Source organism: Taudactylus pleione, unplaced genomic scaffold, assembly GCF_031769625.1.
Source record: "Taudactylus pleione unplaced genomic scaffold, aTauple2 ptg000244l, whole genome shotgun sequence".
In the NCBI taxonomy this organism is placed as follows: domain Eukaryota; kingdom Metazoa; phylum Chordata; class Amphibia; order Anura; family Myobatrachidae; genus Taudactylus; species Taudactylus pleione.
In genome coordinates, this window is record NW_028284646.1 from 13927214 (window position 1) to 13999302 (window position 72089).

Genomic DNA, 72089 nt, shown 5'->3' on the forward strand with positions numbered 1-72089 from the left:
CCACTTTATACCTAAGGAGGCATTCTCGCAGGTGAGGGTTCTTCTGATCCCTCTCACACTGCCTCCATCCAGCTCCAAAAACGGACACTCTTTGATCCTGCGTATGCGCATTCTCAGGAAGAGCCTTTCAAGAATGAGAGACTCCTCCAAAGTGGTCACAATACTGACTTTGCCGCAGTTATTAATACATATACCCCTTAAGGGCTTACCAATTTTCACAGCCATTCAAAGTGGGAAAACTGTAACTTCATGGACTGTTAGGGGGCAATTCCAAATTATGTACGGCTATACATATCACTAAGAATTACAATGGGGCAATAATGCTAATTTTCCTGCACACCCCTATGTGGGGGGTAAAATGAGCAATATTGTGGTCGCAACGAACGTCCTCGCAAGTATTCCCACGCTGTTCTGATGACACCAGCATCACTCAGAATTGAATTGTCCCCCAAAATAGGTTTTAGGTATTTGTTTCTATTATATGACCCTCTCTTTGCTTCTTAAAAACTGTCCAGCTCTTAAATTAATAATTTTAACTGACTTTGATTTTTGTTTTCTATGCTGTCTTTTTGGTGAGAGGGCCACTAATACGGTACACAGTTCTCAAGGTGAGGTCTTTCCAGTGACCTACAAAGTTGTAATACAACCCCCTTTTCTTAGTACTAAATACTGTACTGGCTTTCCCTACTGCCTTCATATCATTTGAAACTATGACAATCATATTCCTATCTAAATTGTGGTGTGAAAATAAAGCTGTCCAGTATATGTGGGCTACATACAATAGCAGCCAGTATTTACCCTGTATGCAAAATAATAAATGTATTTGCAACCCTTGCATTGCAACATAGGGCCGAATTCAATTAGGTGTGAAAAGTCACGATCGGCGAGAAGCCTTAGTCGATGCTAAGCTTTCGCCTCTTTCACCAGTTTGATGCAATCTTTTCGCATACTTTCTCAGTGCGCGCTTCTGCTTTTTGCCCTATTCAATTGCATAACACGCAAACATACATTAGTGCGTAAACCACGATTGGCGAAACTAGCGAAAAGTACAGCATATTTTGGGGAAATCAGTCTGTACCTCATAAAAAGCCTAACACTGGAAATCAATATAGAAGTGTATTAATAGCCCTAATAAAAGTATTTTGGGTTCTTAAATTTAGTCAAATGGCTGTTATATGTAAATATGCATATACGTGTTGAAAAATGATATAAAGCAATTTATTTTGGAAAAAATAAAAGTTGTAGTTAAATTGGGGGTACATTAAAATGGGTGTTCGTATATTGTTGTGGCTATAAAGTACAGTTTTAAAAAATATTAAAAATACACCTGCTGCAGGCACCTGCAATCCTAAAAACACCTGTCCCATCCATACAGCCCCCAATATACCTGTCCCAATACTTTTAACCCATTTTCCTACATTTTTTTTTGCCTAATTAGTTATGAAGGGGGTGTCCAGAGTGTTCTGAACCAAGTCCCCATATAAAGGCAAAAATAAGGATTTTGCTAATTTTTTCACCTGCCTCTGAGATGGTGAAAACTTTTCTCCGGTTTCTGCATACGGAGTTTTCGCACATGCGAAAACGCCGGGAATTGAATAGCGCAATACACTGGTATGCACGAATAGATCGCATCGGCAAACGCTTTTTTGCAAAACGTGACTTTTCACACCTAATTGAATTCGGCCCATAGTTTGTTCCAGATACAGTTAATTGCACTTTTTAATTTTGAACTGGGAATCAGCTGCTCTGTCCTTTAAGCTAGGCTAAAGCCATGCATACACTATGCAATTACCATCCCGATCCGCAGCTTATCGGCAGATCAGGCTGATATGTATGACCGTGATCAGCAATGATTGGACAGTCAGGCATGAAAAAATCTTCCTACATGTCCGACTGATCCGATCATTGGTCGGCTGCATCTGGCAGTGTGTACACAGCCACGGCCGACCACCACATATTTACCCTGTTCTTCCATGGGGAAGGAATGGGGAAATGTCTCCTGCCCTCGGGAGGATCGCAGATATTGTGGCCATGATAAAAAATAAAAACGAACAACACACCTGAGACATAGCCACATCCCTTGGCATACCTCTCACCCCTGATGGTGGGAGGTATGCAAAAACTCTGCATGTCTCCTACACATGCATAGTGGCTGAAAAGCGGACGTTGGTGGAGGGCAAGGCCAGGGTCCTGGGGCCCACATGAAAGATATACAGTGGATACTAAGCTCCTTGTAAGACATGCAACATGTTGCCATTGCTGCATGCAATGGTAGGTTTAGCCAGTCCTAATCTGAACCAACAATATTATTAAAAGTGTGTGCATTTTATTCTCTAACACTCAGCGAATTGTAGTGTCTGCAGTTTGAAAATGTAATTTGTTTTTCTTTTCAGTTTCTACTACATTAAAAAGTTAAAACATGGGACTGCCAGAAACCACTGGAAAGGTTACCCCTGCAATACACAGCCAATCTACCAATCAGACCACTGGTAGGAGACCCTATCAACACAAAGCATTGGAGAATTCCGCTCAATCAAGGAAATGTAAAGAGCCACCAAGTGCCAGTGAACCGTTGAAATTACAGGAAAAACAAGACATCCATCCAATGACACGAAGCACAGAAATCTCAGAGGTCTCCTCAAGTAGTGCCAGAAGAGCAGCCAGTGGTAAGCAAAGCATGACAGCCTCAAAGGCAGCTGGAGATTCCCAGCAAATCCACACAGCTCCTACCCAAGGGAAAAAACTGTCTGCACCTGACACTCAAAGGGAGTTGTCTCAAAGAGATATAGAGAAAATTGAAAGACAGACCCGTGGTCAGAGAGAGAATCAAGACTGGCACCACTGGCGCCAGAATCGCATAACAGCTTCTTTGGCACATCAAATTTCTCACAGTAGATTTGCAAATCAAAAAACGAAAGATATTCCTCAATCCTATCTGAAGGCTGTTCTGGGTACAGGATCTAGAGTTCAAACAGCTGCTATGAGTTGGGGCATCCGAAATGAGAAAAAAGCTGTGCATTCTTATGAAAGAATGGCTACAAAGAATAAAGGGAGAGAGGTGCAAGTAGAAGAGTGTGGCTTATTCATACATCCAACGAAGACCTGGCTGGCAGCAAGCCCTGATGGAATAGTGAAAGATAAACACACAGGAGAGAAGCTTTGCCTATTAGAGGTGAAGTGTCCATATAAACACAAAGAGCACACAATTCAGGAGGCCTGTGCTGACCGTCATTTTTGCTTGGCACTGAATGGAGATTCCTATATCCTGAAGCCAAATCATGCTTATTATACCCAAGTACAATGTCAGCTGGCAGCCACAGGGATGAGCAGCGCAGACTTTGTTGTGTACACAAACAAAGAGACTGCAATCATCCCTGTGAAATTAGACCCAGAATTTTGGAAAATGACAGAACCAAAGCTGGAAAAATTCTATGTAGAAGCTGTCCTGCCTAATGTAAAGAAGATGGACGCACATAGAAAAGACCCACAAAATAAAGAAGTGTATGTACCAGAGGAGTGATGAGGGAAATGGAGAAGTAATGAAGTACAATTACTGTCTGAGAGCCAGAGGACTGTAATATAAACCTGGGTACAGGATTCATAAACTGCCTATTATTTAGTCATGTGTTGGAAATAATGTAACAGCCACCAGAAGAAGCCATGCTTCTCTCCTCAATCTTATGGTTCTAAATGTGTAAATATACAAATTGGGCCAAGCAATGGGTTGAATGGAGTGATAGATTATAGCTGCATATACAGTAAGCTGTATAAAAATAATGTGGCATTGACATATATAGGCTTCTATAGATTTTACATAGAACAATCAATAAATAATTTTTTGCTTGGTAATAGACCGCATGTTCATCATTGTTTTCTCTTAAATGTACTCTCAATTTAGGATGTGACTCAAAGTTGTACATTGTAGTCAAAAGGAGCATTTATGCTGCACTGAGTATCTGGAAAATGATTCCGCAGGAATGACACTTATGGAGAGGAATGGGGCCTGATCCGGCATTAGGAGCGAATAAACAAAACCATGTTGCACTACAGGTGGGACAGAAATACAATGTGCAGAGATTTATTTAGAGGTGGAAAAAGGTATACCTTAGCTTAATTCTAAATTACAGAGTAAAACACAAAGCTGACCAGTATTTATTCAATACATGGAAAAGTAGGCAGTATTTTCCCTGCATGCAAAAACAGTTTGGAGAGTGTACCCTCATGGCGCAAAACTGGGAATAAAAACAATGTATGTGTATATTGATAATGAATAGAGTGAAGTATACAGGTATTCTTAAATTTACTTTATCATTTCCAAAACAATGTTTTCACAGGTCAATGAGATTTACAAGAATTGAATAACAATTTAAAAAAAAAAAAAAAAAAACAATTGATAAAAATTAGAAAAAGGGGTAAGTGCTGGAATAAAAGATACACAAAACAATATAATTGTACATGGTCTATAAATGGACAATGAATAGATGAATTACAGTACAGCGACCTCAGCCTGTTTCAGTCCTTAACGTCTTTAGGCTGTAGCAGGTGCTGCTGTAAGGTAATTCCTATAGTAAAAGGCTGCTTCCCCGATGTACTGAGGGATGCCTTGATGTGGTAAATATTTGTTAGATACCTCCTATGTATCCGGAGCCGCCGGCGGCAGTGCCACTACACAGCCCTGACAAAGCCCAATGTGATTTCACAGGCGAAACGCATTGGCCACGCCCCCTCGATCCGGAGCAAGCAGACACGCTGACGGCGAGAGGGCACTCTCTCGGACAGCACTCCCTGCTAACCATCTATCCCCGCTGACAACCAGGAGTAGGGATGGGACATCGAAAGAAAACATTGGAAGTACCAATATTTTTAACATTGAATACAAAACATTATTTAGATATAAACATTGGTTCTCTCGAACCGATTTTTTTTTTTTTTTTTTTTTTTAAACAAACTGTATTTAAACATTTAAGAGACTAAACTTTTAAAATAAGGTTATACTATGGCTATCTTCATGGAGGCAAGCAGTATATATATATATATATATATATATATATATATATACACACACACACATATACACGTACGTACGTACGTATGTATGTACATACATAGCAGCACAAGAGGGCATTTGTTTTCAAGGTGGCATTTTAAATTAGATGCGTTTCCACATGTTTTTATTTTCTTGCTGCACTATCTGCAAATAGCTGTTTTGGGCTCATTATCTTTCCTATCAAAGTGTTTCCACAAATGACTTTTGGGTGGTGCCATGTTATTGTCAGTACTCACTACTAGTGACAGACAGCATTGCAGAAGTGCTGTGTGTTACCGCTGGCAGAGCACTACTAGTGACAGACAGCATTGCAGAAGTGTTGTGTGTTACCGCTGGCAGAGCACTACTAGTGACAGACAGTATAGCAGAAGTGTTGTGTGTTACCGCTGGCAGAGCACTACTAGTGACAGACAGTATAGCAGAAGTGTTGTGTGTTACCGCTGGCAGAGCACTACTAGTGACAGACAGTATAGCAGAAGTGTTGTGTGTTACCGCTGGCAGAGCACTACTAGTGACAGACAGCATTGCAGAAGTGTTGTGTGTTACCGCTGGCAGAGCACTACTAGTGACAGACAGTATAGCAGAAGTGCTGTGTGTTACCGCTGGCAGAGCACTACTAGTGACAGACAGTATAGCAGAAGTGCTGTGTGTTACCGCTGGCAGAGCACTACTAGTGACAGACAGTATAGCAGAAGTGCTGTGTGTTACTGCTGGCTGAGCACTACTAGTGACAGACAGTATAGCAGAAGTGCTGTGTGTTACTGCTGGCAGAGCAGTCCAGGAGTAGACGGACGGACGATCGCAGTGTGTGGACAGCACACAGAAGACCACACAGTTACGGATGCCGCCGACTGCTCCGGATACATAGGAGGTACTTTTATCTAACAAATATTTACCACATCAAGGCATCCCCCTCAGTACATCGAGGAAGCAGCCTTTTACTATAGGAACTACCTTACAGCAGCACCTGCTACAGCTTAAAGACATCACTATAGGAATTATCATACAGCAGCACCTGCTACAGTATAAAAACGTTAACAACTGAAACAGGCTGAGGTCGCTGTACTGTAATTCATCTATTCATTGTTCATTTATAGACCATGTACAATTATATTGTGTTTTGTGTATTTTTTTTATTCCAGCACTTACCCCTATTTCTAATTTTTACCAGTTGTTTAAAAAAATTTCTTTATGTTATTCAATTCTTGCAAACCTCATTGACTTGTGAAAACATTGTTTTGGAAATTAGGGCCTAATAGAGAAATCCACACCAATCCACTCAGTGTTATCTTATGTTTAGGAGTGCACTTGACTAATTTTTTTTTACTTGCATACAAAAACAGTTATTGCAACATGGTTTGTCCCAGGAGAAAACAGCTTTTTTTTTTTTTTTTTTTTTTTTTAAGTTAACTCTGGATTTTGGTACTTAACGTTAAATCCATTCCTCTGATTCCACAGGGGACACTGGAGCTTCATGACAGTGGGGTATAGACGGTGAGTTGAGTTGAGCCTGGCACTTCAAGAATCTAAAAGTGTGACTGGCTCCTCCCCCTCTGTTCCCCATCAGCCCCAGTTTTAAGAACTGAGCCCGAGGGGTGACTGAGAACAGACAAGGAGAACAGGAAAAAGAACCTCAGTCCAACATACTGACGCACTGCAAGAACACAACAGGCTCACAACTAGAACAGACCAGCAGAACAAGGAACCGTAGGCAGGCAGGCAGCAGTGGTAGGGCGTCCAGTGTCCCCTGTGGAATCAGAGAAATGGATTTAACGGTAAGTACCAAAATCCTGTTTTCTCCTTCACCCACTAGGGGACACTGGAGCTTCATAACAGTGGGAACGTCCCAAAGCCACCCTTCTGGGGGGGGGGGGGCTGACGGGAATCGGCCATGCGGTTCGATTGCCGTCAGCGGCAGCCCAACAGGAGCAGAGTGCGACGCAGCGGAAGCCCGACAGCGCTGGAAATCCCGATCGTGGATAGGTAAGTATCCACTAACCTAACTCCCCCTAACCCTCCTTAGGGGTGCCTAACCCTAACTTCCCCTCCAAGTGCCTAACCCTAACCACCCCCTTCCCCGGTGCCTAACCCTAAGTCCCCCCGGGGGGTGCCTAACCCTAACCCTCCCAGGGGGATGCCTAACCCTAAGTCCCCCCCGGGAGCCCTAAACCTAACCCACCCCCCTGCGGCTGTCCGCTCGCGGCGCCCGGCTTCACTACGATCGTGATGCCGGTCTCCCGGCGTCGGGGAAATACATCTAGATGCCCGGCATTTCACCCTTGCCGGGGATAAGACAGTCGGGAAGCCGGCTGCCGGTATTTAGGCAGTCGGCTTCCCGATTGTCTCCCGGGGGGAGAGTGCTGAATGACCTGAAAGACACTGCGACCAAAACTTGAAGCAGAAGCCGCAAAAAGTGTAAAATCTGTTGAACCGTACGAAAGTATGTACCGAAGACCATGTAGCTGCTCCACAAAGCTGCGAAGCCGAGGCACCTCTACATGCCGCCCAAGAAGTACCCACGGAGCACGTAGAATGCGCAAAGATGGATACAGGCGGAGGTCTAGCAGAAGCAACATATGCCTGACGAATAGTCAGACAAATCCACCTGGCCAAAGTCCGCTTAGAAGCAGGCCAGCCCAGCCGATTGGCATCATAAAGGACGAACAGAGCACATAAAGGACGAACAGAGCACATAAATTCGAAGTGCCCAAACATCATCCAAGTAGTGAGAATCCCCGAAAGAGTTCGACAAGGCTGGCACTACAATCAGCTGATTCAGGTGAAAAGCTGAGATTACCTTGGGCAAAAAAGAAGGGCGAGTACATAATTTTTCACGATCATCGGGCGGAACTAAGTAAGGGGAACGGCAGGACCAAGTTCCGACACTCGCCTAGCCAAAGCCAGGGCCAATAAAAAAAAGAATCTTCCAAGTTAAATACTTCAACTCTACGTCGGATTGTTGGATTGTATCCGAACCAGAAGTTCTCGTAGCAGAGGAGCAGCCTGTATCAAGGCTCGGTAGAATGCCCGCAGTTAGAGGGATTCCTGCCGCGACCAATGCCCCAGGAAGATTCAAAGCAGAACTGTGTCTAGAATAATACCCAAGAACTGAAGTCTCTGCGACGGCATCAACTGAGACTTCTGGAAGTTTACAATCCAACCATGTTGTATGAGAATCTGATGTGTAAGGGACACTTGGCGTAGAAGGCCTTCTGCCGTCGGAGCCTTGATGAGCAAGTCGTCCAGGTACGGGACAATAGTCACCGAGAGCGCAGATGAAACACCATGACGGCCATCACCTTGGTGAATACTCTGGGAGCTGACAAGAGACCGAACGGCAGGGCCTGGAATTGGTAATGAGTTTCCTTGATGGCAAATCTGAGGAAAGCCTGGTGAAGCACTGAAATCGATTCATGCAGATAGACATCTTTGATGCCAAACGACACCAAAAACTCCTGCTTCTAGTCTCGCACTCAAAGAATGAAGGGACTCCATCTTGAACCTGTGAGAGATACTGGTTCAAGGATTTCAGATTTAGAATGGGTCTGACTGACCCATCCGGCTTCGGAACCACAAAGAGGTTCGAGTAAAACCCTTGCTTTCTTTGTGCAGTGGGAACCGCAACCAGAACATCGGCCAGCAGAAGTTTGTTGATCGTCTGACACAAAACTAGTTGTTTCAAAGGATCGACAGGAAAACCTCTTGTAAGAAAAAAAAAAAAAATCGCACTGGAAGAGTGAAGGCGAACACGATCTTGTATCCCTGAGATACAAGATTCTGAACCCAAGTGTCGGGACAAGTCTGCCTCCGAGAAGCGCTGGAGACTAGCACCCACCTTCGGATTCCGAGGTAAGATGGGAGCCAGTCATACCACAGGCTTGTCTGCTGGCTTAGGATCCGGACAGCGGGCATTAATCGCTTGACGTCCTCTAGCGCGACCTCCTCGCCCTGCAGAAGTCGAACCTCGTGGTTGACCCTGAAATGTCACTGGAACTCGAAAGGAGCAGAAGGTCCTTTAAACAATCGACGTGGAGGAGCTGCTGACGAAGGTAGAAAGGTACTCTTATCCCCAGTGGCCTGCGAGATCCACTTGTCCAACTCCGGACCAAATAAAATATCACCTGTGAAAGGAAGAGCTTCAACCACTCTTTTAGACTCAGCATCCGCTTGCCAAGCACAAAGCCAAAATGGGCGGTGAGCAGCGACCGCCAAGCAGAGATCCTAGCGGCTACCTGGCCAATATCTCTGGGGGCATCTCCCAAGTATACTGCAGATCCTGAATATGCTCTGCCAAGGTAATCAGATCTACCAGTGGAGTGTTTGACTTTAGACCCTCAGTCAGTTGTTCTGCCAACTTCTCCACTGCCTTGTCGACCCAAGCCGGTCGGAGAAGTGCACCTGCAGCTGTATAAATGGATTTCAGTGTACTTTCTAATTTTCGCTCAGCTTTCCTTCAACGTAGTAGCTCCTGGGATGGGTAACGTGGCTTTCTTTGACAAACAAGAGACCGAAGAATCCCCAGGTGGCGGAGTCTCCCATCATTTTCTATTATCTGCTGGAAACAGATAAAGGGAAATAAAACGCCTAGGAATCTGGAATTTACAGTCTGGACTCTGCCAGGCTGCCGTCATGTTCGTCTAGTTTGAGAGAAACAGGGAAGGAGTCTTCTAACGATTCTGGAGCTTCAGGGCCAGAAATATTAAGTACTTCCCTCACCGCCAGGATGAGTGCATCAATACCCTGCATTGCTTCAGGTTCCTGTGAGGAAGCCTCTACATCAGATTTGTCCAGCATCTCCCCTTCCTCCTCCCGAGACGAGTGATCTGATGCACAGTCCTCATCTGATTGGAGAACCGCCGGAAGTGCCCTCTTCTTAGATAGCAGACTTATCGCGGCCTCAGGAACTTTCGACGCAGAACCCATAACCTGGGCAAGGCTATTTACAGAGCGGGCTAGATCTTGAGCCCACGCTGGTTCTGTCACTAGAAAAAAAGGGTGAGATGTGCTAGGTTGATCTCTGGCAGCCTCCCGTTCCCTAGGGGAAGTGGCTAATTCAGAAGAAAGATCCACCATGACTCCTGCCAAACTATTTATTAAGGAGGGTGTGACAGACTGCGCTTTGTTAACACACTCTGCTTAACATGCATCACACAGGGAAAACCCTTCAGAGAGAGAATGGGTCAATTTCTTTTTGCACATAGTGCAGTTTTTGTGAAGCAGTTTTGTCTGTTCTAGAAGTTATCATTCACTCACAGGCAAACACCCACACACAATTGCAGATAATCTGCTCTGTCTGCCTTAGTTTACTGTTTCAAAGACAGGGAGGAGCAGAATTTCAATAATAATGCTACCCAATTTAGAATATATAGTGTAGTAATAAAAGCTACACCACTGTATGACTCACAGACAGGAGCTGTCGGTCACTCTTCCCCAAGGACACTGCTTCTTGGAAAACGCTGTCTGGACTGCACTTTGGCACCACTCCTTGTGAGCAGAGCGCGCCAAAGTAGTGAAGGAGGAGGGCCATAACTCAAATAGTTATGGCCACCGCTAGGAAGCTCCGCCCCCTTAGCAGTACAGCTCTTCTAGAGAGCGTTGTTGTTTATATGCGGGAAGCAGATTTCCAGCCCCCCGAGGAAGCCAGCGCTGATGCTTCTTTGATATAAACAGCAGCACGGCAGAGACAGCCGCCCCGCGGCTGCAAACCAGGTGCGCTACGACACCCCTATGGCATACAGGGCCAGTATCCTTTCGCAGCGGCGCGGCAGTAGAGTCCAGGAGGCCGGCACCTCTCCTCGGCACGCAGAGAGACAGCAGCGCTGCGGCTGCAACATGCCCCTAGAAGTCAGCGCCGATGCTTCTCATCAAGCACCGGCGTGGCACACTAACAGCCGCGTGTCAAGTGGCTGTACTGTTATGAGTGACATCGCAAGACAAGTCACTGGCCCAGCTATAAAAATACACCTCTCCTGCTAGTCAGGAGAGGTGTGTATACTCACATGCTGTTGCGGTCAGAGTGCTGGGCAGGGGGGGTGGGGAGAAATCGGGGAGCCCTGACAAGCCGGTTTCAACTGTGACGGGCCCCGCTGAGTCTGTGGACTCTTTGTAGGGACCCCCTCCATAGGGTGACCGGACACAGGCTGCAGTAGCCATGGCAGTACCCTCCCTAGCGGCTCCCACGATGCTGGCAGACTCTCAGTCAACAGTCTGCCTGTCCTCAATCTTCTATATTTATTTTAATTACTATTATTAGGGCTGGAGACAGCCCCATGTGCACCTGCTCTTCTCGGGCACATTCCAAAAACTGGGGCTGATGGGGCATAGAGGGGGAGGAGCCAGTCACACTTTTAGATTCTTAAAGTGCCAGGCTCAACTCAACCCACCGTCTATACCCCACTGTCATGAAGCTCCAGTGTCCCCTAGTGGGTGAAGGAAAAATACACTTTAAGGACCTGACCGCTGTTTAGACAGGGTACTGCAAATCAATGCTCATTAAGAATGGATTTTTAAATTTGCATACACACTGGCAATATAATTCAGCATTTCATAAAGTATGGGATTTTTGGTCTCAATTCATCAATGTCCCCACCCTTCCCTTCTGAAAGATTGACTTTTAGGACTATTTTTACTCAGTAATGCCTGAGAGGTTACCCGCTCTTCGGGCCCTTACCACCACCCCTTTCCTTTCTCTATCACCTCCCCCCTAATTAAGATCTGGCATCTGAGATTCGCTTAGTACATTAATTTTTGGCTGCTCTTCTAGAAGGACTGTAAAATCATGTAAGTAGTGTAGTAAAAAGATAGAGTGTGTGTGTATGTGTGTATATATATATATATATATATATATATATATATATACCGCTTAGTGCCGCCATTGGAGGTGTAGGTAGAGAGATATATCTCTACCTACACCTCCAATGGCGGCACTAAGCGGTCTGTTAATAAAGCAGTAAAGAACAAGCACACCAGTTGGCAACGTTTCGGGCTTTAATCGCCCGTCGTCAGGCGCCATTAGAGGTGTATGTTTTGAAAGCTGGCACCGCTGCCTTTATGATCCTTGGGAAGGAGTGTGCTGGGTCACTGGCTGGACAGACATCTCGATAGAGAGAGAGATATATATATATATATATACATATATACACATATATATATGTATATATATATATATATATATATATATATACACATATATATATATATATATATATATATATATACACACACATATATATATATATATATATATATATACATATATATATATATACATATACACACACACACACATACATACATACACACAAAAAGGTTTGTTGCCTTTAACTTGCGCTTCAAAACAAGCCAAATTTCAACAAAGAACCTGTTAGAAGGATTACCTTAGAACACACCAACAAATTTGAGAGAGGGCGCTAACAATAGCTATGACCCCTTGATTCAATCTTATGTATCTTAATTTATTCAATATAATAATATTCAGTCCTTTTTGAAAACAGAACAAAAAAGTTCTTAGATGCAGTGGTATCCCACAGGCCTTGATTTCTTCTTTTCAGTCTTGAAACGTTGACTGCAACCGATTTTAATTGTGCTGCTGATAATAAATGAAAAAAAAAAAAAGCGTACTGCTGTTGGTGAGTGCCCTGTTGCTTTTCATATACACGGAAGCTACTTTGGACATATACTGTATATAAAAAAAAAATTCTCACCGTAAAGTTTTTATTGTAAACGTATAGAACTGTTCCAAAAATGTTCTCAAAATTTATGTTTTTTTGTTTTTTTAAATGATCAAATTATGTAAATAGCTATTTAACCCTTATTCAGTATAATTTTACTAACAATTCTGCGTATATGTCTTATTATTTACAGTATCTGAAAATAAATAAAAAAAATCAATTTGGGGACATTTTTGGAAAAAATATTAACCAGTTAAGTTGTTAATGCCTTCAACTCTTCTAAATAAAACAAAAATCAGCAAGTTAACACCATGAATATAATGTGGAAAAAAAAAAGTCAACCACATGCGATTGTTTTACACACTTAGTGTTGCATCGCTGGGTACAGACATCAGTAAGTGCCGGGTCAACGTATCAGACGGCCGGTACACAATAGACAATCTGGTGCCCGACCACCCGATATATCGGCCTCTGACGCAGCACGCTGCATGGGGTTGCCAGTCGCATCAAAAGGTTGACGGCCCCACAGGAGTGCGCACCGGACGATATAGAGAACACAATAGATTATTCTGAACGACACCCCAGGCAGGAGAGAGTAACTGCACGGTTTGTTTAATGTGCAAAGTGTTAGAATGTAGAGTATAATGTCTATACAAATCATTAGCAAAAGACTAAAAAGTTGTTAAATAAGCACAAAAGTATGGTCATTTTGCTCTTTATTTACACCTTGTTAGTTTCACATCTCCTGGCACCTCTAATAACTTAACAGGAAGCGAGAGATAGTTGTTTACATTGATGTTGACTGCACACTACTATGAGAACTGGCATAATTTCATCAGGCTTTCCCTAGCTAAAAAGCTACAACTGTGGCAATGAAGTAAATAAAGAACATAAAAATATTCTCTGTATAGTACATAGTAAGCGATTGCACACCTACTAAATGTAGGGGCTGGAGGACACAAATATGTTAATACCCTTGGCTGCTGGTTTAAGACCAACATAATCTATGAACAACTGGGATGTTCTGCACAGTGTAACAAACAATGCCACTTCTTATATTACACAAATTGTCAAGAAGCACATGGCACGGTAGGATGATAGAAAGCAGAAACATCATTAAGTTAAAATACTCATTAATCAATAGATCTGCAGTATAAAATGAACAATATGTCTGTAGCATTAGTTAATGAACAGCATCAACTTTGATTTACATATAAAATAAATAGCAAAGTATGTAATTTAGGATTGGAATTGTAGTAAGACTCAGGTAGGTATAAAATAAATGAAATAAATGAACTTGCTAAATATGGTAATGTGCATCATAACATAATTTCACATAAACAAAGGCTATCACTGCTCAGTCTTTACTGTTTGGATAATAAATACCGTCCCTCAGTTATCAAACCTGTCAGTCTCAATAGCTGCAGGCTCTCGGATCTTTGCAGAACACCTGATTATTTAGATGTCAGGATTCTTGCGCCCCAATTTGTGACAGTCAGTATGCACAGGACACCCACGAAGCTGGGGAAAATCACGAGCATTGCCAAACTGTTGTAGAGTTCATTTATAGGTAGCCCTCTTTGCGGAACTGTTCCTGCAGGATGTCTCGGTATTCATCAAAACCTCCCTCCATTCGAGTCACTCCTCCATTTTCACAGACCCATAGCTCCCGACAAACAAGTCGGATAAACCGCTCATCGTGAGATACTAGGATCACTCCACCCTAAAGAGAAGACCATGAATGACATAAGATAAAAGAGCAACATTACAGGATTGAAAAATTAAAGAAAAATTACTAAAGACCACAGAAATATATTGGGCCTAGGGCATAAGTGGAAAGTATTCATCAAGTAGAGAGGGACAAAAGAAAAGAAAAAAAAGAAGAAAGTATACCCGGAATTTATTCAGTGCTTGGCCCAAAGCTTCTATGGTCTCCATATCAAGGTGATTTGTCGGTTCATCCAGAATGTAGAAGTTGGGACTAAAACAACAATGACAATAAATAAGACACATGAAAAGAACAAAACAAAAACATACTTATCTAATAAATATTTAACATAGCCATAAGAGAGACATCATACAAAGCCATTCCTGTGAAATTTAAATCTTTTAAACATAAGATCATATGTATGGCAGGGACTAAGTAATGCAATTAACATTATCTTACCAGGGCATGGTCATCTGGGCAAAGGCAACACGACTTTTTTGGCCTCCGGAAAGGCTGACTACAGGTCGCACTGCAAGTTCACCAGAAATCCCATAGCTGCCGAGCTGGTGGCGGTATTCTTCTTCCGTCTTACCTAGAAGGAATGGGAAATTGGGTGAGGCAATACCCAACAAAATAAAATGCTCAATGAGAACTTGCATAGTGAAATTTATGCAGATTAAGGTCAACAGACTGCGTTGGACAGAATGACATCCTGGTTTGTCAGCAGACACAAGGGGGAGTAGGCCTTAAGGTGGGTACACACTATAGCGATATATCTGCAGATCGAATGATCTGCAGATGATGGTCGTTCATACACACTGAATGACCATCATCTGCATGCTGCAGCGGGTCGGCCTGGCCTAATCGTGGAGGGCGTGGCGACGCCCCCTTCGAGGAAAAAAATAATTTGCGCGCCGGGGAGGGGGGCGCTGTGCGCCCCTCAGCCCGGCGTACAGCCAATGGGGAGCACGATCAGCGTATTTGCTCCCCCCCTTTGGCACAGGAGACTACTCCGGCTGCACTGTACCCGTTCTCCCCCCCCTCTCTGCGCCCCTGTGTACGGGCGATCGGCCGATCGCCCGCACACACTTGCCGATGGACAGATATATCTGCAGACATATCTGTTCATCGGCTGTGCAGCACAGCCAATGTAATATGTCTGAACGACGTCGTTCACAGACATATCGTCTGTACACACTGGCCGACGGGGGCACAATATATTGATCGGCCAATATATCGGCCAGTGTGTACCCAGCATTACAGTTGGATGGCCTATGCATGAATGGGGACATCCTGTGATTAAGCAATTGCATATCAGTAGGGATTCAGTCCATTCTGGTTCAGATCAGAGAATGTAATTACATATTTGTTACATTTTATGAAGATCTTTAGTCCTGGGCAGGTATATAGTTAAGTGCACAATCTAGTGAATGTTGTTTCTTCTCCTTTTCAGTCCCAAAATTATGGCAATATGAATCCATTTACAGCAAATGTTTATACAGCCTTAGGCAAGAATTCGGATAAGCGTTAAAATCCTACTTTGTTTTCAAAAATATTTTAAAAATGATTCTTTGCACCATAGTGCCTGTAATGCTCCTACTCCAGCAGAGAGAATAGAAAACTACCCAAGAGTCATCTGTCTTAAGCTGGGTACACACTGAGAAGATGTCGGCACGACATGTTGTTTCTGGCCAAATCGGAACAAAATATCGGCCACATCGCTCTGTGGGAGCGCGCTTATTGGCCGTACACACTATCGCATACGGTATCGTCCGGTCAGCCGTGGTGCACGTCCAACCAGATGATATTGCATGCAGCCCCGTTGCAAATAATGCAGGACAGAACAAGGGATTGTTCCATCGTTCATTACTTAGTTCTGATGTGTAACCAGGATCAGATGTGTCGCTCATGCGATGCATCCCTCAGTGTGTACCCAGCTTAAGAGTGACTGCAGGAATAGGCTACCCTCTAATGCTTTAAATATGACACTGAAGTTCCACAGAGCCACAAAAGATCTTATATTCTTTTAAGACTTTGGAGAATCCAAATGATCAATTCTTCTGATACCAACTTTGTCCCCTAAAACACATTTAGCGCTGATACTAGTACCTGTGATGATAGGACAAGACACATTAGCTATAGCTGCAACCACTTAAGAAACCATAGTCCAACTCTGTATATGTCTTCACAATGAAAAGGATTCTTAATGTACAGTCTTTTAGTATTAGACTGACATTTCTGGAACTGTGGGCCCGATTCAGACCCGGTCGCAAGCGCTGAACGCTCGCAACCGGGTCGATGTTTGCCCACTGGGTATGCGCACGACGGAGCTGGCTCCGTCGTACGCATGCGCGAGACCCGGCTAGCGACGGGTGCTCCGTCGCTCCGGGTCTCGTACCAAAGGGGGCGAGCTGTCGATGGTGATTGACAGCTCGCCCTGTTTGGTAGGCATGGCCGGGGGGGGTGGCTTCACAAACGGAAGCGTTCCCAAGCGAACGCCAGCAGTTTGTGGACGGCCCCACTGACATCACTATTAGAGCCAGAAGCTCTCTGGGGCTTGCGGCCACGAGACCCTACCACAAGGGTCTCGTCGCAAGCCCGAGAAGCTGGTACGTCAATTTCTTCATTTACATGAAAACGGGACACTACCTTAGGAAGGTAACTCTCCCTTGTACCAAGAACAGCTCTATCCTGGTGAAAAATCAAAAATGGGGAGCGACAAGAGAGCGCTACCAAATCAGAGACTATGTGCAGAAGAGCTAGCGAGGAGAAAAAGTGTCAACCATTTCATGTCTACAGAATACAGAGGTTCAAATGGGGGAGCTTGTAGCCCCTTAATAACCAAAAGACAGATCCCACGGGGATATCGGTCAGACAAAAGGAGGCTGAACTCGCAGAAAAATTCTAACATCTGATAATAAACAATCTTTTTCTGGAACCAGACTGACAATGCAGAAACCTGCACTCTCAAAGTGGCCAGGCGAAGACAAAGGTCCAAACCAGTTTGGAGAAAAGCCAGTACCCTGGAAATTCTAAACGCCTTAGGATCATACTTTCTGTGGGAACACCAATTGACCAAAAGAATGCCAAACCCTGTAATAGATGTGGGCAGTTGCAGGCTTTTGTGACCTAAGCATCGTTTGAATTACAGAACTGGAAAAACCTTTTGCTCTTAAGATGGAAGATTCAAAAGCCATGCTGTCAAACCCAGGCGAGGTAAGTACGGATGCCGGCAGGGACCCTGCGTTAGCAGATCCTACCATAGAGAAAGAGGATACGGACTGTCTATGGACAGATTCTGTATGTCGGTGAACCAAGGACGTCTGGGCCAAGCCAGAGCCACCAGTATTACTGTTCCGCCTTCCTGTTTGAATTTCCTGAGCACTCTTGGGAGAAGGGAAAATCAGAGGAAAGAGACGCCAGCTTGAAGTCCCATCTTACTGCCAGTGAGTACACAAAGGCTGCTGATGGGTCTCTGGACCTGGACCCATACCTGGGTACCTTGTGGTTGTGACATGATGCCATGAGATCTATTTCTGGTAGACCCCATTTGTTTAACAGGAGCTGAAACACTCCCGGATGGAGAGACCACTCTCCGGCGTGTATGTCCTGGTGACTTAGGAAGTCTGCTTTCCAACTGAGTACTCCCGGTATGAATATTGCAGAGATGGCCGGAAGAGGACGTTCTGCCCAAATCAGAACCTGTGTCACTTCTTTCATGGCTGCATAATTTATTGTGCCTCCTTGATAATTGAGATAGGCCACTGTAGTCACGTTGTCGGACTGGATCTGTACCGGCCTGCCCTGGAGCAGGTCCTGTGCCATGATAAGTGCTTTATATACTGCTCGCAGATCAGGAATGTTTATTGGCAGATGACTTTCCTGATTTGTCCATCTTCCCTGAAAGGCCCCCCATCCGCAAAGACTGGCGTCCGTGGTGAGAAGCACCCAATTTGGAATCCTGAATGGGCGCCCTTTGTTCAGATGGTTCTTTTTCAGCCACCACAAGAGGGAGTGACTAATCTCTGGAGCGAGAAGTATCCTCTGGGACCTTATTAGATGATACTGTCCGTTCCCACCTGGAGACAATACATTTTTGCAGAGGCCTGGGATGGAACTGAGCATACCTGACCATGTCGAAGGTGGATACCATTGATCCCAGGACATGCACCGCTAATACAATGGATACCCTTCGCTTGCATAGCTGCTTGCGTATCCACAATGATAGAGCCGCAATCTTGTCCTCTGGCAGAAACACCCTTTGTGCCGGAGAATCCAGAAGAGCTCCCAGATGTACCCATCTGCTGTGGTGGAGCAAGAGAGGATTTCTTCCAATTGATGATCCAGCCATGCTTTGCAGGCAGGCTATGGTCAGATGAAGATGGTTTTGTAAAACCACCGGAGTCTGCGCCAATATCAGAAGGTTGTCCAGATATGGCAGTACTCTGACTCCCTGATACCTGAGATAGGCCGTCATGACTGCCATTATTTTGGTAAATACCCGGGGAGCCGTAGATAGGCCAAAGGGTAGTGCCTGAAATTGGTAATGTTGCTGAAGGACAGCAAACCGTAGAAATTGTTGGTGGGATGGCATAATAGGAACATGCAGATACGCATCCTGAATGTCCAGGGAAACCATGAAATTCCCAGGCTCCATTGGCAAAATAATTGACCGGTGAGTTTTCATACAAAACTTGGGTACATGGATAAACCTGTTGAGGGTTTTTAGATTTAGAATAGGGCGATGAGCCCTATTCGGTTTCTGAACCAAGAATAGATTGGAATAATAACCCCTTCCTTGTTGCGACACAGGAACCGGGATTATTACCCCCCGCCTTCAGCAGGGAGTAAATAGCCTCCTGAAGGGCCAAGGCCTTCACCGCATCTGATGAAGGATCTGTGCAAAAAAAACTTCTGGGGAGGATGCCTCCTGAGAAGCCACTTCTCAGACCCAGGCATCTGTTTGATGCCAGTAATCCACAAACAAGAAGTCTGCTTCCCACCCTGGGATCCTCAAGGAGGAGGCCCACCCCATCAGGCCGAGGGTTTGTCGTCCGGTTTAGAAGCTGGACGTCTTGCCGACTCAGACCTCTTAGTTTGTCACCTTGTTGCCCTGCAAAAACTAGACTGCTTAGAGGAAGACTGTTCTCTTGCTCGTCCCTGAGGACGGAAGTCCCGAAAAGAAACCTGCCTAGATTTTTAAGTAGCCGTAGATGGCAGACCTGCTGACTCTGAAGCTGCCAGAGTAGCTACTATCTTACCTAACTCTGCTCCAAACAGTACTTTTCCATAGAAAGACAAGACTTCCAGAGCCTTCTTTGATCCTGTATCAGCTTTCCAGGATCTTAACCAAATGGCCCTGCGTGCCACTATTGAAGCTGCTGATGCCTTAGAAGCTAAAATTCCAACATCTACTGCAGCTACTCCCAAATCGGAAGCCTGCTTCTCATATGCGAGAGATATTAATCATCTGTTCTCTGGTAGCATCTGGTAGAGAGTCTTCCAATGCCCCCATCCATTCTTCAACAGCTTTGGCTACCCAGGCTCCAGCCATAGCTCCAGACAATGACAATATTGCCTTAAGACATGCTTCAATTGTTCCATCTGTGGAATCCTTCAGAGAAGATGCTGACGGAATAGGCAATGTAGCATTTCTGACTAAGTGTGTCACATGAGCATCCACAGTAGGAGGTACCTCCCATTTAGTACATACAGAAGCTGGGAAAGGATACAACAATGTTATTCTTTTATTCACAGAGAACAGTTTGTCCGAGTTACCCCATGCCTCTTCAATAAGCTCAGTGAGCTGTTCAGATATAGGAAACTCCGTTTTGGCCACCTTTCCGGTGGTGTTTAAACACTGGAGCCTTCTTACTATGAGCTGGTTCATCATCCTGAATATCTAGGACCAATTTAACCTCCCTCACCAAAGGAGGAACATCCACTGTGGATGAATGATCCTCCTCCCCTGAGCTAGACCCTGGAGAGGAACCCTGCGCATCATCTGATTCCTCTGATGTGTCTGAAACCATATGTTGAGCAGACTGATAAAAGATAACTTGCGCTTAGGCGCCTTAATAACTACCGGTCTACTTTAAACATTAGATGGTGTCATACTCTGACTAGAATGGTCAAACATCCTTCCAGGAAGGATGCATAGGAGGTGCAAACATTGCATGCTGTGGATACTCCATCCAAGGAGGCAGTGTATGAGTAGCCATACGATCCACAAACTGCTTCATTACCTGAGACAAAGAGGACACCCAAGATTTCTCTTGTACAGGGACAGGTAAACTGGACTGGTGAGGTGGCTCTTTGTAACAGACAACACACAAACCACCCTTTGCTTCCTGAGGGAACAAACTGGCCATACAGGATTTACATGAAACCAGCACAGGGGCCTCTCCCCTCCTGTTTCCAAGTTAAAAGGCAATACATACAACGCTATGTGACAGCCTTCACAAATATTTAGTCAACGTGAAGTACCCAGAAAGCACCCCCAGCCCAGAGGCAGTAAAAGACAGTATCAATACAGCAGCTAGCAAACAGTCACATACAATGCATATATAATATAGTTGCAAAAGACTCTGAATCAACTACCCAAACACGAGGAATGGTAGGATATAGAGCACTATATACCTGATCCAAGGGAGAGGTATACAGGGAGACTGACCCAAACCCACCTGAGACCAACAGCTACAGCAGCGCACCGATAGTGGACTGTAAGCGTCTCATATACATAAGGAGGGTAGGCGGAGCGAACCCAGACGTGCGAAAACCTTTGATGGATCTGTGCATGGGTCTGGGGAGCCGCCTACCTCCCCTAAGCTGCATCAACCAGCCGGGTACGCTGGACTCGTGGCAGCAGAAGTGTTTGCTGCCGATCCCCGGCGTCAGACGATAAGGCCCCGGCGGTCTAGTGAAGACGCGGACGCCCCAGGCCCTCATTGCAGCAGCTGTTACTTGTGTTGCAGCCCGGCGGAGGTAGACTGAGTCGCAGAATATGAGTCTTAATTCAGACTCTCAGTACTGCCAAACCAAAAACATAGAAAATAAAACAAGATAAAAGTTTAGGACTGCCTGAGCAGCCCCGTTACAAAAGGTCCGTCTGAATCCTACATCACCAAACGAACAACTGAAGGCCTGTGGATGGGGGCGGGGTATATATGGAGGAGGACCCGAGGCATCCTGGGAGCTGAAAGCTTTAACTGTTTGGTGCCTGGATCTCTCCAACCACATTACCTATCCCTCCCACCCCCCCTTCCCCATAGTATCCCTGTGGATCCCCTATGGACCCTGAAGAAGAAATTACAGCTTTCACTAGTGACTGGGTAGATTCTTCAAAGAGGGATCATTGTTCAGCAACAGTTATACCTAATAATTTATATAAATATTTCAATAAAGTGTTCACATGATCCAAAACAAATTATTCAAATGTCTGAATAATCCTTTTCTGACTATGAATTCCTATCTTCCACTTCAGACTGAACCCAAGACCTACATCTTTTCACCACTTGTTTGGGTCTTTTTTCTTTTTGAAACAAAAGCTAATTCTATCCAAACAAATTTTTTAAACGGTTGTGCAGTCTGAATAGTTTGTTTTGGCTGAGGGGTACATTTGGTGCACACATCTTCATCCTTCTGCACCAGAAAACCGTGGTCAATGAAAAAACACAAACACAGAACCAGCATCTGAGCACAACAGTCCATTCCTCCTACTTACAACACACGCTGTATAGTGGACATAAAATGTTTGAGAAGAAGGTGGCATCAGAAGTGCATAGGACAGTAAAATCTATTATAGTTTATGGTGCCTACACACTAGGCGAGTTTTTACACGATCTCCCCGATTCCGACGCATCAGAACGACAGATCGTGTAAACTCACGATCACGATGCCGATGCGCGTACCCGCTGGTCGTACATGGCATCTTCAGATCTTGCCTGTTACAGGCAAGATCTGAAAATCTCAGTCACTATGCACTGGAATAGTTAGGATGCACGATAGATCGTAGGTCAATTTGGATAGTTTTTACACCAAATCGTGCCCACGACTGCCGGGGGATAAATCGGACATGATATCGCATTGTCACCAGATCGCCTAGTGTGTAGGCACGTTTAGTCAGGGTAAGGAGATCCCAGAGGGACACTGAAAACTCACACTGCTTTGACTTTTTAAACTTGCTTGATAAATGTCTCTTCAGACCAGTAGGAGTCTTTTAAAAATATGTTCATGTACTTATGTTTTACATGAAAATGAATACATAAATAGTTATACCCCTTTCACACCAGGTTATTGCCGGGGCAAACCGGGTCCAGGTTTGGTGTGAAAAGATTAATCCGGGTTATGATACCCGTGAATCCGACCCTTGTAGCTACCAGGGTCGAACACGGTAACGACCCGGGTAACGGTGTGAACAGTGCAACTCAAGTTATCAGAGACCAGGTGACAGTAAAAACATCTGTTTGGAGTTTCAAGTGTATTCAGAGATGATGTCCTCTTCCAGCACCCCAGGTTAAAAGTTTGGTGTGAAAGGGGTATCAGTCTGACCAAGAACACTTGTAATAACTTTGGCCAAATTATTTTAATATTTTTATGTATACAAAAAAGGAAACCAATATTAACATATATTCTTCTTTTCATGAGTAGATTTATAATATAAAAAACAGGATTTTGGTACTTACCGATAATCCCTTTCTCCGATTCCACAGGGGACACTGGAGTTCAAGACAGTGGGGTATAGACGGTGGTAGAGTAGAGCCTGGCACTTTAAATAATCTAGAAGTGTGACTGGCTCCTCCCCCTCTATGCCCCATCAGCCCCAGTTTAAGAACTGAGCCCGAGAGGAGACTGAGTACAATAGGAAACGAGGAGAAGGAGAGGACCACAGAACGGAACAATACTGACTGAAGGAGAACAGAGGAACCCACTGCAGGGAACACATGCAGTCACACAACCTTATGAAGGAGCCGAATAAAACGGCAGCTACACAGTTCTGGGCGGGCGTTCAGTGGTCCCCTGTGGAATCGGAGAAAGGGATTTATCGGTAAGTACCAAAATCCTGTTTTCTCCTTCATCCACTAGGGGACACTGGAGTTCAAGACAGTGGGGACGTCCCAAAGCGCGGAGAACTTGCCGACCCTTTTGCAAAACCGAAAACCGGGATCGCCAAGAACCGTAGGCCTAATGGAAAGGCAAGAGCTGAGGATCAAGTGTCGCAGAGCAGAGGAGATAATCAGAACTCCTTGCTAAACAGCCACAAAAATTCCACAACTTACAGGGTAATTCGAATGGAATAACGGCTAGCGAGAGAACACCCGCAGATGAGATAATCAAAAACAGTGTAAGCTCAGCTGAAAACAGACCAAGCCCAAACCAGAGTCGAACATAGGAAGCTGTATAAGTCGCAGACAGCAGCATCCCAGCACTGCTAGACATAACTCGTATAGATATATGTATGAAAATACCAATCTATAGATACAGAGCTGATCCTGTCCACAGACTCCTAACAAGAGTATACAGGGAGGCAAAAGTCAAGACTAAACAGTCGCCCTGGACCATTCTTGTGGTCCAACTACTACAAGGTTGTCAACCAGCAGAAGGGTTAGACCATAGAAGTCTCCAACAAGCATAGAGATCCCACTGGGCATGAGGCAGAGGAGGCTTTGAAAGAATTGAGACCACAATTCCTTTCATAGGGTTAGACAGCAGTACAACCAACTCTGAAACAGAGGGATAAAAGCCACTGAAACCCTGCAGCTGTAAATCCCCACACCAGACCACTGGCTGAGCGTCTGGCAGCCCATCAGTTGCCTGCCTATTGAGTGGTCACTACCGCTTGGGGCAGGTCTCGAACTCGTGTATGGGGCACCCCAGGCGGGGACTTTACCCTGAAAAGAAACCACAGCAACAAACCTAAAACAGCAGACAACTACCAACCTGATAGAAGTGCGTAGTCAGTACCAACTGCTGGCCCGAACATAGTATATAAACAACCCGGATACCCTGGCAGTTGAAGAGTACGGATGCAACAACCACCCAGTGAGAGGTACCAATATAGGGGAAACATCCCATTCAGCAGGACTAGGGCACTAGGACACCATAAGGAAACTATCAGGTACCTGTCAGTGTGATGAAAATATCCACAGATACTGAACAGGAAAACCAACCAGGCCCCCTGCGTGAACAGAATGACTTTCACACCTTAATGTAAAGATGTGCATTAGCCCATAGATGCGCTACAGTCCTGTATAACTCCAACAGATTCTAGTAGAATATGCACCCACATAACAGGAAAACTCAGTGTAGAGCAAACTAATAAAAAGAGCGGATGGCTGCTAATACTGCAGCTAGGGTGCGGAAGGGAGACTATGTAATGTCAGGGTGCATGAAATAGTAGCATCTTCCGAGGCATTAAAGAGGTACCGCTTACCTGTGAGCAACCAGAAGCCCTCTAGACGCTATGTAGAATGTCACTGACCTTCTCCATATCACAGCAACCCGTCACGTCAGATATAGAGAGTAGCTTCAGTGGGCTAAGAACCAATGCTTTACAGCACGGACTTCAGTCTGGCGATCTTGCCAAAAGAGATACTGTAGAAAACTAGCAAAAAGTTAGTGGAGACAATGAGGTCGTACAACAGGACTCTATACCTGAGCTTGTTACATTAGGGATGTGTATCCATATAGATTATACATATACCCCAAACACGGTCTGCTAGTGTAAGTATCAGTACATTAACACTAAGTGCGTAATAGTCAAGAGGCGGGAAAGTGAAAGAAATTAAATAAGACCCTGTACTGGTCAAGATACACATAGAAATGTTACATATTTGATGATGGATCCCCACCAGTGACCCTTGACAATCATAGTGATCACAATGAGGGATTAAAATTGAACCGCAGGGCTAATGATTTACTTGATACCCACCAATCAAATCAAGCCAGGCTTGACCATGCCTATTCAGCGGGTGGCCGTAGGCCTTCAGGCACAGGAGCAGTAACTGCAGTCTGTTGCCCTGAGGATGGAATAGAACCTGGATTCTCTATGTACTGCTAGGAAATGTACCTAGGGGTCACTTTATAGCCTCATTTTATTGAGATATGCAACAAGACAATAATATGGAGTACGGGAACCTATACGGAGAAAGGTACCTGTACGTAGACAGAGTGCATTAATTATCCCAAGTAAAGAAGGAATAAATCTGTAGTGATAACCCCAGTTAGGGCTAAAAAAAAAACAGCTTTTTTTTTTTTAATTCTTAGGAAATATTCATACAAATGAGAATATATCAGTATACATACACACGTACATACAGACAAACATAGTTGCATGAGAAGGCAACCTCTTTGAAAGAAAGAATTAGTACCAACATAGTAAGTATACTTGTCAGACTCCTGCACCAGGAGATCATCATGCTATATCCACACACACATTATATATATATATATATATATATATATATATATATATATATACATATACATACACACACATATACATACATACACACACGTCCTGCATTCTTAGAGTCTTATAAGTTTACTACCAAGTGCGCCACTGGAGTGTAGTTGTAATACTAATAAGTTCCCCGAAAAGGGGCTCTGTAGATATAGACTGACTGGAATAGAACTGTAACCCCAGGAGGGTGTAAGTATCTATCTTATATACATGTGTGGACTACCAGAAGGCTCCCGGACAAGTATAGGGTCCATACTAGGCGCAATGCCACAGGGAATTGTGACCATCACAATGTAAACTGCAGAACATGACTCTACAGTATTAAGCCAAAAAAAATATATATCTATATATCTATATATATATATATCTATATATATCTATATATATATATATATATATATATATATATTATATTTTTTTTTTGTAATCCCATCATCTGTGGAATTAGAGGTAAACCTAATGCTTTTGGAAACAGACATACCTACATTATTTATATATATTTATTTATATATATGTATATATGTAAAGTGGAGTTATTGTACCAACTTACTGCATCAGGGGAGTCCAGCTTCCAATCGTAGCATGTTTCTTTTTAAAGTATGCTAGGTATCAGACATAAAACTGATAACAGATCCTACCACTGCCTTTATGGTAAGGATAAGAAGCGATACATATATATCCATAATGTATACGCGTACCTACATACAAGCTCAATAGGTGACGATAATATTTTAAAATTAGAACATGAGCAATAGTTAGAGCCCTGAAAAGAACGGTGTTCGAAAGCAGGGCTTAGTATAAAATGCCATATATACATACATGTGGCTTACCTCCACACAGGGAGACTGCTCATGTGCCGCGTGTGGCAGTCCTCTGCTACGGCGTAGGCCGGATATTTTAGCAGCGTGCTGTCCCAGACTGGTTTAGATCCTGGGACCCTTCTGTCACTGTTGTACTCGCCTTATCAGGTGAGCCATTTGAGCTCCAGTTGAACCCACTTTTTCAAAGTGGGAGTCAAAAGGACGACCTCTGTGCAATGAAGTATACTGCAGTATATTGAACTTATACAGGCATATTTGACACAGACATAGATCAATCGGCAGATCACGTGGAGGGTAAAGTGACATGGACACAGCCTCTATATATTAGGCTGCGGCCTGTTCCTCCTTTAGCTAGTGTCAAGGGCCCGGACACTCACTCTAGAATAGAGGCGGTGGATCCCATGATATGTAAAGGTGCTGCTCTGCACTGAAATTTGATTTTAGTGAGTACTGATTAATTACTTAATCAGACAGACTCCTGCAGCCATCTTGATAGACAATTGTAAAAATAGTCATAACCATCCACTACACAGTGACATCACAATGATGTAAGGCAGCGGTTGTGGGGCCAACTGTTTTGCAGTGCTCTCCCCTACAGAATATAAGTACTGTACATTACTGCTACCTAAAGTTCTAACGAGTTCATTGTGGAATCTGGCCACCATATAGGAATTACCGAGATGAGTCAAGTTCTATATGGATCTTGCCGTTGCGTAATGAGTAAGCAGGACAACTGCTACACTGCGTGCATAATTTATAATTAGCTCTGTATGCCTCAGCATAAACTATCTCAGCATTATACTATAATAGAGACCAAACTAGGTTCTATCTAGATACTGTAGCTGCCCAGTTATGCTATAGCTATGCACAGGGGAGATTATACACATATCGATCTAGATATTTATTTATTAACAGTTTCCTATACAGCGCAGCACACAATCCGTTGCGCCCCACAATTGGAAACATCAACAGAACAAAACTGTGCAATAACAGACAAATATATATATAAAAATAATGGCTTTCCTACACACACACACACTATATATATATATATATATATCCATATTGCAGGTAGATAAGTGTGTTTGGAAGTAGCTCCAACAGCGGTGTAGCTACAGTGTCAGGGGCTGCAGCCACTACGCCTCTCCCTGCACTGCAAAGAGCGTGCTTGCATAAACCTGCACTGTAGTTTGCGCCAACTAGGTGAGAGGCTTAGTAGAAAATGTGGCGCCTGCTCCCCGGGAGCAGTAATTGCCGCCGGCCCTAAGCCACACCCCCGCACCACCGGGAGTAGAGCCCCGGCGCTAACTACATCCGTTGTTACCCTGCAATTAACTAACCCCTGCTGCTCACCACGAGGCATTAGAGCAGAGGGAGGAGGAGATCATCGGCTCTCACTTATATGATAGCCGCAGCCCAGAACAGCACTGTCAGTGTCTCTATTAAGTGAGACGGCGCTCCGAATCAGCAGTGCAGGGATCATCTGCAAAGTTACAGACTGTCTGTACAGTGACAGTCTCCTGTATAAGTACTGCGCGCTGTTAAGTGCAGTGGTAGCCGCGACTATATGCGCGGTAGCTCCGCCCCTTTCAGTAACGCGAGCAGCGTTATAACAGGGATCAAGGCTGGCTGTTGAGCCGCTGAGCCCTTGCAGATACACAGGGAGGGGGCGGAGGGGCCGCAGACCTATCTCAGTTCCCCGCTAGTCAGGGGAACAGAGCTATACTTACCACTGCTGGCATCAGGTCTGCGAATAGGCAAAGGGAAGCACGGACACAGCTTCTATATTAAGCTGTTGCGTGTCCCTCCCTGAGCTACTGCCAGGGTGCCTGGAACCCGGACATGCACTCTTTATTAGTGGTGGCGGGTCTCCTGATGCCTCCATGTAGCAGGCTGACAGACGCAGTACTCTGTCAGCCTATCAATGCTTGTTGAAGCTAATGAAAATAAATAAAAAGTTAAAGTAAAGATAAAAATACTAAGTGTGGGCTGGAGCTCAGCCCTGTGTGACTGGCTCTCTCGGGCACATTTCTAAAACTGGGGCTGATGGGGCATAGAGGGGGAGGAGCCAGTCACACTTCTAAATTATTTAAAGTGCCAGGCTCTACTCTACCACCGTCTATACCCCACTGTCTTGAACTCCAGTGTCCCCTAGTGGATAAAGGAGAAATAATTACATTCATCAAAGCACATCCATACTCTCATTGCAATTCTTACCAAATGAATTATGCATAGATAGGTGTGCAACTTGTGAATCAAGAACACAGGCGGGGTCCATAATATGGTAAGTTGATCCCCAGAACTCCATTTGTAATGAGACACGCAAATTTTGCAGGTCTGACACAGGTTCAGTTTGAATTGGGTCTACCCGGGAATAACCTGGGTCCAAGGTACAGTGTGAAAGGGGCCTGACACGCTTGTGACACGGTTGGAACAGTGCTCAAAAACCTAGGTCAGACCCGGTATTTTGGTGTGAAAGGGGTATAAGTGACTGTCTCAGCCACTCGAAGGAATAGAAAATATTTAGCGTATTGCAGTGGTTCTCAACATCAATTCTCACATTTTCCCAACAGGTCATGTTTTCAAGGCGCAGGTGGGATAATTACTGACCCAGCAAAATAGATTTATACCCCTTTTCCACCAAAAACACGGCTCCAACCTAGGACACTGACCATCAACTGAGTACGGGTCGGAGCTGGGTTTTACCCCGGCGGCTGGTGTCAGGTTATTCCCGGGGCCAGCCGCTCACACCAGACCCGGGTCTTCTGGCGCTACAGTGGATGCTTAGAGAGGATGTCATCTCCAAGCACAACTGAAGCCAGCCAATCAGCTGGTTTGAGGCATGACCCAGGTCAGGCAGTTTGCACCGGACCCTTCCCGGGTCATTCCCGTGTGCAACCCTGCTCACTACCTGGGTTGGATTTCCAGGTAATTTGACCCAGATATTTTTTTTCCAGGGACCCTTTTCCACTGAGCTGCGTAACCCAGGTTATTGCGGCAGTGGACAAAGGGTATAATTAACCTGTGCATGTTAAAGAAATCCACAAAACATGATCTGCTGGTGGTATTTGAGGGCTGCAGTTGAGAATTTGGGGTTATGATCCTAGAAATATGGTTATATAACTCAATTTCAAAACCGGTGATATCTAAAGAATTCATGTAAGGTTTACCTGGAAAGCGTTTTGCAAGTAGTTCCACTGAACTAACGTTAAGGTCCAGCTGATCCACATGATGTTGACTGAAATAACCAATCTTAAGGTTCCTGGCGGTAGAGACGGAATGTGTGAGAAAAGTCAGACAATGATGCTGTATACAAGCAATTTTTGAGGTTTGCCATAATAAAAAAATATATAGGTCTGTCAAAAGGTCTGAGCTGATAAACTCACATCTGCTAAAAGACAAGCTATACAGATACGCTTGAACGAGGAGCTTAATTAAATTTCTCACTGGAGAAAACGGATAATGTGATATGTGCAGCTCACCTGTGTGCATGTCGGATCCCATTCACAGTAGACAGCTCTCCCATCAACATTTTTAACATAGTGGATTTTCCTGCTCCATTTTCTCCCACCTGGAAAATAATGATAATGCCGCTAGACAGTCTCCTATAAAAAATTCCTCTTTGCAAAATTGCTGTGTTGTATAAATATTGGCCCTCACCACACAGATTCGGGACTCTAGGTCTGCAGATACAGACAGATTTTTGAATATTGGCTTATCTGGAGAATACCAGAAATCAACTTCGTCCAACTGCAGAATGGGAGGAGAAAATTTCTCGAAGCCATCAGGAAACCTACAGGTATGAAAGAAGAAAGTTAAGTAAAAGTTATGTAAAAAAACAAGACAAAAAAAAATGGTTAATGACTAGTTTCAGTATAAAGAGGTAGGTAGCTATACACTCCTATTGTAAGACCCTCACCTTAATACCACCTCCGACTCCTTTTCTAAAGGTTTCAGATCTGGTCTAAGAAAAAAAAAAAAAAAAACCACGAGAGCAATGAGATTAATTGTCCTGATACAATTTTATTGGAGTGATTGAAAATGGTAAGACTCACAGTTTCTCCAGCAGTTTGAGTTTACTCTGCACCTGAGAAGCCCGGTTAGCATTGTACCGAAACCGATCAATGAAAACCTGAAATAGTAAGAGAGAATGTAATTGCCTGTACCAAACTAATATCCTACAATACCCTTCGAGCAATTGTTATACATTATCAGCTCTACATTACTTATGTGCACATGAAAGAATATAATCAGAGCCGTAACTTTTTGGTGCCCTAGGCTAGAAAGAGCATTGCACCTCCCCATCACTACTACTCATTTTTCAAATAGGAACATAAGGTGTGTGCCCCAAAAAGGGGTATGGCCTCATAGGGAAGGAGCATAACAAATCCGATTTGTCCCATACGATGATGAAGGGGGAATCTGTATGTAATGCCGGCTGTCGGGATGCCTCCTGTCAGAATACCGACAGCGGCATCCCAATGGCTGGTATGCCGACAGGGGTCGGGTAAGTATACTTACCCTCCCCCATTTCCCCCCTAACCCTCCCCGCACCCTAACCCACCCCGTTAGTGCCTAAACCTAAGTCTCCCCCTTAGTGCCCAACCCTAACCCCCCCAGTGGGGCCTAACCCTAATCCTCCCCCCACCCCCAAACCTAACCCCTCCACGCTCCCTAAACGTAACCCAAACCCCCCCCGCAGTGAATGCTAAGGGTGCCCCGGGACTTAACTCGTTCGGGCAGGCGTCCTTCGGTGTTGGGATTAAGATAGGTGTCGGTATTTTGACGCCTAACTTAAGTCCCTTGTTGGGATTCCCCTGTTGTAACTACATCCCAAAGAAAGGTTACCGCCGATCCCATTGTACCACTGTTATACAAGTGTCACTGCCAAATGCAGTGTGAATCCAATGGCTGCAGTGACAATACACAAAATTTGGGCAGTATAACTCACCAGCTCTAGAAACAGCAAAGCGCTGGTGAAGCTGCAGCAAAATTTGTCCATCAGAACAGCCGTGAACAAACCTGGAGACGGCAGTGTACATCACCGACTGAAGGTTTAGAAAGAGTGCTGCTTGTAGTGTATATGCAGCAATCATCAGCGGCGGGGAGACCCATGCATGGGACACTCACCGGCAAAGATACTCAAGGTGTGATGGTAACACCTGGGTCGGGAATCGGTGGCTGTGTTCAGGGCTGCTATCAGAAATTGTGGGGCAGATAGCTCCATGTGTAAGGTGTCTGACTGCCATGTGAGTGGTGATAGGTTTGAGTCCCAGGTATGAATGTATTTTGAAATGTGTGTCTTAAATAAAAGGGGATGTGATTGAAGGCACTTAGGGTGGTGGCCAGATGGAGGTAGAGTCAGCCAGGGAGGAGATTGGGGAGGCCAGGAGATGCAGGGGATAAAAGAAAAGGAAGCTACAAGTGAGCATAAATATAAACAGAAAATGGACAGGCCTGAGCAGCACCCCCTACCCTGCGCCGTGGCACGTCGCACCACCCTGCTCATCATCACCTGTATGTGTTCCCGATACTGATGCTGTGCCTCATATTCCCTTTGCTGATTCTTCAAGCGTTCTTCCTTGATTTTCAAAAAACTCTCAAAGTTGCCACGATAAGCCTCCAACCGTTGACTGTGCAGATGCACAATGTCTGTGGCCACCGCATTTAGGAATTTACGATCATGGGAAACAACTAAGATAGTGGATGGCCAAGTCTGCAAGAGGAAATAAAATGTTATATTTCAAGAATGAATGAGAATAAGGTGGAAATTTAATAGCCCAAACTCGGTACTCAAAGCACCCTTACAGTCCAGGTTTAAAGGCTATCCATGCCCAAACACAGGTGACTTAGTCAGTTTGATTATACCATCTGTGCAAATGCATGGATATCCTTAAAACCAGGACTGTTAGGGTGCCTTGAGGACTGCATTTGGGAAACCCTGTAATAGCCTACAACCTACAGGCATTGGGGAATTCCTGGAGAGTTTTAAAGTGGCGATCATTTAAAAGGCAAAACCAGATTGGTCTTGCCTTTTAAACAACTGACACTTTAAAACATCAGGTACAGATGTGTCCTCATACATCTAGCCTCCTGGCACGTTAAACAGCCCTTTGAGCGTCTTTTTGTGCAACTTTTTACCTTCAAATATGTCTTATTTGCACAGTGATGAGAATAGGACGCACAAGCAGCTTCTGCTGATTAAAAATAAGATTTTTACTCACCGCAAAATCTCTTCCTTGGAGACCATCTGGGGGATGCCATTACTTCTGGGTTATGCATAGTGAGGTGTGGAGTCAGGATCTAATTAAGACTGGCTCCCACCACCTGTATAACCCCTCCCCTTCCACTAGAACCTCAGCCTATGTTTAAGAAAGCTGGAGAAAGACCCATGGAAGAACTGAGAAACCAGAAACCAACATGTCACTAGTATGAAACCAAACAAGGGAGGGAACCCAGCAACCCCAGATGGACTCCAAAGAAGAGCGTTTTTACGGTGAGTAAAAATCGTATTTCCTTTATCATCCATCTGGGGGGATACCAATACTTCTGGGATATACCAAAGCAAGGGAAATAAAGGGGGTCGGGGGCTACTCAGAATTTGGCGTCCCTCACTCCAAATGTATGGAAGTGGTAAACTTTAGTAAAAGTGTGTACGGATGACCAGGTAGCTGCTTTGCACAGCTGTTCTACTGAAGCACCATGCCGCACAGCCCAAGTAGTACCGACAGCACGAGTGGAACCGTCACATTTGACGACAAATATGCCTGACGAATGACAGAAGTGACCAATCTAGCCATGGATCCTCTTGGAGGTTGGCCAGCCTCTTTTTGGAGCATCAAACAAAACCAGCAAAGAATCTGTACACCTCAGACGCAGTGCGCTCCAAGCAAATGCGTAACACATGTACCACATCCAACAGTGCTAAGAAAGAAGCTTCCCTAGTCACTGAATCCTGGCAAAAAGCTGGAAGGACAATATCCTAGTTAATGTAGAAAGCAGATACCATCTTCGGAAGAAAGTAAGGTTTAGTGCGTAACACTACTCTAACCTCATGAAAAATGAAAAGCGGAGATTCACAAGAAAGAGCCGCTAACTCAGATACCCTTCTAGCTGAGGCAATGGCCAAAAGGAAAACCACCTTCAACGTGAGATATCGCAATTCTACAGATTCCAAAGTCTCAAACGGTGCCTTTTGAAGTGCCTCCAAAACTAAATTAAAGTCCAAATCAGGAACATGCAGGACATAAGGAGGCTGTATGTGAAGAACGCCCTGCAAGAAGGTTTGAACTTCGGGAAAGGAGGCCAATCTCCTCTGAAACAGAGAGGACAATCTAAGACCCTTAACCAATCCCCAACCCCTCTTGCAGAAAAGACAAGAGATGAGACATTCTGTACCTTTCAGGTTGAACTTGTGTTGTTCACACCAAGAAAAATATCTTCCATATCTGATGATAAATCTGAGAAGTGACTGGTTTGCGAGCCTGTATCATGGTTTTCACAACAGATTTTGAAAACCCTTTGACCCGCAAGATACTGGAATCAAGAACCATGACGTCAAGGCCAAGCGAGGTAAATAGGGGTGACAACATGGATCCTGAAGTAACAAATCTGGACGCAGGGGCAGACAATACAGAACATCTGCCAGCATGTTCCGAAGAACTGTGTACCAATGATGGAGCGGCACCTGGAGCCACAAGAATGACCAGCCGTGCCACTGATCGAATCCGCTGAATTAACTTTGGTAACATTACCAGAGGAAAGATGTATCCCAGCTGAAACACCCAAGGTACTGTCATGGCATCCACCAGAGATCCTGTGACCGAGATCCGTACCTTGGAAGTTTCTTGTTGAGATGAGAAGCCATTAGATCTGTCTGGAGATCCCCATCTGGAAACTATGCAAACACTTCCTGGTGTAATTCCCATTCCCCTGGATGCACACTGTGGTGACTTAAGAAGTCCGTCTCCCAGTTATCCAGCCCTGAAATGTAAATTGCCGAAATAGCTGGAACCCAATTTTCTGCACAAGGATGTGAGAAACCTCCCACATTGCTCGCCAGCTACGTGTGTCACCCTGCTTATTGGACTCGCACTGGTAGGCTCCTTAGATGGAATTGAGCCTGAACCAATGCATACTAAATCGCCCTTAATTCCAGTATGTTGAAGGAAAGAGAAGCTTCCTGGACGGCCCAAAGATGTTTTAGGCGCATGTCTAGAACCATCGCCCCCCAGCCTGTTAGGCTGGCATCTGTGGCGACAATAGTCCAATTTATTACTGACAATTGGCAATTCCTGTTCAGATTTGCATCCTATAGCCACCATAGAAGTGACTGACGGGTCTGCAGAGATAATCTGAACATCTGCCTGTTTAACCGAGGGTCTGGCTTCACCCATCGATGAAGCAATAGGTTTTGTAGTGGTCGGGCATGAAATCTGGCGAAAGGAATGGGTTCGAATTAAGCCACCATTTTTTCCAGTAGCTGCATAGCCCTGAGGACTGAGATACGAGGCATCTGTAAAATGGTCTCTATTTTGGATTGAAGATGTTGAATCTTTGCCTGCGGAAGAAACACTCTGTGACACTGGGTGCCGAAGAGAAGACCCAAAAATGTCATCCTCTGATATGGAATTAAATTTGATTTGGGAAAAATTGATGATCCAGCCGAACCTCTGGAGCATGCCTAAGGTAATCTGAACATGTTGTTGCAATAGTGCCATCAAGGTAACAAACAACAAATAGTGCCATCATTAACAACAAATCGTCCAGATAAGCCAACACATTGTTCCTCCCCCACAACTGAGTAGGAAGATCATGTGTGCCATAACCTTCATAGAGACTCTGGGAGCAGTGGACAAACCGAATGAGGTTGAGAATGGGACGAAACGACCTGTCCGGTTTGTCAACCAAGAAAAGACTGGGGTAGAACCCCAGGCCTTGCTGTAACACCGGAACCAGAATAATTACTCCGGAATCGGAAAGCACAGAAATTGCCTGTATGAGAGCCGCCTTTCTGCAATCATCCACAGGGAGAGGAGTAGAAAATAATCTTTTCCGGAACAGGACCCTCCAAATCTAAATGTAACCACGGGTTACTAGTTGACTTATCCAAAAATCCAGGTTGATTTGAACCCAAGTTTCCCAGAATATGAGCAAGTGACCTCTCACTAGAGGACGGGTTCCAGTCACGTGACAGTCATGTGGATTGACCTGCTGACTTAAACAGCAGGGCGACGGGTGCCGGGGACAGCACGTCCCCTGAAGGCGCCTCTACAGGGACCCCTAGGTATACCCCGGAAAGCCTGAAAGCTTTCCCTGCCTTGGGTCCGAAAGAAACAAAACCTAGGAGATTTAGGTTTTTTTACGGGAAGATGAGGACTTTTTCCATCTGGATCATTAATTTTAGTCAATTCTGGCCAAAGCTGAAATATGAGACTGCACATGAATAGTATCTATTAAGGCATCACCTATATAGGTCAGAGCTTCCGAAATCTTATCAGCTAAAGAATTAGCTTCTGACAAATCCCCCGATTGAAACCCAGCAATCATCTGGTTCATCCAGGAATAAATAGCCTTTATCACCCAGGCGCTGGCCAGAACAGGGCGCAGTGAGACTCCTGATAAAGTGAATATAGATTTAAGTACAGCCTCATTCTTTCTATCCATAGAATCTTTAGGAGTTACAGACTGTGCAATAGGAGCATCCACCATGGGTGGAATTCCCTAAGCTTGGTATCCTCTTCTGAAAAAGGATAAAGATACTTACATTTTTCAGAATGTGAAATTTGGAATCAGGTTTTTAACCAGGCATCTTAATATTTCCTCAAAATGTGAAAATTCTGGGAAAACAGATACATGTTTCTTCTTACATTTAAAGAAACTGAACTAGTAACTGGAATAGCTGTTTCCTGTAGATACAAAGTCTCCCTGACCGCATCTATCAATATAGAAACTCCTGAATCAGAATAGGAATCACCCTCCCAGGTTGAGGCGTCCCCAGTCATAATCCAATTCCCCTTCTTCCCTGCGAAGAGGTAGCTGAAGCCTCTTCTCCAGGAAAATCCACTGAGGAATGACCTGAAAGTCTTAGTAGCTGTGGCCCCTGCTGAAGTTACCATTTCATTTAGGGACGTTGCCATCTGAGTGAGAGTCTGATATCTGGGCTCTACCATGGGATCAGACAAAAGGGCATATTCAATTGCCGGCGAAAAGTCCCGGACTTTTCACCTGGTGCACTTTCCGCCTACATCGCTGGTTTTGGGTCCAAAAAAGTAGCGCGCACGGTCGCTTTTCTCCCTATTCAATTCCAAGGGACATGAAAACGGGACCCGGCGAAACTCAAACAGGCGAAAAGTGCTGTCAGTTTTGGGGAAATCAGCCTGACACTCCCCAAAACATGCATTGACATGGGGGGGGGAACAGTATGGATACCCCCGAATAGCCCTGCTGAAGGTATTTGGGGCACTTAAATGGTCTCATTAGGTGCTAATTAGCGTATTTGCATAAGGGGTGAAGAATAGCATTTAGCATTATTTTTTTTCGACAAAATAACTAAACCCAGCAAATTTGGGGTACCTGGAAATGGGGGCAAGCATATTTAAAAGTTGCAAAAAAGTTAATTTTTATAAAAAATCCACCTGCCGCAAACACCTGCAAAGTTAAAAACACCTGGGGCATACTTGGGGACGCCCCTGGAATCTATTTCGCTAGTTTTGAAGTTTGTCCCCCAACTTTGCACTTTTTCGCCCCCAGAACGAAAGTACTTTTTTGGGGTGTTCTAAAGTTTTTTTGGACGCAGTTTACCTTTGGGGGACTGTCCTAACACTGCACGGGGGTTCCCGCAACTTAGAACCTCAAAACTGCACTTTATTCCGCCTCCACTCACAGGCGAATCTTTTTCGCCTATCTGAATGCAATGACTTTCCGCTTAGGCGAAAAGTCATTGCAATTGAATTGGGCGGAAAGTTTCTGACAGACGAAATGACGGCATCAGCGAAAACTTTTCGCCGAGAAAGGCTTTTTATAGCCTGCAATTGAATACGGCCCAAAGTAGGAGCTTGAGCACAGGGTAACAAATAATTTGTCTGAGAGTGACATAATTCACCTATGGCCTCAGCCGGAGACCTGGCCCAATCAGGCATCACGGACTGTGCAGCCAAACATCCTGGTAATGAATCCCCGTGAAGAACCAGCACAGAGCGACCCTGGGTCCGTACCTTTTACAAATTTTTTATCACAAAAGTATAAAAAAAGTGACTGATCCCTGTTTTTTGGAACCCTTGTCTGGCTCCATACTAAAGGAGAAAGACAAGTCTAACCAATACAGATAGCTACCTAAATTCCACTGAAAAAAAAAGTGTAGCACTTTTTGAATAGAACAACCACTACTACTTCTGAAAGGACAGCAAAATTGAAGAGGCTAATAAGACTCTAAATCACAAATCTGTTTTAATGCAAAAAAATGGACTTCTTGAAGTTCACATTCACTTGCAAAAAAAACAAAAATCAAAGGCAAACAAAGAATCTTTAGTACAACCCATGTATGTTACTGCCTAGATTTTATAGATAATGTTATAAAACCAACATATATCACCAGGTCAATACCCAAAAGTAATAATCTCAGTTTAACCGCTTATCTGATAATAGACAGCCATCCCTATGTAGTTTGCAGTGAGTCTCAGCCAAGCAGAACTCCAGCAGTGCTCAACACCGGCCAAATAATGTTTGGGCGTGGCTCTAAAGCCCCGTGAGCCTGCTGTCACTCAAATACCTGGAGGGGGTGTGGCCGGGCCCACCGTCCTGCTTCATTCAGAATGCCTGACATCATCCTAGGCATTTACCTAGCTGAGAACCACAGAGCTCTGATGTTACCACGGCTCATACAGACGTCACAGATGGCGCGTCTGCACATACAGTGGTGCTGCAAACTGAGCCTCCCTTCAACAAGCCTCCCTCTCCCATAAAAGCCGACAGCATTTTCCACTCTGTAATCTCAGATGGCGGTCCCCTAGGAGGACAAGTCGGGTTTATCTAGCAATGGTTGAAAGCGGTGTGCCGGGAAGCAGAAAATACAGCAACAAGGTCTTTTACATAAACCTTTTTGCCAGAGGCCCCCTGGTATGGAGAGAGACCCATGGGCTGTGCAGTTTGGCGACTCTCCCAGGGGCAGTCTTAAGAGTGGGATACAGGGTTCACACAAACCTCTATTCTATCTAACTCCCACTCTGCTAATGCTTGTCGTCTGTTGCCAGGAACTAAGAACCCAAACAGAAAAATAAAGTAATTAAATCTAACTAAAAGCTAGGACCTAGCTAGTGCCTTACTCCTAGGCGATAAAAACAAGACTGAGGTTCTAGTGGAAAGGGAGGGGTAATATAGGGGGGGGGAGCCAGTCTTAATTAGTTAGTGCCCGACTCTGAAATGCATAACCCAGAATTAATGGTATCCCCCAGATGGATGAAAAAAAGAATGATATGCAGCAAGATAAACAAAGAAAAGATATTTCAAAAGCGCTGTCAGATGTCTCAATTGAATTGTAAAAAAATAGTATTACATAACAATTACACCAACATATAATTCAATAAAAAACATTTATACTTAAAAGATCTCAATCAAAATTTATATATATGCCTATAGAGATTGGTAAAGAAAATACCGTTTTACAATATTATACTTCCAGATGTTTGTGTCTAAACAAATGGTAACACAGTTGATAATCTGTATCCACTTTTGTAACCAAAATGTGTCCACAGCGTTTCTTTGTTTAAAAAAAAAAAAAAAAAAAAAAAAAAAAACACATTTAATTTCCCCGGACACTTCATATAGAAGGATGGATAAATAGTTAGGATAAGTGCTGAAAATCTCCAATTGACAGTGCAGACTCTCGTTCACAAGTACTGATGTCTTATATATAGTCTCTTGTATCCAAATATCAAGGTAATTGTTTTCACAAAGGATATATCCAAATTTGCAAGGAATAGCCCAGCACTGATACAATCTGCCAGTTCATAAATGTCCCGTCTCTCATACAATGCTGCACTTATTAGGCATTATTCCTTGCAAATTTGGATATATCATTTGTGAAAACAATTACCTTGCCATTTGGATACAAGAGACCATATATACAAGAATTCAGTACTTGTCATCTCCCATGTCTCATATAATGACAATTGCACTATTAATTGGAGATTTTCAGCACTTATCCTAACTTTTTATGCATCCCTCTATGTGAAGTGTCTGAGAAATTAAATGTGCGTCTTTTAGAAAAATAAAGAAACACTGTGGACACATTTTGGTTACAAAAATGGATACAAATTATCAACTGTTACCATTTGTTTAGACACAAACATCTGGAAGTATAATATTAATTGTAAAAAGGTCTTTTCTTTACCAATCGCTATAGACCTATATATAAATTATTGAGATCTTTTAAGTATATGTTTTTTATTGAATTATATGTTCATGTAATTGTTATGTAATACCATTTTACAATTTTTTACAATTAAATTCAGACATCTGACAGCGCTTTTTAAATATCTTCTCTTTGTTTATCGTGCCTATATATTAAGTGGGTAGATATATTTCCCACTTCTGTTTTTTAAGCCTCAGTCAGAATAGTTTATACACACTAATCTAGGAGGTGCAGCGTCAGATATTTTAAGGTGTTTATAATGATATGCAGCATGCTATGTTCTAAGTGCGAGTGTATCTGCATGCAAAATGCTACGTTACAGAGTCACAGCAGTGACAACAATGTAGTATTTTGCAGGAAAAAGTTGCACGAAAAGACGCTCTGCGCTACCTAGTCAGATGGTGCATATACACATTATGTGTAACGCGACTTGTAGGGCACAGAGGATAGATGTATATGGACACATCTGTATACTCACTGGAATCTAGCAAGCCATTACATTTCCCCCTAAAATCAAGTGGCCAAAGAAAAAAAAAAGCATACAGACCTGCAAGTAGTCCTCCAACCACAGAATGGCTCGTACATCCAACATGTTTGTAGGTTCTGTGAAAATTGAGTACAATGTCAAAGGAAGGGAAAGATGATGACCAAAGAGGTGAGTAAGGGAACAAAATAATCAGGGCACTTACCATCCAACAAAAGCAGGTCAGGCCTGACAAAAAGATTGAGATCAAGTTACTTCGGAACAATTATAATTTTTCTAATAGTAAACCATGTCCATTACTTAGACTCTTCTTTCATTGGTTTGCTATAACTAAAGAAATACATCAGCATACAAATGTACTACTCACCTGGCAAATAGTGCCCGAGCCAAAGCCAACCTCATGCGCCATCCACCAGAGAACTCCCTGAAAACAGATAAAAATCAAGTCTTACACAATACATCACAGATCAAATCTTACAAGATATGATTGTCTTCTTCCACATTACATAAAGCTTCATTAAAAACCCCATTAAGCACTTGCCTGGCGTGGTCACATCAGATGCAAGCACACCAGGCTTGGCTTTCCCTGACATGATTGCATCTGATGCGACCAGTCAGAAACGCCCACTGAGCGGTTGTCGGAAGCTAATCTTCTAGCAGCCGCCAAGCTCAGAGGGACCTCGCGGCCCATTGCACCCTTGTATCCTTCTCCCAGTGTGTGTCATGCAGCCCATCGCTGATTGGGCAGCCCGGCGGCACCTCCCACTCTGGCGGCTGCAGAGAAGAGAAGCCACCGGGTAAGTGTAAATCAAGCAGCCCTCCTAGTGTAAACCCAGTAGCTGCAGAGAAGAGCAGCCACCGGGTAAGTGTAAATCAAGCAGCCCTCCTAGTGTATACCCAGTAGCTGCAGAGAGGAGCAGCCACCAGGTAAGTGTAAATCAAGCTGCCCTCCTAGTGTATACCCAGTAGCTGCAGAGAGGAGGAGACGCTGGGGACATATAAACATAGCATCGCCTCTACCCGCCAGATGGTCGCCATTACCTCCAATTATCGATTTTTGTGATATCTCGGTCCACCAATTAGGGATGGATACTTTAAAAGTGTATACAGTTCAAGTTCATGCACAGTATATCACTTTTTATTTATTCTTAATAAAATCATGTTGGATACGTTTTAAATAGATGTTCTTGACCTAATTCAATCATAACCTCCCCCTACAACAATTTCTAAGCAGCTTTTGGAATAAATATTATCCAGGTAAGTGGTTACTAACACTACAGCCCGACAGTAAGTGCTCACCATCATCCACTTACTTGGTCAGTTGCTGTTGCATAAAGTGTTTGAATCCCAACCCAGCAAGGATCACAGAGGCTCTGAGTGGAGAGAAGAGACATGAAATAAGATTACTTACTATGCAGAGATACCTGGGAAACAATCATGAGGAATAGTAGTCTGTACCTGGCAGGGGCTTTGTCTGCTTCAATTTCATCTAGTTTGCTGTAGATCTCTGACAGGCGGGCAGTCTCTGAACCGTCACCTCTGGGACACACATGAAAAAGATTAAAATGTGCATGCAGTAAAAAGTAACAGATGCAGAATAAACATGTATTTAATATTATATTTCACTAAAGAAATCTTTGGTTAGCCCTCAGGCTGGCAGTTTCACAACCATTGTTCCACCTTTATCAATCGTTCTCTGAACATGGTTTAGGAGCCTGCATGGTCCGTATAACATCACCACATTTAGAAATGCCCGAATATGGAGCATTCTGACTATGAGCTCGATTCAGTTCTGCGCGAATTGAATAGCGCAGTGAAGAAGCTGCCAGAGCCAATAAATTCAGCGCGCTGTTTTGGCGGAGAATGACGGTTCTCGAGCCTTAAACATGCTGTTTGCATTCTCCGACTATACTGCCTGGCGCGATGCTGTTTCCGCGGCGCCTGTAGTTTTGTTGAATTTCTCGGGATTAGCTGCACGCTGAATGAATTGCTTCTGGAGCTCCTCCCGGCGCTATTCAATTTGCATTGAATTGAATCGATCCCTATGCCACGTACATAAATTGATAGCACCACTTCCCTGCTACAACATTCTCAGAGTCTACAAATATTGAGGCTGATCTCAAGTTGGGAGCAAAGCAAAAAAAAAAAACGTATCTGTTCACCCTGGACAAACCATGCTGCAATGCAAAGGGTACAAACATATTTATTATTTTTAAACACTGGCTGCTATTGCATGTAGCCAGCAAATGCTGGAAAGCTTTAATTAGATTTGAGTTTCATTACGTCCCTTCCAAATCTAAGGGGTAAATTTACTAAAGTGTGAGTTTTTAGAAGTGGAGATGCTGCCCATAGCAACGTTAAGTAGAATCTGATTGGCTGCTATGGGCAACAGCTCCATTTCTAAAAACTCACTTTAGTAAATATAGCCCGAAATCTCCCTGCACATTGTAAGTTTCCCCACCTGCAGTGCAACGTGGTTTTACCAAGGTACAAAGTTACTTGCTCCCAACTCAGAATCAGCCCCATTGTCTCAAATACCCTGGTTGCTAGGTTTCAGGTCTACAGGTGGAGCCTTTTATTCTGCATTACAGTTCTTTGAAATGCACCTTAGTTATAATATTGACTATTACAGGAGCTGCAAACTAACAGATAATCAACTAGGCTGTATGGAAATGATGGTTATGCACTATGTAGGAGCACATCAAAGAGACTTTTTATGTTTAAAGTAACCAAAAACTGAAATTGAGATATATGGAGCATGAACGTAAAATGAATTGTTGTCCTACATTGATTTTAGAAAGCCGCATATAAAAAATATTTTTCTGAATTGTTGTATTTCCACCTTCTTTAAAACACACAAAGCCGCATCTGAAGTTGATTAGACAGGGACCAAAAGGGAGCAGGTAAAGCTCACATGACAATTAGAGCAGTTAGACTTGCTATGACATTACTGTGAATAGTCCACCAATCACTACTGAGCATTTCCTACACTGTTCTCCCCCACTACATGTTTTCGTGTTAAGAGGGAGTCAATTCTCTAAAACAGTATATACAGAGACTAACAGCTTGGCAGACTTGCTATTCAGAAATACATAGTGTGGAATTGTAAGTTCACACACAGAGGCATGGCAGGTGACATTACAGTATATCAAATGGCTGCACTCAACTTTGTGATCTTTATAATATCCCATTAATTATACACGGCACTAAAGATATAGAGAAAACTTCAGCTGTCTTACTGTATGAAGTGAAAACACGATACCTTTACATTTTAACAGCTGTAATGGAATGGGGGGGGGGAAACAACACATTTATATAGCTTATCTGCAACATCACTACAAAGTTGTCTGAAAACATGGTTCAATCAGTTTGAGGTAAATTTAACTATGGGCGATGCTGGGCCCGAGAGTAAGTGTGCACATATACTGCATGCACTTACAGTAGCCCCTAGATTGCAGATATTTGTATGCAGCCCTATGGGGCTGGGAACATCAGTGTGATTTGATGTGCCATTGCTGGTGGATTCCCGCTGTTGCAACAGTACATCGCGGGCATCGCCTGCAATTAAATCGAACCTTTAATGTTCTGAGAATACCTGTAGAAAAGGTAAGACAAATTGTGTTTCAAACAGGAAAAATGGGTCAGATAGTGCCAAATCTGCCTAGCAGTGTCTGTTAGCCATAGCAAACAAATAAACAATTACTCCACAGGAGCTAAGGTATAATAAATATGAAACAAATTTAATGGGCTTCACTTGTCTAAAGCAGCAGTTTTACCCATTCACATTGCCTTACTTTCCCGCACTGATCCGTGCATTAAGTGCTTTCTCCTCTTGCAGTAGGCTCTCACGTAAAGTATCACACTCCAAGACACTTTGTAGAGCTTGTGTTTCATCTCCAGCCACTTCTTGCTCCACGTGTAGAATGCTGAGGTGCGAGGGAACACGTAGGCTACGACTTGCAAGCATCTTCAATAATGTCGTCTTACCCAGACCGTTTCTCCCCACTAAACCATATCGCCGACCTGATGCTAAATGCAACTCAGCACCTGTTAACAGGACCCTGTAATAAAAGGTTGGTAAGGAATTATCTATGATCACATCTCATTGTATGACTATGAAAATGTATTGTTCATTTATAAACTATAATAAAAGCTTTTTGCTATCTAACATATTATATTTAAACCTTATGTATACAACAAGATGACACAGCGATTTGTATTATCATGGGGCAACCATAAAACTAGTTGTTCATTTAGAAGCAGTTTATGAAGGTTTACATTTAATGCATAAATGACAGAAAGTAACAAATAAATCATACCAACTCCCAGGTAGACCCCTTTCAGACAAGAGCAGGGTTTTATAGATTACCTGCCTCTCCTCTGCCCTTCCTAGCCCATCCCCTATCCGGCTGCCGCTGATGAGGTCATCAAAATGCAGCAGGCAGCCAATTCAAATCCAGACATTTTTTTTATTTTATTAATAAATTATTTGTTTTAACCCCTATTTCCCCCCCCCCCTTCCGTTAATGTACTGCCCTGGTGGTCGAGCAGGGGCCCGATGTGGCAGAGCCCTGTCAGCGGTCTCCAGCGCTGACGGGTGTCCCCGGCGTCTGGCTGGGGTCCTCTGTGTTGCGATCTACAGTGACACAGCCACCGGCGCGGGGGGTGGTGAACGGCAGCGCTGAGCGTCCTATAGGTCAATCTGCTCTGCCAACTGAAAACAGCAGCGCTGAACGTCCACGCTGCCAACTCAAAGAAGCAGCACTGAGCGTCCTGCAGGACGCTCTGCTCTGTCAACTCAATATAAAAGCTGCTTGGTGCAGCTCGGGAATAGTAAATTCCCGGGTAGCACCATTCAGACATAAGCAGGGTAATTTCCAGGGACTTAAGTCCGGGAAATTCCCTGGTCGATTGAAGGGTCGTTCCCGGGTAGGTACCTTTCAGACATACACGGCAAACCGGGAATTTGGCTGAGGCAGGCCAAATTCCCGGTATGTCGGAAAGGGATATTAGAAACATTTCCAAGCCAGTGTTGTCATTGAGAGAAATTAGTACTAAGCATACAAGTGCATAAAACAAAACTAAGGAATTAGAAATTATATATTTTATATATTATATATTCAACTTATGACCAGGATACTTACTCAGGCCATTTGTGTCTAGTACTCACCTCTCTCCAAAAGACACATCAAAGTTCTCAATTCGGATGTCATATGACTTGTTCTTGCCACTGGATTCTATTCGATTCTCCTTCTTACTAGCAGCCTGACTGGCTGAGGCCTCTTCCATTACTCTGTAAAGTATAACTAGAGTTAATTTGTATTAGAGAAAAGGAACCCTGAAAACTAAAGAATTACCCAGAGTTACAACAAAACTGCTGGATCCTGCACACTTACACATTCCCACCGACTTTCTGAGAGTCCCGTTCAGATCGCTTTTCTTGTTTTGATTTCAGTTTGGCTTCAGCCTTTTCCAACTTCTTTACATCAACGGTCTGAGCAAAACAGAGGAAAAGAACCTGGCATTTGTTCTCAATGCTTCATTTTCCCCCCTCCAGAAAATAGATATTTCATTGCAGAAGTGGAGAATTTATAATAAGTGCAATTGAAAACTGCTTCACACAGATCTAAAGAATGGTTGTATATAGAACGCACTCATAGGGCTGATACAGAGCTGCATGCTAGTGTGTTTTTCAGATGATTTGTGATTTTTAGCACTGTGCATGCTCTGTAGCAGAGCCTACGGGCATTTGAGAGTCATATCCATCTCAGTCACAACTTTACTTGCGTTTAAATGGGCCTAACAGAGCAATGTCAGGGTATGTAGTCAGAATTGGGCCATGCTGTGTTGGGGGTACACAGAGATCAGTCTGTTTTCAGGTGGACCTCTTGCACCAGGTATGGGGCTGGGCAAATGCTCACTGATAATGACAGCTAGTTGAACATGTGTATAGAGATGGGCGGTGCAGGACCCATAGATGCGTAAATCTCTTCAGGCGAAGATTCAGATTTAGTTTAGTACTAGTGTACAACTGTGAATTAGCCCCCTAGTATGTTTACAGATAATTAATAGGAAGTAATGAGAAAAAAAAAAAAAAAAAACAACATTCCCAGCCCAAATAGTACAGGTCCTAATTAAAAAAAATTCTCCAATGTACCTTTGTCTACTGAGTTACATAGAACAAGTCATTTTTAATTAACTTATGTTAAACTTCCCTACAATTAAGAATTTGAAGATCAGAAATATTACAAAAATGCTTTCCTAAAATATCCCTTAGAAATGACTACACTTTTCATGCAAAACACAAGAGAATCTCACCGAAGACTGATCCTTTTTCATCAGCAACACATTCAAGATCTGAGGGTCAACATCTAAGAAACAAGACAGACAGAATGACCAAATCTCACACAGATAAGTGTTCAAACCAGCTAGTAACAGGTACAGCTCCACTAATAATATACTTTACAACATGAAGTAATACATTTGAATCTTCACTCATAGTAGTCAATATTGTGTGCTTTAACATACTGTTCATCAAAGTAAGATGAAGAAACATATAGCGATAGAACACGGAAGCCCATCAGTGTAGACATTATATACACTTGCCATTTGCTCTTGTAATTTTATTTTGCACAAATCTACCCCATTAACTCAAAACAAGAACATTTGTTATAGACAAAAAAACAGACAGGTGTGGTGTGTGATATAAAATAGCATGATGCTCTAAGGCATGCAAACAGTCTTACCGTAGTCAGTAATTTGGGAGAGCTGGATAGGAGCCTCAAGAAGCACCTGTGTTTGTGAAGGGACCTGGTGATTCTCCCTTAGCAAAATTGAAATCAATGTTACATTTTAAAATACTTAAACTGGCAAAAAAATAAATAAATCAATACTGTGTCAGGAGTACACACAATAATAAATAGGAGCCTGCAACAAGTCACATGTATAGAGCCGATTCAGTTACAGGCAAGGATCTTGTACGATCATTTCTGCTGGCACCTCCATGGGCTGCAAACAATGCACAGAGAGACACATGTAGTGAAGCCGTTCTGATGGCACTTCAAGTGTAATGAAATCGGCCTGTTAAGTCATGTGCAAATTCCACAATGCTCTCACTTTCCCTGTATGGTGCAGGCAGCGCTCGGGTGTTAGAACTGTTGGCAAGTCTCACTATCTATATTGGCACTCCTAACATCCGCTGACAGACGCCTATTGTGCCAAACCTTAAGCACTTCTAAATGGGACTGATTCCGTTTCACTAATGAACCTGTACTACTGTGGAACATTTAGAAGTAATGCCATTGTGTATACAAGTCCTCAGTTGCTGGCAGCGAATACTCACATACGCATTGTTCTGTACATCCTCAGACAGATGTCTTTAATGTCCTCATCATCTTTGGTGTCACCTGACACATCCTGTAGCAATTCCCCCACTGCGTCAAACAAGTCATTCTCTGATTCAAAGTCTGAGCGTCCACTGTCAAGAACATCTAGTTGAAGCAAGAATGTTGTATTATTCAAACTTGTGATAATGAGGACAAAGTATGGTAAGGTTTAATATCCAGTCCTCATTTAAAAAAAAACTTTTTTTTTTAATATACTAGCGGCTTTCTTCTAAAAACAAGATATGGGTGAGATAAGCTATTTATTCCCATGCCATTGTAAGAGTTCTCATGTACAGCAGCAGTTACCACACAGGGGTGTATATACACTGGTCACATTAAATAATTTAGCAGATATCTATTCTAATGTACTTATCTTAATGTGCCACAGTATGTCATCTACATTAGCTAAAACCAATTAGAGGACAACTAAACCTTAAAGCACAATTAACCCTTTAGTGGAACCATCCTAAAAATAAGGGCAGCACATAGATCATACAGGAGCTTTATCCCAAGAACCTACCCTAACGTTACATAGACAAGCACTATACAGAGGCTAGAGCACTACTGTAAGATAAGCTAGTCAGAGAGGCGCACTGATAACCATCCCATTTATACACGTATAGAATCTGTAACAAGTGGCCGAGTACAGAGAAGCCTGTGACATGCCGTCACATCTCCTCTCTCCCACAGGGAACCCATTGGTCTCTTCCACCCTTCTCACCGGTCACGTATTGGAAGAGCTCGGCGTCCAGCTGGGGGAACTCGCTTCTCAGGATCTCCACGAAGGTCGCCATGTTGGCCGGCCGGCTCAGCGCACGCGTACGGGCCAGGGGAGGGGGAGCACGCGCCCCGGAAACGCTGAGGATGAAGGGAAATGTAGTCCGCTAACTACACTGCTGACGTCGGCCGCGGCTCCAACTACAACTGTATTAGTCACTCACTAGTAGTAGGGTAGTGACAGTCACAGTGACTGCACACACAGCCAGGGCGGAGAGAGAGGGGGCACACTCACAGCTGGCTATGTGTGTGTGTGTGTGTTGACTCATTCTAGTGTCATTTTGTTAATATAATCGCAATCGGGGGCATGTTATTACTACTAGTGAGTGTGTCTGTGGAGGGCTAGTAGTTGGCAACATCTGTTTACACAGTGAGAATATTTAGAACTGAGTTTTAGAAGTGATGTTGCCCATAGCAACCAATCAGATTTTAGCTATTCTAGAAGGTGCTAGTTAAATGTTAAGTACAATCTGATAGGTTGCTATGGGAAACATCACTTCTAAAAACTCTCCCTCCCTCTGCACTCCTACTGATGCCCTGTAGCCTGCGCTACTAAGGTTATAATTTATAAAGTGCGGGTTTATAGAAGTGGAGCTGTTGCCAATAGCAACCAATCAGATTCTACTTATTTATCTAGCACTTTCTAGAAGATAGCTAGACTTTGGTTGCTATAAGCAACCCCTCCAATTCTAAAAATATGCACTTAGTAAATATACTCCCTAGTCTTCCTCCGCTCTCTCACTGATGACAAGTAGCTTGCCCTGCACTACTATTCTCCCTCACTCTGCTCTCACTGCTGGCCTGTAGCATGCAGTACTAGGGGTACAATTACTAAAGTGAGAGTTTAGAAGTGAGTTTTAGAAGAGATGTTGCCCACAGCAACCAATCAGATTCTAGCTGTTATCTTCTAGAAGGTGCTAGTTAAATGTTAAGTAGAATCTGATTGGTTGCTATGGGCAACATCTCTTCTAAAACTCTCACTTTAGTAAATTTACCCCCTAGTCTACCTCCCTCCACTCTCTCACTGCTGCCCTGTAGCCTGCACTACTAGTCTCCCTCCCTCTGCTCTCTCATTGCTGCCCTGTAGCCTGCACTACTAGTCTCCCTCACTCCGCTCTCTCACTGCTGCCCTGCAGTCTGCACTACTAGTCTCCCTCCCTCCGCTCTCTCTCACTGCTGCCCTGTAGCCTGCACTACTAGTTTCCCTCCCTCCCTCCGCTCTCTCACTGCTGCCCTGTAGCCTGCACTACTAGTCTCCCTCCCTCCGCTCTCTCACTGCTGCCCTGTAGCCGATACTACTAGTCTCCCTCCCTCCGCTCTCTCACTGCTGCCCTGTAGCCGACACTACTAGTCTCCCTCCCTCTGCTCTCTCACTGCTGCCCTGTAGCCTGCACTACTAGTTTCCCTCACTCCGCTCTCTCACTGCTGCCCTGTAGCCTGCACTACTAGTCTCCCTCTCTCCGCTCTCTCACTGCTGCCCTGTAGCCGATACTACTAGTCTCCCTCCCTCCGCTCTCTCACTGCTGCCCTGTAGCCGACACTACTAGTCTCCCTCCCTCTGCTCTCTCACTGCTGCCCTGTAGCCTGCACTACTAGTTTCCCTCACTCCGCTCTCTCACTGCTGCCCTGTAGCCTGCACTACTAGTCTCCCTCTCTCCGCTCTCTCACTGCTGCCCTGTAGCCGATACTACTAGTCTCTCTCGCTCCGCTCTCTCACTGCTTCCCTATAGCCTGCACTACTAGTCTCCCTCCCTCCGCTCTCTCACTGCTGCCCTGCAGTCTGCACTTCTAGTCTCCCTCCCTCCACTCTCTCTCAGTGCTGCCCTGTAGCCGCCACTACTAGTCTTCCTCCCTCCACTCTCTCACTGCTGCCCTGTAGCCTGCACTACTAGTCTCCCTCCCTCCGCTCTCTCACTGCTGCCCTGCAGTCTGCACTACTAGTCTCCCTCCCTCCACTCTCTCTCAGTGCTGCCCTGTAGCCTGCACTACTAGTCTTCCTCCCTCCACTCTCTCACTGCTGCCCTATAGCCTGCACTACTAGTCTGCCTCCCTCCGCTCTCTCACTGCTGCCCTGCAGTCTGCACTACTAGTCTCCCTCCCTCCACTCTCTCTCAGTGCTGCCCTGTAGCCGCCACTACTAGTCTTCCTCCCTCCACTCTCTCACTGCTGCCCTGTAGCCTGCACTACTAGTCTCCCTCCCTCCGCTCTCTCACTGCTGCCCTGCAGTCTGCACTACTAGTCTCCCTCCCTCCACTCTCTCTCAGTGCTGCCCTGTAGCCTGCACTACTAGTCTTCCTCCCTCCACTCTCTCACTGCTGCCCTATAGCCTGCACTACTAGTCTGCCTCCCTCCGCTCTCTCACTGCTGCCCTGCAGTCTGCACTACTAGTCTCCCTCCCTCCACTCTCTCTCAGTGCTGCCCTGTAGCCGCCACTACTAGTCTTCCTCCCTCCACTCTCTCACTGCTGCCCTGTAGCCTGCACTACTAGTCTCCCTCCCTCTGCTCTCTCTTACTGCTGCCCTGTAGCCTGCACTACTAGTCTGCCTCCCTCCGCTCTCTCACTGCTGCCCTGCAGTCTGCACTACTAGTCTCTCTCCCTCCACTCTCTCTCAGTGCTGCCCTGTAGCCGCCACTACTAGTCTTCCTCCCTCCACTCTCTCACTGCTGCCCTGTAGCCTGCACTACTAGTCTTCCTACCTCCATTCTCTCTCTCACTGCTGCCCTATAGCCTGCACTAGTAGTCTCCCTCACTCCGCTCTCTCACTGCTGCCCTGTAGCCTGCACTACTAGTCTCCCTCCCTCTGCTCTCTCACTTCTGCCCTGTAGCCTGCACTACTAGTCTCCCTCCACTCTCTCACTGCTGCCCTGTAGCCTGCACTACTAGTCTCCCTCCCTCCGCTCACTGCTGCCCTGTAGAGTGCACTACTAGTCTCCCTCTCTCCGCTCACTGCTGCCCTGTAGAGTGCACTAATAGTCTCCCTCCCTCCGCTCACTGCTGCCCTGTAGCCTGCACTACTAGTCTCCCTCCACTCTCTCACTGCTACCCTGTAGCCGGCACTACTAGTCTCCCTCCGCTCTCTCACTGCTGCCCTGTAGCCGGCACTACTAGTCTCCTTCCCTCCGCTCTCTCACTGCTGCCCTGTAGCCTGCACTACTAGTCTCCCTCCCTCCGCTCACTGCTGCCCTGTAGAGTGCACTACTAGTCTCCCTCCCTCCGCTCACTGCTGCCCTGTAGAGTGCACTAATAGTCTCCCTCCCTCCGCTCACTGCTGCCCTGTAGCCTGCACTACTAGTCTCCCTCCACTCTCTCACTGCTGCCCTGTAGCCGACACTACTAGTCTCCCTCCGCTCTCTCACTGCTGCCCTGTAGCCTGCACTACTAGTCTCCCTCCCTCCACTCTCTCACTGCTGCCCTGTAGCCTGCACTTCTAGTCTCCCTCCCTCTGCTCTCTCACTGCTGCCCTGTAGCCTGCACTACTATTCTCCCTCCACTCTCTCACTTCTGCCCTGTAGCCTGCACTACTAGTCTCCCTCCCTCCGCTCACTGCTGCCCTGTAGAGTGCACTAATAGTCTCCCTCCCTCCGCTCACTGCTGCCCTGTAGCCTGCACTACTAGTCTCCCTCCACTCTCTCACTGCTGCCCTGTAGCCTGCACTACTAGTCCCCTCCCTCCACTCGCTCACTGCTGCCCTGTAGCCTGCACTACTAGTCTCCCTCCCTCCACTCTCTCACTGCTGCCCTGTAGCCTGCACTACTAGTCTCCCTCCCTCCGCTCTCTCACTGCTGCCCTGTAGCCTGCATTACTAGTTTCCCTCCACTCTCTCACTGCTGCTCTGTAGCCTGCACTACTAGTCTCCCTCCCTCCACTCTCTCACTGCTGCCCTGTAGCCTGCACTACTAGTCCCCTCCCTCCACTCGCTCACTGCTGCCCTGTAGCCTGCACTACTAGTCTCCCTCCACTCTCTCAGTGCTGCCCTGTAGCCTGCACTACTAGTCTCCCTCCCTCCACTCTCTCACTGCTGCCCTGTAGAGTGCACTACTAGTCTCTCTCCACTCTCTCACTGCTGCGCTGTAGCCTGCACTACTAGTCCCCTCCCTCCACTCTCTCACTGCTGCCCTGTAGCCTGCACTAGTAGTCTCCCTCCCTCCGCTCTCTCACTGCTGCCCTGTAGAGTGCACTACTAGTCTCTCTCCACTCTCTCACTGCTGCGCTGTAGCCTGCACTACTAGTCCCCTCCCTCCACTCTCTCACTGCTGCCCTGTAGCCTGCACTAGTAGTCTCCCTCCCTCCGCTCTCTCAATGCTGCCCTGTATCCTGCACTATTAGTCTCCCTCCCTCACGGATACACAGTAGCATGCACTATGTTGTAGCCTCCCTCCCTCTGCTCTGTCACTACTAACATACATAATTTATCTAATTTGGCCCAGGTTCAATATTTGGTGACCCAGTAAGACAAATGAGAACTGTACAGGATGTAACATTGCACCAGCGGCGCAGAATCTCCGCTTGCGTCCATCATCGCCACTGCTGTCACCTCTGAATCAGGCCCTATGTCTCCTTTACACTGTTGATCACTTACAAATTGTGCCCTCTGCACCAGTGGTCGCAGAGTAGAGACACATCTCTGCAGCTCTTTAGGTTTTAGAATATAGCACTTACAAAAGAGTGTACAATAGAAATAGGACTTACCACTGCTGCCAATTGTAAAATAAAAAGCAAACCAGTGACACTTCTTTCACTTTAACACTTTTATTTTTATTAGTTTTAGTTTCTCTTATCAAGTTTAGAATATCTGGATCTCCTCTAGCAGCTCGGTGGGTGTACACAATGTATACCAGCGGGTTCTTGCGTGCGAGGGGTTTGCCATGTGATGGAGTTTATGAATTTGTTTTCAATCTCCTTTTATTTTCTTTGTGATGCTATAGTGTTGCTCTTCCACGTCCCTATAATTTACGACAGGGGCTTTGCTCGCAGTAGCGGTTGTTCGGCTGTGTTTAAGTCCTGTGAAGTGCATTGATATTTAACATGTGTAATTTCCACCTCCTGTGACTCCACCCTCATGGTGGCTTATTTTTAAGTTGAGAACACTCCTGTAAGAAATCACAATATAACTTGCTTATGTAAGAAATACTCCTTTTACACCAGAGCAAAAACCTGGGTTTTTGCTGGGTCTACCCGGGTCGCAGCTAAGTGTAAAAGGGTCCCTGAAAAATAACCCGGGTCTAGTGACCAGGCAATCCAAACCAGGTAGGTACTTGGGTTGGACCCAGGATGGACCCGGGTAATGGTGCAGTGTAAACGGTACGACCCGGGTTATGCGACCTGGGTCATGCCTAAATTGAGCTGATTGGTGGTTGTGGAGAAGTCACCTCCCACTTTTTATGACCTCACAGGTTTAGCAGGGCAGACCCAGGTTCAGTGTGAACGGGGCTGACCTGAGAATAACAAAGATCGAAGGTACAGTGTAAATGGGGTCAGACCTGGGTTTTTGGTGGAAAAGAAGTATAACTGTGGTGCCAATTCACCAATCTGATTTCTGCTATATACATACAGTGACATTGACGTCCCTGATCCACCATAGATACTTGTCTCTAGCTATCTGCCGCCTTGTCCCCTCTCCTCTGTCTCTCACATACTGTATCTTGCATTCACTCTCTTCTTAACATCCTAATCACCTGCAAATCAATATTGTGGTGTTCGTGGTTTATATGGCTCCACTCATTTCTTCTCCTTTAATGATGTGATATGTGCATTGGTGGAACTTCAGTTTATTTCTGGTTCTGTGTTGGTGACTTGACCTAGGGTATATTTAGGCTGCCTATTATACAGCTACTGTGCCGTAAGAGTCTAACGATATTCTGATTCAGATTCATGACTCCCCTGTGCCTCACAGAGGTGCGCCACTGCATATATGGCACTTTCCATAATGTATCAACTCCCTACTTTTCTTTGGATATGCTTTTGGCCTTCTTGCCTTTTGTGTGTTTGCTGTCCCAGTATGGTTTTCTTTTTGTGTTTGCTCTTTGCTCCCATTTTTAATGCTCCACATGACCATTGATAATATTATTGCCAATAAGAAGTTTGATTTCTCTAACCATCTGCTCCATTTATTTCCTAAGCTTTGTTCTCTAAAGGTGCATACACACACAACGATTTAGTTAATGAACAATTTTAGTAAACGATTTTCTACCTTGAAAAAATTAACTAAAATCGTTTACTGAAGTTGTTCATTTACTATGTTCATTTAAATTTAATGAACGATTTTTATGAACTACAAACGATTTTTGCATATTAACTTAATGAAAATCATTGAGTTGACAAGTCTGACTGAACTACAAACTACAAATGTGAATGCGCATGAACAATAATCATTCATCGTTTGACTCAGAAAGTGAACGATTTTTTCAAACGATTATCGTTAAACTATATCGTTTAACGATAATCGTTCAAAAAATCGTTGTGTGTGTATGCACCTTAATGGTGCATACACACGGTCAGATTTTTCCTTCAGATCTGAACGATAACGATTTAAAAATCGTTCAGTCGCTCATATCTGAAGGAAAATCTGACATATCTGACATGCCTGAACGATGGACGATGAACGATGCACGTTCCCGTTTGTCAGATAACGATATCTGACATCTGATGTGTTTGCAGTCAGACTTGGACGATTCCATCCACTTTAATGCAGTCAAAAATCGTTCAAATCGTTCAAAACTTTGGTAAAATCGTTCAATCGTTCATCTGACAAATCTGACCGTATGTATGCTCCATAAGTGTGCTTCATTTTGACTGTCAGTAGTCCCAAAGTCCCAGCTAATTTACTAAAAAAATAAAAATTATTTTTCCGCAGTAGTATTCTGCACCTGTTTTTAATACACATGCATGAGTGTGCAACACTCTATCAACTTACATAGCAGTTCTTTTGCCTGTGTCTTGCTGTAGTGTGTAAAGGTGCTGGCCAGCTTCTGGTTTGATGGATTTCTCTCCTACCAATACTATTTTAGTCTAGCTGGGTTAATTCCTAGCTTTCCCCTTGTTCCCCTCCTTTTTTCTTCTAACATCCCTGGACTACTCTGACCTCTGCAGGATTGTAGGACCCCATAGTGCAGTGGTTCTCAAACTCGGTCACATTTTCCAGGTCACCCAGCAGGAGCACAGGTGTAGTCATTACTCACGGACACAGTTAAAATAAAATTCACAGGTGGAGCTAATTATTTCACTTGTGATTCTGTGAGGAAACATGGAAAACATGCACTGTTTGGGGTCCTGAGGACCGAGTTTGAGAACCTGTGCCATAGTCTAGTGGTCATCTGCCCGCCTCCTCTTTCCTGTCACCATTTATTTTTTAACTCCTCTTTATACTTTTATCAATACCAATTACCAATTTGTAATGGGAAATTATTGTATTACGTTTTATGTTTAGGTTTGTTATATATATATATAAATAACATGAAAATTCTGTCAATGTCCCAATATTTATGCACCTGACTGTGTATATATATATATATATATATATACACACACACACACATACAGTCAGGTGCATAAATATTGGGACATTGACAGAATTTTCATATTTTGGCCTCTATTCACCACCACAATGGCTTTGAAAAGAAACAACCAAGATGTGATTTAACTGCAGATTTCAGATTTAATTTGAGGGTAATTGCATCCAAATCAGGTGAACGGTGTAGGAATTACAACGGTTTCTATATGTGCCTCCTACTTTTTAAGGGGCCAAAAGTAATGGGACTATCAACTCAAAAGCTATTTCATGGACAGGTGTGGGCTATTCCCTCGTTATTTCATTATCAATTAAGCAGGTAAAAGGTCTGGAGTTGATTCTAGGTGTGACATTTGCATTTGGAATCAGTTGCTGTCAACTCTCAATATGAGATCCAAAGAGCTGTCACTATCAGTGAAGCAAGCCATCATTAGGCTGAAAAATCAAAACAAACCCATCAGAGAGATAGCAAAAACATTAGGTGTGGCCAAATCAACTGTTTGGAACATTCTTAAAAAGAAATAATACACCAGAGAGCTCAGCAACACCAAAAGACCCGGAAGACCACGGAAAACAACTGTGGTGGATGACAGAAGAATTATTTCCCTGGTGAAGAAAAACCACTTCACAACAGTTGGCCAAATCAAGAACACTCTCCAGGAGGTAGGTGTATATGTGTCAATGTCAACAATCAAGAGAAGACTTCACAAGAGTGAATATAGGGGGTTCACCACAAGATGTAAATCATTGTTGAGCCTAAAAAACAGGAAGACCAGATTAGAGTTTGCCAAACAACATCTAAAAAAGCCATTACAGTTCTGGAACAACATCCTATGGACAGATGAGACAAAGATCAACTTGTACCAGAGTGATGGGAAGAGAAGAGTATGGAGAAGGAAAGGAACTGCTCATGATCCAAAACATACTACCTCATCAGTGAAGCTGGTGGTAGTAATATCTTAATCAAACAATCTCATACAAATATATAATACCTGTATGGAACATATATTTGTTCCTACTGCAAAAATACAGACATATATATATATATATATATATATATAAAACATATAGTTAATATCGGAAAAAAAGGGTAAAGATTTGATGAGTGTAGTCAATTTTCCTGATTAGGTTAATATCAGGTGAAAAACAAGTGTTCCTCTTATATTTGGATATGCTGTATCTGTGGCAATTTGTTTAAAAATGTGCAACAGTTTGGTATATTGTTGCTAAGTTTCTGCAACATGCAGTAAGCTCACCCGATTCCTGGCTGGTACGTCAGTCTGTGATCTGCAGATCAAAAAAGTCAAAATTCCACGTATATTGCTGTGTATATATCCCAGTGGCTGCAGCATATACCTTCATGTGCCCGTTATTGAATAGAGAACTTTCTCCCTTTCAACACGGGATCTCTCCGTCAGGTGTGTAGACACACGGAAACGCGTTGAGCAAATACAGCTGGACTTGTGGCATCTGACTTTCCAAGCCAAAATCTTTTCACCCTGAGCAGACCAAACATCCAGACCTTATACGGTTCACCACCCTCTCCAATAGAGGGATTCCGGTCACCACACAAACCGGCACGAAGCCCTTATCGGGAACCACGTCTATCCACTGTGACTGCAAAGCACCCGCTCCCAAGTGAGTGTATAGCCAAGCCGGCCGGCGGCTCCGTCAGCAGCTACACAATACCTGACACTGAACAGAGCAACACCACTGAGAGATCCCGTGTTGAAAGGGAGAAAGTTCTCTATTCAATAACGGGCACATGAAGGTATATGTTGCAGCCACTGGGATATATACACAGCAATATACGTGGAATTTTGACTTTTTTGATCTGCAGATCACAGACTGACGTACCAGCCAGGAATCGGGTGAGCTTACTGCATGTTGCAGAAACTTAGCAACAATATACCAAACTGTTGCACATTTTTAAACAAATTGCCACAGATACAGCATATCCAAATATAAGAGGAACACCTGTTTTTCACCTGATATTAACCTAATCAGGAAAATTGACTACACTCATCAAATCTTTTCCCTTTTTTTCCGATATTAACTATATGTTTTATATATATATATATATATGTCTGTATTTTTACAGTAGGAACAAATATATGTTCCATACAGGTATTATATATTTGTATGAGATTGTTTGATTAAAATATTTTTACATTTTATACTCAAGTATGATTTATAATATACATATCAAGTGTGATTAATTGAGCACAGCCATTTTTGTTTCTATTAGCTTTTGAAGTAATTGCACAATTTCTTCTTTTTGGCAGCAGCCTTTCTTTACACTTCAGATCATTTAGGAAGCGCTATTTTCTACAGTTTTTTCCTTTGAAGCTGGTGGTAGTGTCATGGTGTGGGCATGTATGGCTGCCAATGGAACTGGTTCCCTTGTATTTACTGATGATGTGACTGCTGACAAAAGCAGCAGAATGAATTCTGAAGTGTTTCGGGCAATATTATATGCTCATATTCAGTGAAATGCTTCAGAACTCATTGGACGGCGCTTCACAGTGCAGATGGACAATGACCCGAAGTATACTGCAAAAGCAACCAAAGAGTTTTTTAAGGCTAAAAAGTGGAATGTTATGCAATGGCCAAGTCAATCCCCTGACCTGAATCCGATTGAGCATGCATTTCACTTGATGAAGACAAAACTGAAGGGAAAATGCCCCAAGAACAAGCAGGAACTGAAGACATTTGCAGTAGAGGCCTGGCAGAGCATCACCAGGGATGAAACCCAGCGTCTGGTGATGTCTATGCGTTCCAGACTTCAGGCTGTAATTGCCTGCAAAGGATTTGCAACAAAGTATTAAAAAGTGAAAGTTAGATTTAGGATTGTTTAGCTTGTCCCATTACTTTTGGCCCCTTAAAAAGTAATTCCTATGCCGTTCACCTGATTTGGATGTAATTACCCTCAAATTAAATCTCAAAGTCTGCAGTTAAAGCACATCTTGTTTGTTTCATTTCAAAGCCATTGTGGTGGTGAATGGAGGCCAAAATATCAATGTTCAGCTGAGACTCCTGGCAGTACCTGAGGTTGTGGTCCCTAAGCCAAGAAAACACCTGGCAGTACCTGAGGCCATGGTTCCTATGCCTAGAAAACACCTGGTAGTACCTGAGGCTGTGGTTCCTATGCCTAGAAAACACCTGGCAGTACCTGAGGCCATGGTTTCTATGCCTAGAAAACACCTGGCAGTATCTGAGGTAAGTGCTTTCAGCATGGGCTTTTTTACAGAAGTGGGAGCCCATGTGTGGTCTCTGTCTGGGTTCCCTCCTCTCTCTCCAGTGGCCAGCAGTGCTCAATGCTGCACCTGTAGACCCCAGCACTAGAGTGTGCTCAGGTCACCGGAAAAATGGCGCCCGCCATTTTCCCCATGATTCCCCTCGTGCGCATGCATAAAACGTCAGAAAAATAGCTGTGGTGGCCATATTTCAGGTGTTTTGTCCAGCGCACCAGCCTGACGCAGGACTTCGGAGGGGTAATTATTAAAGCATATGGGTGCAGGGTGTGAAACTATGATTGTTTATATTTTATCATTATATACTCTTTGTTCCATCTCTTTGAGGAATACTCCACCATTGTATCCTGGTCACTCTTGTTACTACTCCATATTCTCTTGTCTACCTGTGTACTCTAAGGGTGCCAGTGTCAGTGACTCTCTGAGATCGTGGTTCCTATGCCTAGAAAACATCTGGCAGTACCTGAGGTAAGTGCTTTTAGCATGGGCTTTTTTAGAGTGGAGTGGGCCCATGTGTGGTCTCTGTCCGGGCCCCCTCCTCTCTCTCCAGCAGCCAGCAGTGCTCAGCGCTGCACCTGTAGACTCCGGGCACTAGAGTGTGCGCAAAGTCTCCAGAAAAATGTTGCGCCCGCCATTTCCCCATGATTCCCCTAGTGCGTATGCATAAAATGCAGGAAAAATAGCCGTGGTAGCCATTTTTCAGGTGTTTTGTCCAGCGCTGCAGCCTGATGGGGGCTTCGGAGGGGTAAAATTAAAGCATATGGGTGCAGGGTGTGAAACTGTGATTGTTTAAACTCTATCATTATATACTCTTTGTTCCACCTCTTTGGGGAATACTCCACCATTGCATCCTGGTCATTCTTGCTACTACTCCATATTCTCCTGTCTCCCTGTGTACTCTAAGGGTGCCTGTGTCAGTGACTCTCTGCTGTCCACCCTTCTCCCTGCAGGTGAAAGCGCACCATATGAGTCTGGCCCACAAGATCCCTGAGGGCAGAAGAAAAATCAATTCTCAGCTGAGACTCGTCCTCCAGGTATTTTTGTACCATGCATCACGGCTTATCGCAGCAATACAAATTGTAGTTGCCCCAAAAGTTACCATGCTTGGATGGTTGGGAGATGTGTACATATGCTGGTCTTTACAGTTTCCAATATTTTATCTATGGTACATTTTGTGACCATAAAAAAACCTTCAGTGTTTAAGTGGTTAGTAGAAAATATATATATAAAAAAAAAAAAAAAGGCTGCCTTGGGGTATGCTGTAATTTAATAGTGTCTATTGCACAGGACTAGATTGCAGATTAGACAAAGGAAGGAACTGTCCTGGGAAAAAAAGGAACTAATAGTGGTTTATACAAACTATAATCCATTGACTAACTGAAGCAAAACATATATCAGACACAATAATAACTATACTATTTCTGTATTCTTTTCCATAGAACCAGACTGGAAGGACAACAGGCTCAGTTCCAGGGACATTGTGCTTATGAGATGCACGTACGTACTTTGCGCAGATATCACATGAACAATATATAACAATGTAATTTATGGATAGAAATTTAACATAATGACAAATAGTGTAATTTATAGATATGAATAGAATATTTTAGCTAATTCTATTTAAATGTTAATCATATACCATTATATATATATATGGTTGTGGATCCCGTTCATATACTAATCTTACCTATTTTTGCATCTCAGTAACATATAGCATATTACATTTTACTTAAAATGTCATTATAATATATTTCTTTTTCTGTATAATAATATAGAATAACTGATGAGTATAAAATGAGAAGGACAATGTCCCACTGAAGTGAATCATCCTAGGGAGGTTGTATAATTGATGTTCTCATGGAGTCATTTAGGTACAATGATGTCTTGTTTTCTCTTTTTAGGGGTTTGCTGCATAAATTACCCCCCATGTTCCCTATGCCAAGAAAACACCTGGCAGTACCTAAGGTAAGCGCTTTCAGTGTTACTGTGGCTACTTATTTTTTCCTAATGTCCTAGTATTTACACATCTCTTTGTCATAACAGTTGTATTTATTGGTTTTTCAGAAAAAAACATGGGGGTACAAAAAAAAGGGGAAAAGATAAACAATAAGGGTGGGGGGTACAGGCACAAGATAGAATGATATACACCACGAGCGCCATTAGTCACAACCAGAATAAAAAGAAATAATAATTTAAAAAACGAAAACAAAAAAAGATGGATTGGCATTATTACCATACAGGGCAATCAAAAGCCGAAGAATTGAGGACAGCGGAGCTTGACAGCTCTAACATCCTTGAGGTCAGGAACCCTCTGTGGAATACACAATTTGGAGAAAGGAAAAATAAGTTTCTTGTAATTGAAATGACCTTGCAGGAACATAGTTCATTATAATTGTAAATTAAATTAAAATAATAAAACTAAGAAATGTGAACATAAGCAAAAAGATTCTCCAGATAAACCTGTAAAAACGGAAAAATTCCAGTAATATATAATATATCTAGTCATTCATTATCATTTTTGAGAACTAAGCCATTCTTGTAGTAAAATATGCACCTTTATTTCTATATAATACTACCCTTGTTACCCTTCCCATCTACTCCCCATATACTTACCCTCTTCATGCCACCTCCTTGTGCCGCCACTTACATTTTTCCCTTTTGAATATACGCTTACACGAGCAGGGCCCTCTTCTTTTTGACTAATTTACTAAAAGGAGTTCATTCTGGTGAATACTAGGCAGGATGGAATCCCTTCTGGTAAAAAACGCCCCAGACCTACGATATATATATATGTAAAATAAATATGCAGGAATAAGCCCGGCACTCAGGACAATAGAAGTGAAAATGTGGGTGCCCTCCTAAAGAAATATACAAAAAATCCTTCTGGCATGGGTATGCACCCAGCGCAAAACAAAGGAAGGCGGCACTTCGATGGATAATGAAAATCAATGTGTATTAATAATACAGCAGCATAATAACATCCATGTGTTAACGTTTCAAGGCTAAGAGCCTTTTCATCAGGACATGTAAAGGAAGTCCTTCCTTTACATGTCCTGATGAAAAGGCTCTTAGCCTTGAAACGTTGACACACGGATGTTATTATGCTGCTGTATTATTAATACACATTGATTTTCATTATCCATCGGAGTGCCGCCTTCCTTTGTTTTGCGCTGGGTGCATACCCATGCCAGAAGGATTTTTTGTATGTAAAATAAATATATATTTCAGGTCCACTCCTCAACAGTTAAGTCTCCCACATGGCTCACTGATAAAACTCTGTGCAGCGAGAGTTGAAGGGAGGCCCCACGTCCCTCACAGCTTTCACTGGCTGCATGATGCCCAGACACGGCCCTTTTATTTAAATAATTTCAGTCACATATATATTTTGGATCTTAATTTCTAGATAACTCTAACTATATTGGCATGTGTATTGCAAATTATATAATATATATATATATATACATACATCTCTCTCTCTCTCTATATATATATATATTTTTTTTTTTAATTCATACACTAAGATCTGCTTTTATATATATATATATATATATATATATATATATAAAAAAAGCAATAATCCACGTTGATAGCATACCCTGAGTTTAACACTAATGTGATGGCTATGTCCATGTTATAATTCTGAGCAATAGAGTAGGGACTTGCAGTAAAGTGGGGTCCCGTGACGATGGGCTGCAAGCTTAAATGCATTGATCAATTCATGAACCAAAACCCCACTGTTTATTATGTTTATTATTATTATTAGTTATTATGGTGAGTGCAGAGCCCCTGTGATTTCTATTTAAACAATGTGGTCACATACCATGTTGCATCCCAAAACTAGGAATGGTGAGTGCCGAGGATTAGTGCTTTTTGATTATTATGATTAATTTTTATAATTAATCATTTTTGTGATCACATTTTCTCATGCACCCCTTTTAATTAGTTATCTAACTTGTGTCAGCTGTTTTCCTAGGTGTTTTGCAACAGGTGTGCTTGGCAACTGTCTCACATTTAAAAGCAAAGTTGCTGTGAGCTTTAAACCTTGATAGCATACCCTGAGTTTAACAGTAATGTGATGGCTATGTCCATGTTATAATTCTGAGCAATAGAGTAGGGATTTGCAGTAAAGTGGGTCCCGTGACGATGGGCTGCAAGCTTAAATGCATTGATCAATTCATGAACCAAAACCCCGCTGTTTATTATGTTTATTATTATTATATATATTATATTATATATATATATATATATATATATATATATATATATATATGTATTCCAACATCATAAAACAGAATGAGAATTCTGACGTCTCGGTCATAGCCTGGACCTTTGTCAAGGCACACATGTGAATAAAGAATACATTTTAAAAATGCGGACAGACTGGTGAGTGCACCCCTTTATTATGTTAATGTTTTTGGTACTTGGATTTTGTCCTGTACTGAATATTGATGGAAGCACCCTAGCAAGTTGAATTATTTAAGTGAGTGCGGACTCTGCATGAATATATATATGTGTGTGTGTATATATATATATATATATAATGTGTGTGTATATATAAATATATGAGTATATATATATATATATATATATATATAAAAGGAAATCTTAGTGTATGAATAAAAATTCTTCAGTACATGCAGGTGTAGTTATATAATATGTAAATGAGTACACCATATCCATATTGGGGTTTAAGAGACAGTTTTATAGAGCAAGGTCTATGATGGATAGAGGCCCTGATTCAGAGCCGGACGCTCTGACAGAGTGCTTGCTCTGAATCAGGGCCATCCTTCTTCATTTTTAGAGCGGCCTCCTGGCCGCTCGTATAGCTGTTGGTGACCACCCACAGCTATAGCGAGCAGCCAGGAAGATGGTCGCGATGGTCAAGACTATCGCGACCATCGGGCTTGCGACGAGACCCTTGTGGTAGGATCTCGTTGCCGCAAGCCCTGCAGGGCTTTCGGCTATATCAGAGCCGAGAGCACTCCCATTGACATCACTTGTGATGTCAGTGGGGCCGGCCCCAGACAGTAGGCGTTCCCATGGGAACGCCTCCGTCTGGGCAGCCACGCTCACGGCACGCCCACCAAAGGGGGCATGCTGTCACTCACCATCGACAGCACGCCCCCTTTGTAGCGAATCCCGGAGCGACGGCTTGCCCGTCGCTATCCGGGTCTTTCGCATGCGCACGACGGAGCTGCCTCCGTCGTGCGCATGCGCACTGGGCCAACATCGACCCGCTTGCGAGCGCTCAGCGCTCATGAGCGGGTCTGAATTAGGCCCAGTGTCCCAAATACTCATGAGAACCTCCAGATGTAGTGATGAGCTCACTAGTCCTCAGTCCTGTTCTCTTGTCATCTCAGCAAAGCAAAAAAAATGTTCTCAATTTGGAAAAAAAAAAAATCTTTGTTCAAACAAGTCATCCCAAGGTTGAGATAATCTGCATGTGTAAGGAATCTAATCTGGTGACCTATATACTAAGCAACCCCAATCTGGTGGCTAGCATATAAAGCAGATAGTTATGTATCTGTTGTATAAAACAGTTCCATAATCTGATAGCTAGTGTATAGCCATCATTACAGTGACAGAACTATGGGAGACATTGTCCACAACATATTCACCCCACTTAGGGCTGTAACTATGCACCAGGAATGTGTACCGTCACGGCCGCCCAATACATGGCACCCTTACCCGGTACCTGAGAAGCCACCATACACTAGTGGAGAGTTCCATATCAGACCATCAGCTGCTGCCTTAATCAACCTATAGCCCAGTGATGGCTAACCTTTTCAGCTTGGTGTGTCGAAAATCAGGAAAAAGTGTAGCCTTCCTCGGGTCGTGTGTCACTTCAAGAAATATCAATAATTTGGTGATATTTGTAGCCCTAATAAAGAGTGAGTTATATTTTTAATATATTTATTATATTTATTAGTTCAAAAAGCAAAAAACAAATAATGAAATTACCTTAGTGACTTTTCTGTTGCTGAATTGCATTTGCTAAATCTTCAATTGCAGGGTTGTATTTTGTGCACTTCAGGGCCAAGCAAGCACTACTAACTTCATCTGTCAGTCTGTTTCTTTTATTTGTTTTAATATTATTTAATGCTGAGAATAAGGTCTCACAAAAGTATGTTGAGGGAAAAATTGTGAATAAAGCCATTCCTAGATTTTTCAAGGCACTAAAAGTGTCTGGTACTCTGTTCCAAGCACTCCAAATTTCCTGTTCGTAGTGGCAGTCTTCTTCATTCTCCAAACGATTTCTTTCCAGATTCTCAAGTTTGGACCTCAAATCGACAAACACTTGAATCCAGATGCTGTCTTGAAATTCAGCAAGTTGCATCTCCAAATCATCAATTTTCATCCATTTTAAACTATTTAATTCTAAAGTACTGTAGACTACTACATCTGGATACTTAATTATTTTAATGGTCTGTTCAAGGCTTCTAAATTGATTAAATCTTTCACTGAACTGGTCAAATAATGAGTTCACAATATCATGGTACTTCATGTGCATGGACTCTATTTCATTTTGTACAGTTGTGCTGGCATTCTCAAAATACTTTTTTACTTGTGGAAAATACTTATACGTTTTACTTTCTATATCTCGCTTAAAGATTTAAGTTTACTTTGAAAGGCTTTTATGTATCCAAACATAACATCAATACTTTTGCCAAAACCTTGTAATTTTAAGTTGAGCTCATTCATATGAACAGAGATATCTGTGAAAAACATCAATGAGTAAACCCACTTATGATCATTGAGCTGAGGAAAGTTTGCAAGATCCTTATTCTCAAGAAAAAGCTTAATTTCTGAAAAGCACTCCACAAATCGCTCAAGTACTTTTCCTCGGCTTAGCCACCTCACATTACTGAACATCAGCAGTCCACTGTAGGTTGAATCAACTCCTGTAACAGTGCAGAAAATTCTCGCTTGTGAAGGGGTCAAGCAGCTATGAAATTCACTATTTTTGTTACAACTGACATTAAATCATTTAATTCTGTGAATCCTGCTTTGGCACACAACACCTCCTGATGGATAATACAATGAAAAGGAACAAGTGGATGTCCAATAGTTTCCATAAACAACTTCACAAATCCTACACTTTTTCCCACCATATTGGGTGCCACATCTGTCATCACTGACACAACTTTACACATATCAATGCTTAGGTCACAGAATGTTTGTATAACAACCTTACATATTTCCTTCCCTGATGTACTTGTTGGCACTGATTCTAACTTAATCAACTCTTCTCTCATTGTGAGGCCATCTGAATATCTAGCAATAATGGCCAACCGAGCATTTGATGTGACATCAGTAGTTTCATCAAGAGAAATCGAAAAATATTTACAATTATCTAAGTCTCCTTTGAACTGATGCTGTATGTTTGTGTTCAATCTCATTATTCTGTCTTTGATTACATTTCTACTGATTGGTAACTCAGAAATTCGCTTAATTATAGCATCTTTATTTTGCATATCATGAAATAAAACTGGTGTACATCTTAGAAGAGTTTCTTTAATTTCTTTAATAAATTCTCCTTCATTGAGGGCTTTTCCATGCTGAGCTATGGAGTGAGCAATGCATAAACTTGCTGATGTTAAATTTGTAGAGCCTCTTACAAATTTAAGGAGGGAATTTGATTGGCTCTTATAGAGGTGTAACTGCCTAGAAATGTATTCCTTCCTTTCATCCAGACTTTTTTCCAAGAGCTGGGGATGATTAGCTTCAAAATGTCTATTTATGTTCCACGTTCTGCTTACTACTGTCTCATTACATAGTATGCACAATGATCTGTTTTTTCTGTCTATAATGCCATACATCTCTGTCCATGTATCTTGAAAGGGTCTGCTACTACCACTCCCTTTATCATTCAATCTTGCTTTTTTACGTTTTGGATTATCCATCTCAGGGCTGCAACAATAGATAAATAAAAATCATGGCATTTTATATACAAGGTAAATTAAGAAATTAACTTATATTATTTTGTACCAGGAGTCAGTCCAACAACACTGTTACAGAGGTAATTAAAAACCTATTAAATTAACTGCTTTATTACCTCTGTAACGGTGATGTTGGACAGACTCCTGACAGACAAAATAATTTAAAGCACTACACTACGTACTCCCTTCTGTAACTAGCAGTAGGCAGGCGCGTGCGTACGTACCTGCAGCACTCTTGGCAGAGCTCAGCAAGTCTGTGCTGTGGAACAGTAGAGAGTTGAAGGCTCCAGAATGGTAGGACAGGGAAACACGGCCTCAGGAGAAAGAAATTAAAGTCAAGATGATGTCCAAAATAAGGGGTTTTTTTTGGTTTGTGTTTTGGAGATTTTTTTTGGAGGGTTTGCATGGTGCTCTGTGAGGATTGTGAGAAGCAGGAACTGCAAGAGGTGCTATGGAGGCAATTAAAGCTTAGAGGAGCTGGAGAGGGGCTGAATGCTGCAGACTAGACATCCAAGCATTTTACAGTGGGAGAGAAGAAGGGAGAGCCACAAAGACAGAAATGCAGATTTTAGTATTAATTGCACTTACAGGACAGCCACCCGATGCTGCTTATCGTGAGCACTGTGTCTGGTTGTTGTGGTGCAGTCCTCCTGCGATGTTTATGATGGACTGGGCTGGGGTGATCACACAGGGCTGTGAAGCTTGTCTCCCTGGTCTCAGGGCTGCAGGTGCAGGATGTGGGGATCGGAAGGCCACCTTACAGGGCTGTGAACCTCATGGATCTCCTTCCTCCTGTAGCATTCCTGAGGTAATGAAACTGACAAACCTAAGTTTATGGCGGTTAAAACTGGTTCTCTGCTGCAAAGATCTTGTGGCAGCGGTGACACCACGCCTCCACGCAACAAGCAGGGAGCAGGGATTGGAGCAGAGCACAGGCAGCCTCTAAATGTGCAGGTTTTCCCCACACCAACAGGCGTGTCAGTCAAAGTGCCTCGGCGTGTCACGAGTGACACACGTGTCATAGGTTCGCCATCACGGCTATAGCCTGTCTGCATGCGATTTGCTAGCATACAGTGTCAGCGGCTGTGACAGGGGGGTGGGATGACGACAAACCAAATTATAACTTGCCTCCGGGCGTCTGGAATGAATTTATGCCACTGCATCCTTAGTGTATAGTGTATAGCCATCATTAGTGTATAGTGACTAGTATATAGCCATCATTAGTGTTTAGTGACTATTGTGTAGAAATCATTAGTGTATAGTGACTAGTGCGTAGCCATCATTAGTGTATAGTGGCTAGTGTATAGCCATCATTAGTGTATAGTGGCTAGTGTATAGCCATCATTAGTGTATAGTGGCTAGTGTATAGCCATCATTAGTGTATAGTGGCTAGTGTATAGCCATCATTAGTGTATAGTGGCTAGTGTATCGCCATCATTACTGTATAGTGGCTAGTGTATCGCCATCATTAGTGTATAGTGGGTAGTGTGTAGCCATCATTAGTGTATAGTGGTTAGTGTGTAGCCATCATTAGTGTATAGCGACTAGTGTATAGCCATCATTAGTGTATAGTGACTATTGTATAGCCATCATTAGTGTATAGTGGGTAGTGTATAGCCATCATTAGTGTATAGTGACTATTGTATAGCCATCATTAGTGTATAGTGGGTAGTGTATAGCCATCATTAGTGTATAGTGACTAGTGTGTAGCCATCATTAGTGTATAGTGGATAGTGCATAATAGTGGCTAGTGCATAGCCATCATTAGTGTATAGTGACTAGTGCGTAGCCATCATTAGTGTATAGTGGGTAGTGTATAGCCATCATTAGTGTATAGTGACTAGTGTATAGCCATCATTAGTGTATAGTGACTATTGTGTAGTCATCATTAGTGTATAGTGACTAGTGTGTAGCCATCAATAGTGTATAGTGACTAGTGTGTAGCCATCAATAGTGTATAGTGGCTAGTGTATAGCCATCAATAGTGTATAGTGGCTAGTGTATAGCCATCAATAGTGTATAGTGGGTAGTGTATAGCCATCATTAGTGTATAGTGACTAGTGTGTAGCCATCATTAGTGTATAGTGACTAGTGTGTAGCCATCATTAGTGTATAGTGACTAGTGTGTAGCCATCAATAGTGTATAGTGGCTAGTGTATAGCCATCAATAGTGTATAGTGGGTAGTGTATAGCCATCATTAGTGTATAGTGACTAGTGTGTAGCCATCATTAGTGTATAGTGGCTAGTGCATAATAGTGGCTAGTGCATAGCCATCATTAGTGTATAGTGGCTAGTGCGTAGCCATCATTAGTGTATAGTGACTAGTGCGTAGCCATCATTAGTGTATAGTGGGTAGTGCATAGCCATCATTAGTGTATAGTGACTAGTGCGTAGCCATCATTAGTGTATAGTGACTAGTGCGTAGTCATCATTAGTGTATAGTGACTAGTGCGTAGCCATCATTAGTGTATAGTGACTAGTGCGTAGTCATCATTAGTGTATAGTGACTAGTGCGTAGCCATCATTAGTGTATAGTGACTAGTGCATAGCCATCATTAGTGTATAGTGGCTAGTGCGTAGCCATCATTAGTGTATAGTGGGTAGTGCGTAGCCATCATTAGTGTATAGTGACTAGTGCGTAGCCATCATTAGTGTATAGTGGCTAGTGCGTAGCCATCATTAGTGTATAGTGACTAGTGCGTAGCCATCATTAGTGTATAGTGGCTAGTGCGTAGCCATCATTAGTGTATAGTGACTAGTGCGTAGCCATCATTAGTGTATAGTGACTAGTGCGTAGCCATCATTAGTGTATAGTGACTAGTGTGTAGCCATCATTAGTGTATAGTGGCTAGTGCGTAGCCATCATTAGTGTATAGTGACTAGTGTGTAGCCATCATTAGTGTATAGTGGCTAGTGTGTAGCCATCATTAGTGTATAGTGGCTAGTGTGTAGCCATCATTAGTGTATAGTGGCTAGTGTGTAGCCATCATTAGTGTATAGTGGGTAGTGTGTAGCCATCATTAGTGTATAGTGACTAGTGTGTAGCCATCATTAGTGTATAGTGACTAGTGTTTAGCCATCATTAGTGTATAGTGGCTAGTGTGTAGCCATCATTAGTGTATAGTGGCTAGTGTGTAGCCATCATTAGTGTATAGTGACTAGTGTGTAGCCATCATTAGTGTATAGTGGCTAGTGTGTAGCCATCACTAGTGTATAGTGGGTAGTGTGTAGCCATCATTAGTGTATAGTGGCTAGTGTATCGCCATCATTAGTGTATAGTGGCTAGTGTATCGCCATCATTAGTGTATAGTAACTAGTGTGGGATTGGATGACAAATTAAAAATATTTTCCTGTGGATTCCTTATACTGTATAACACAATCCCATTGGATTACAATTTAAGAGTTGGGGTTAAAAAATAATTCTTTGGGGAATTGTATTCTGGGTACAATTTTCCTTTCACTGCTGTTATTTTTAGAGTATTCTCACTATTGTTAAAACATAAATGATTAATTCTTCTAATGAATTGATCTAAAACTTTAATTGAACTCCCTTTAGATCAAGACTACAGCTCGTTGTAGCGCACGTTCTGTCATCCATCTGGAATGTGCCCCTAGAAGGTGACTATGATGAAAAGATCCGCTTGGGCCGAGGCTGTCACCTTGCTGCATTGTCCACTAACACCATCAGCCACCTATTAAATAAACATCGTACCAATTACATAAACATCATTTGTGATTTTACTGGTTTCAATTCATTACATTTCACAATTGAATTTCATTTTATCCTTATTTTACTGTATTCTTTTCATAAGGTTTATGTTAGTTCAGTACCCGTAGAGAGATGAGAAGACCTTTAAAACTTGAGGTCTTCACCCTTAGCAAGATGCCTTTCCCTTAAAGCAAGATGTGCTTAAGCCTTGGGGATCGTACAGTCTACATTTCCCACCCAACAAACACACTAATATATAATAGATTTTTGTACTGTGGGAGGAAGACGAGGCACAAACATAGGAAGAATATATAAACCACACACACATATAGCACTCTTGTTAAAGTATAACCCATGACCCCAGCGCTGTGAGGCAGTAGAGCTAACCACTGTATATTCATGAGAAGGCAGTTAATTTACCAGTAACAGGTAACATCAAAGAGGCACTGGTTCCTGGTAACTACACAGACTGAATTAGCATTAATATGGACTGTGTACAGGGCCAGCACTACCATTAGGCAGCTGCTTAGGGAGCCAGCACCTGAGGGATGGCACTGAGGCTACCATCACAATAATAAGGATGTCTCTGATGTCCTTATTTTACTGAACACTGGTGGCAGCCACAGTTTGCATAAACCATGGCCAACACCCCTGTACTTGTCATCGGCCCTCTTTCCTCAGTCTGTCCATGATGGCTGCTTCCTCCCCTGGAACCAACATCCACCGATATACTTTTGTCTTTTTCTCCCTTCTCCTTCCCCTCTTAAGGCTCTGCCCCGTCCCTCTATGACTCCATCCAGTGCAGCTCCTGTGCCTAGCTGATTATTCCACAGAAGAGCGCAAGGACTCTGGCACAGTGCCAGCATCTTTGCTAGCTCCTGTGCGGTGCCATCTTTCTGAATACATCACTAAC

General features: G+C 43.5%; 2 protein-coding genes across 2 annotated transcripts in view; one reads left to right on the forward strand and one right to left on the reverse strand.

Annotated features, from left to right (window-relative positions):
• The window catches only part of LOC148516697 (uncharacterized), a 7023-nt gene extending 3174 nt beyond the window's left edge, over positions 1-3849 (forward strand). Inside the window, exon 2 of the mRNA XM_088479773.1 lies at positions 2394-3849. Coding sequence (XP_088335899.1) covers positions 2420-3520 — 1101 coding nt within the window. The 5' untranslated portion in view covers positions 2394-2419 and the 3' untranslated portion in view covers positions 3521-3849. The remainder of the gene's footprint in view (positions 1-2393) is intronic.
• A 9571-nt stretch (positions 3850-13420) lies between these two features.
• Positions 13421-48881, reverse strand: ABCF3 (ATP binding cassette subfamily F member 3). The gene is made up of 21 exons (XM_088479724.1): positions 48709-48881; positions 47945-48092; positions 47349-47425; positions 46921-46973; positions 45999-46096; positions 45773-45895; positions 44397-44663; positions 42061-42141; positions 41916-41975; positions 40970-41026; positions 40808-40830; positions 40666-40721; positions 32223-32423; positions 30763-30839; positions 30627-30671; positions 30368-30500; positions 30190-30278; positions 29878-29969; positions 14885-15017; positions 14611-14698; positions 13421-14440 (listed from the first exon to the last, which is right to left on the reverse strand). The coding sequence occupies exons 1-21, from the start codon at positions 48779-48781 to the stop codon at positions 14282-14284; spliced, it is 2133 nt and encodes a 710-aa protein (XP_088335850.1). The 5' UTR covers positions 48782-48881; the 3' UTR covers positions 13421-14281.
• Positions 48882-72089: the final 23208 nt, after the last annotated feature.

Coding starts and splice junctions, on each gene's coding strand:
- ABCF3 (XM_088479724.1), bottom strand. CDS start 48,781: ATGGCGACCTTCGTGGAGATCCTGAGAAGCGAGTTCCCCCAGCTGGAC. Junction 47,426..47,944: donor ATGTACAGAACAATGCGTAT/GTGAGTATTCGC, acceptor AATTTTGCTAAG/GGAGAATCACCAGGTCCCTT. Junction 41,027..41,915: donor ATGCAACAGCAACTGACCAA/GTAAGTGGATGA, acceptor ATCTGTTTTCAG/GGAGTTCTCTGGTGGATGGC.